The sequence below is a fragment of the Ylistrum balloti genome, unplaced genomic scaffold, assembly GCF_031769215.1.
Source record: "Ylistrum balloti isolate Yb309-2 unplaced genomic scaffold, AGI_CSIRO_Ybal_v1 Utg369668, whole genome shotgun sequence".
In the NCBI taxonomy this organism is placed as follows: Eukaryota; Metazoa; Mollusca; class Bivalvia; order Pectinida; family Pectinidae; genus Ylistrum; species Ylistrum balloti.
This window is the reverse complement of record NW_026781915.1, coordinates 2,348,349-2,415,080: the sequence shown is the minus strand read 5'-3', so window position 1 is coordinate 2,415,080 and position 66,732 is coordinate 2,348,349. Positions and strand designations below refer to the sequence as shown.

The 66,732-nt window shown below is 34.8% G+C and overlaps 2 protein-coding genes and 3 long non-coding RNA genes across 5 annotated transcripts; all 5 read left to right on the top strand.

The window, feature by feature from the left end:
• The first annotated feature begins 13,217 nt into the window (after positions 1-13,217).
• LOC132560449 (uncharacterized) lies at positions 13,218-14,440 on the top strand. Its single transcript, XR_009554655.1, has 3 exons — positions 13,218-13,291; positions 13,921-14,004; positions 14,377-14,440. It is a non-coding gene; the product is annotated as an uncharacterized LOC132560449 (long non-coding RNA).
• Positions 14,441-17,243: 2,803 nt separating this feature from the next.
• On the top strand, positions 17,244-18,466 carry LOC132560434 (uncharacterized). Its single transcript, XR_009554652.1, has 3 exons — positions 17,244-17,317; positions 17,947-18,030; positions 18,403-18,466. It is a non-coding gene; the product is annotated as an uncharacterized LOC132560434 (long non-coding RNA).
• A 5,159-nt stretch (positions 18,467-23,625) lies between these two features.
• On the top strand, positions 23,626-24,848 carry LOC132560441 (uncharacterized). Its single transcript, XR_009554654.1, has 3 exons — positions 23,626-23,699; positions 24,329-24,412; positions 24,785-24,848. It is a non-coding gene; the product is annotated as an uncharacterized LOC132560441 (long non-coding RNA).
• Positions 24,849-39,234: 14,386 nt separating this feature from the next.
• Positions 39,235-57,706, top strand: LOC132561479 (helicase with zinc finger domain 2-like). The gene is made up of 17 exons (XM_060226191.1): positions 39,235-39,333; positions 40,019-40,096; positions 40,349-40,426; positions 41,573-41,659; positions 42,061-42,138; positions 43,565-43,642; positions 44,885-44,953; positions 47,810-47,858; positions 48,141-51,687; positions 51,915-52,000; positions 53,085-53,222; positions 53,732-53,869; positions 54,002-54,639; positions 55,806-56,039; positions 56,346-56,505; positions 56,732-56,899; positions 57,552-57,706. The coding sequence occupies exons 1-17, from the start codon at positions 39,235-39,237 to the stop codon at positions 57,704-57,706; spliced, it is 5,880 nt and encodes a 1,959-aa protein (XP_060082174.1).
• Positions 57,707-65,284: 7,578 nt separating this feature from the next.
• Positions 65,285-66,316, top strand: LOC132561455 (uncharacterized). Its single transcript, XM_060226173.1, has one exon. It carries the CDS (start codon positions 65,285-65,287, stop codon positions 66,314-66,316), a length of 1,032 nt encoding a protein of 343 aa, XP_060082156.1.
• The last annotated feature ends 416 nt before the right edge of the window (positions 66,317-66,732 follow it).

Below are 66,732 nucleotides of genomic sequence, written 5' to 3'. Positions count from 1 at the left end.
GAAAAGGAAATCCTCCAGAGAACAGAAAGAATACGGAAAGCCAGGCGGGAGAGAGGGGGAAAACATCAATGTTTGTGGCAAACCCGTACAGATTTACAAAAGCTACACTTGAATGGTCAAAGTCAGGAACACTAAAGAGTTTAAAAGAAGTTGAGAGCTATCTTTCAAAACCGCACGGAGATGAACATCAGTTGAGACCATTCGGGTCATGTGGGGGATAGAGGCAGTACCAAAAACAGGGGTATCATTGGATGGAAAGGAACCATCATTGAAGGAAATTAAAGAGATTGTCAAGAAAGCTATATCTGGACAAGCACCTTGGCCCAACGGTATCCCATATAGGGTCTACAAGAGTTATCCGAAGGTCCTGCGACATCTCTGGAAGTTATTCAAGATTATATGGCGGAAAGGAAAGATTCCATTTTGTTGGCAGAAGGCCGAGGGCTGTTTTGTTCCAAAGGAGGAGAACTCAGAGGGCATAAAGCAGTTTTGTATTATCTCGCTACTGAATGTGGAAGGAAAGATATTTATCTCAGTTCTTGCAAGGAGGCTGACAACATATATGACAAAGAAGCAGTATGTATATCAGAAAGGAGGAATACCTGGATTTTCAGGATGCGTGTAACATACTAACATTGTAACCCAACTTATCCGGGAAGCCAATGTCAACAAGAAGGATCTCAAAGTAGTATCGTTGGATATTGCAAACTCATATGGAATCATTCCGCACATGCTCATCCAGGAGGCTTTGGTACACTATCATACCAGAACATTTCCATAGAATGATCAAAAGCTACTTCTGTGGGATACATCTTCTCTTTACAACCAAGATCTTCACAACATCCCAGCAGGAATTACAGAAGGGCATCGTGACGGGATGCACCATCTGAGTAATCCTTTTCATAATGGGTATGAACATGATCATCAAAGCAGGAGAAAGAGGGACAAGAGGTCCAAAGACGTCCGAACACATTAGGCAACCACTGAACTGATGCTTTATGGATGATCTGACGATACTACAGACACTCACATTCAGGCAAGATGGATACTCTTAGCCCTCGAGGAAACAGTATCTTGGGCAAAAATGACCTTCAAACCCAGAAAGTCAAGATCAATGGTCATAAAGAAGGGCAGAGTAACGCAGTAGTTCCAACTGAAGGTACAGGGGGAGGAAATGCCATCCATCATAGGAAACTCCATCAAATGTCTGGGGAAGTGGTTTGATGAATTATTAGGAGGTAAGGCAAACATCCAAAGAATAGAACAGCAGGTCAGAGAAGGAATAAGGAATATAGACAAGACAGGTATCCCAGGGAAACTTCAAACTTGGATGTATCAGCATGGCATCCATCCACGCTCAGCCTGGCCCTTGATGCTTTATGAGATTACGACTTCAGCAGTTGAGAAAATGGAGCGGATTATCAACAGACACGTGGAAGTACGAACTGGCAGGAAATGGTCAGCATCAAGAGCAGTTGACGAGGCGGAAAGTAGACTGATACTCAAAGACATTGTTGGAACAACAGCAGTAGGAAGCCAAGGTTTAGGTACAACTGAGAACACCTTCTGGAAAAAGGCTGGTGCGGAATAAAGGCGAAGGATGATCCAGAAGGAAATTAGAAATGGTGAGGAAGAACAAAGGCAGGCCAAAGCAGTTGAATTCGGAGCCCAAGAAGCGTGGAGAAGATGGGATGCAGAACCGCGTGCACTTTCCTGATCAGAAATATGGAGGCACCCACAATTCCAACTGCAAATCTTCCTCCGGTCGGTGTATGACGTGTTACCAACACCAGCAAATCTCCACCGATGGGACTTTGCAGTAACACCTGATTGCCGCCTGTGTGGACAGGATAGAGAGGAACATTACAACACATTCCTACCTCTTGTCAGGTGGCCTTAGCACAGGGAAAATATACATGGCGCCACAACCAAGTCTTAAGGGAGTTGGCAGATATTATGGAAAGGGAAAAAAATAATAAGGCCAGCAAACCAAGGTCCAGACATACACAGATTAGATTTGTGAAGGAAGGTGAGACACCAACATCCCCATCACCGCAGAGAACTTCCGGAATTCTTTGTCTGGCAGGAGACTGGTAGCTGGCGGTAGACCTTAATCAGAGACTAACATTTCCATTATACCAACTAATCTTTGGCCGGATATGGTTCTTTGGTCGTCAACGATAAGAATGTTCATTGTCACAGAGCTGACAGTTCCATGGGAGGAAAGGTGCAGTGAAACACACGAACGGAAGACAGGAAAGAATGAAGCATTGCTGATGGAGTGCAGGGGAAAAGGGTGGGAGACTTGGAGCTACCCGGTCGGTGAGGGAAGCAGGGGCTTCCCCGTACAGTCTGTGTGGAGAATGCTAGCTGCATTGGGAGATTTTTATGCTGGGTGTGGATGAAGAAAGACTCAAGTAGCTGGACACTCACCACCGACGCGCAGTGACTGATCATCACTGTGGACCACACCCCCGCTCCCTATCCTGAGAGTGTACCGAGCTAGGGGTCTCGGTTGAGGACGTCGGCAGTGATGCAGTAGAAACATTTTAGCTGTATTAAAGTAATTGCCCATGTTGATTGCTATACTATTCCTATACATGGAATTAGATCGTTGTTATTTGTGTACACTTTAAATCATCACAATCGTTCTAAAAACACAAAAAAACTCGTTCATAGATTCATACTATTTAAGTTATGACTAATCTTTAATTTTACTTTTTTGAGTTATTTTCCTTTTCGAAAACATCCACTTTGAAACACACGTACCTGGACGTTTTTACTGTATATAATACAATACACACAAACATAATTACCTTAAAATATATACTGTATATATACCAACACATAAAAACACATTTAGCCGAAGAGTTCACTGTATATAATCTAAAATATATACAGTATATATACCAACACATAAAAACACACTTACCCGAAGAGTTCACTGTATATAATCCAAAATACATCAACAGAACCTGAATTGTCGCGGAGTTCATCCTGAAATAACTACATTATATAGCTATAACACAAACACACAAGGAAGCAAGATACACACGCATACGTTCGAAGGTTAAACAACTGACAGTGATCACGGTCTAGTGGTTTTATAAGAGCGACGCTGTAAACTTTATATCTAAGTAGAAGTAACGGGAGATATTTGAACCTACATCCGGATAGATGACGCAGGACAAAGCACTCCGACCGCACAGTGTTATGAGTATATAGAATACAATCCATGGTACATGTAGCATCCGTTCCTCTCTTGTTTGCTAGCAGGATACTAAAACAGATATTCTTTCAACAGAATTGCAATATTCAGAGAGAAATCAGTCATATTCCTTTTATTGAGAATTTTAGACGACGCAGGATGTAATTTTGGTTCAATTAAGAAAAGCTATGTCGGGTTTTCAAATTAAGATCAACAACAAAATAAAAAAAAAACCAATTTAACAACGTATCCAGTCTATATTCGATATTCGTGTTTATGATTGTATATATTGAATATCGGGATTTTTCATAAAGACATAGAAAACTGCATGATACAAGTATGTTATGTACAGTTGTGGTGACGCACAACGTACAACACACTTCCTGCTCGAACACGCACGGTACAGTATCGTACGCACTACTGTGCGATAGGATCGCACATTTTGGCGTTTTAGTAAATAGTATTAGCTTATATTACAAAACAGCGATCACATGAACATTAAAATTGATTGGTGATTATAAAAGTAATTTTTATTCGATAGATTTTGAAATAACACTGGACTTAAATTAATTAGATTATCGTATATAGTTTCACACCTCAGAAAGTAGCGAGTAGTGGTGCATCGGACAACAAAAGTTTACCTGGATACGGGTATGTGTGTGACAAGTCTAAATTCATACCGGCTGGCTCGCCCGTGTAAAATCAACACTTAAGATTTAGCTGAGCATATATATTCTGTTTACAAATGAACGAAAAATGAGAGTGATACAGAAATAATGAAAATGAAATTTCCTTTCTGACAGTATGCTATTTTAAATGATTCATTGCTGTAACATAAAGATGGTTACCATTTAATGGTAACATGTATACTGGCTTAATTAGTAAATATACTTGTTTGTATTCTTATGTATTTAAAAAATAAATAAACCATTTCACACACTTATTTATAAGTCATCACTAAATTTATATCAACCACGATAGAATCGCACTTTTTTTGCGATAGAACCGCACAACATGCGCACAAATGTTCGATAGCTTATTTCGTCCAATTTTCCTAACGTGTGCACATCGTCAATAGAGGGCCTTTGTATGTATCACCTATATCCTTTGATGAAAAAGGAAGTTCTCATGCACAGTGAACGAAGACTTACTTTCCACAATTTAGTGTGCGATACCAGGGAAAAATGCACATTGTCTCGATGAGTTTTTTATCGTGAAAAAAAAAATTAACACGGAAGTCCAGTTATTTTTTCGATGTTTCATGATTTCCTGGTTTTATTAATACGTTGAAGTGAAATTGATGTATTTTTTTTTCGGAAATCATGACAATAGTTATGTTTTGTCTCAAATAGTTTTGGTTTATTTCTATGGTTATCAGGTAATGCGTGTATGGTTATAAAGTAATGATTCTATGGTTAACAATTAATGTTTCTATAGTTAACAAGTAATGATTCTATGGTTATAAAGTAATGTTTCTGTGGTTATCAAGTAAGGTTTCTTTAAGTTATCATGTAAGCTTGGTTGAACTTGAGGAAAATATCCCAATTTTCTAGCGATCATCATGCGACACGTAGTTAACTCTGTGTCAATGATAATTTTTCCTACAAGAAGTGATGAACGGAAGAAACAATAGACTTCAATTGATTTGGGGCCAAAGTGTTACACTTGCACTTGAGAACAGGGAAGCCGTGACAGCCCTTACGACGGTGTGTGTATCAGTGCACTGAGACGTATGTGGATGTCAATATTTTTGCATCCGACAATCACAAATTAAACAGAAAGATTTTAACACGTGACAATAGAAGATATTTTTAAAGAATGCTTTAACAGCGTATCTCTCAAACGCTTTGGGAGTAGTATTTTCATAGCATCTGTATTGGTAAATATGCACGATGTGGATGAATAAGATGATATTTTATGATTTGTGACCATTCACCCTGTGAGTTACAGTTCGGCATCCTTTTAAGATGTACTATACTACAGCTTTACCAAACCAAGTCGTTTAAGAACAGGTTCAAAACAATATAAACATCTTTGGTTCCTGAAATGCTAACAGTGTTGGGTAGCTTTTTTTCCATATTGCTGACCATTCCTTTTATGGCTTCACTGTATGTTTGTGTCCTATAAAGAGAGTATACACTGCAAAGACACTGGTTCAGACTAGCGTCAACTTCATAACTTATTACTAATCTAAAATCGATAATTGTAATTCCTATACATTGAACTATATCATTGTTATTTGTGTACACCTTCAATCATCACAGTCGGTGTAAAATACAATAAACATAGTCGTTCATAGATTAGTCCATAACGTTACTGTTTTAGTTATGATTAATCTTGATTTTAATCATTTTTTTTCTAGTTATTTTCCTTTTCGACAGCATCCACTTTAAAACACACTTACCTGGACGTTTTTACTGTATATAATACAATATACACAAACATAATTACCTTAAAATATATACTCTATATATACCAACACATAAAAACACACTTACCCGAAGAGTTCACTGTATATAATCCAAAATACATCAACAGAACCTGAATTGTCGCGGAGTTCATCCTGAAATAACTACATTATATAGCTATAACACAAACACACAAGGAAGCAAGATACACACGCATACGTTCGAAGGTTAAACAACTGACAGTGATCACGGTCTAGTGGTTTTATAAGAGCGACGCTGTAAACTTTATATCTAAGTAGAAGTAACGGGAGATATTTGAACCTACATCCGGATAGATGACGCAGGACAAAGCACTCCGACCGCACAGTGTTATGAGTATATAGAATACAATCCATGGTACATGTAGCATCCTTTCCTCTCTTGTTTGCTAGCAGGATACTAAAACATATATTCTTTCAACAGAATTGCAATATTCAGAGAGAAATCAGTCATATTCCTTTTATTGAGAATTTTAGACGACACAGGATGTAATTTTGGTTCAATTAAGAAAAGCTATGTCGGGTTTTCAAATTAAGATCAACAACAAAATAAAAAAAAAACCAATTTAACAACGTATCCAGTCTTTATTCGATATTCGTGTTTATGATTGTATATATTGAATATCGGGATTTTTCATAAAGACATAGAAAACTGCATGATATAAGTATGTTATGTAAAGTTGTGGTGACGCACAACGTATAACAAAGTTCCTGCTCGAACACGCACGATACAGTATCGTACGCACTACTGTGCGATAGGATCGCACATTTTGGCGTTTTAGTAAATAGTATTAGCTTATATTACAAAACAGCGATCACATGAACATTAAAATTGATTGGTGATTATAAAAGTAATTTTTATTCGATAGATTTTGAAATAACACTGGACTTAAATTAATTAGATTATCGTATATAGTTTCACACCTCAGAAAGTAGCGAGTAGTGGTGCATCGGACAACAAAAGTTTACCTGGATACGGGAATGTGTGTGACAAGTCTGAATTCATACCGGCTGGCTCGCCCGTGTAAAATCAACACTTAAGATTTAGCTGAGCATATATATTCTGTTTACAAATGAACGAAAAATGAGAGTGATACAGAAATAATGAAAATGAAATTTCCTTTCTGACAGTATGATATTTTAAATGATTCATTGCTGTAACATAAAGATGGTTACCATTTAATGGTAACATGTATACTGGCTTAATTAGTAAATATACTTGTTTGTATTCTTATGTATTTAAAAAATAAATAAACCATTTCACACACTTATTTATAAGTCATCACTAAATTTATATCAACCACGATAGAACCGCACAACATGCGCACAAATGTTCGATAGCTTATTTCGTCCAATTTTCCTAACGTGTGCACATCGTCAATAGAGGGCCTTTGTATGTATCACCTATATCCTTTGATGAAAAAGGAAGTTCTCATGCACAGTGAACGAAGACTTACTTTCCACAATTTAGTGTGCGATACCAGGAAAAAATGCACATTGTCTCGATGAGGTTTTTATCGTGAAAAAAAAAATTAACACGGAAGTCCAGTTATTATTTTGATGTTTCATGATTTCCTGGTTTTATTAATACGTTGAAGTGAAATTGATGTATTTTTTTTTGGGAAATCATGACAATAGTTATGTTTTGTCTCAAATAGTTTTGGTTTGTTTCTATGGTTATTAAGTAATGTTTCTATGGTTTGAAAGTAATGTTTCTATGGTTATAAAGTAATGTTTCTATGGTTATAAAGTAATGTTTCTATGGTTTTAAAATAATTTTCTATATTTTTATCAAGTAATGTTACTATGGTTTTAAACTAATGTTATGTTTCTAAGGTTGACAAGAAAGGTTTCTATGGTTATCAAGTAACGTCCCAGATGAGTTCCTAATCATCTACCGTTAACTGGTCACAATGTTCAGGCTATTTAAATTTCATAATTTCTATCTGAAGCCGTCAACTGACCGAAAAAAAAGATGCAAATTGATGAAAATTATGATTTTACAGTCATCATAGGGATATAATTGTGTAATAGTATATTGTTTTGTGCGGTATGAAACTGGACGTGTTTGATGCTCGTTAATTTGCCTGTTGGTTCCTTTGTTGAAAACCTTGTTCTCATTCGAAAATGTGACATTACTTACTTTGATTGACCAAGATTTATATAGTGTTCTTATTCACCTTGAAGTCTTTCTTATGTCTCCGACTCTGAGGTCGTCCTGTTGTTGATACTTTGCCCAGTTACATTGACTTGAGGTTGGATTGTGATTATTGTTGACATGTTGGTATTTTGATCCTGTTTATATATTAATTTGGCGATTATTAACCTTATCACTGATACATAAAACATGCATGTAAGTAATTCGTAAGGATCATTTAACACAATAATAAGTTCTGAGGTCTGACTATAACTATGATCAACAACATTATTCTACAAAGGCGTCGCCACCTTGTTACGCTATTAATATGTATATAATATATATTTGACCGCTAACAAGGAGAAGGAAGTTAATGTAAAATAATGCATCTGTATAGATGTAAGATATCGCATACTCGCCTTTCGTTAAAAGGCTTGGCGATGATAAGTAATTTAAATTGCTTAACAATTGGTAGCGAGTGTGTTTAATGTGTCGCTGAATTACATAAACCCATATATGTAATGCAAGATATGTGTATAGCAAAACATTTCCTTTACTTCTTATCAGACTCATAATATAGCCACTGTCAATACAGTAATGTTTAAACATTAAACTTTCACCGACACAAACTCACTTTAGTCCTTGATTTAGACTAGATCAGAAATATATACAATATTTACATTTTATGAAGTGATGCTAATCACTTTACTCTGTCTACTTTCACTGTCAAAGTCATAGCTAGTCTTTGACATTTTTCGATACTGTATCATTTTGTTTAACAATGTATTTACAAAAGTCATTACTAATTACATGTAATTGCACAGCATGCCCGTGGAACATGATTGGATTCTACTTTCGCTTTCATTTTCCAGCCTCTTTGATGACACTTTTGAAAGCTATGATGAAAATGCATTATATCATATATCATCTGCTTACATTGTAAACGTACCATTAATATCTATAAAATACAAAAGCGAAAATAACTTTAAACTAGTTGTGTTGTTTTCCCAGAAGATCGTATTGACGTAACGTTGTATTTTTAGTATATCCGTTTGAGGTGTATACCTGTACATGATCAGGTGTGCTTATCAGCAAGGCCCAGAAATCAACTGATATCAGGTGCACCGACAGTGTATCTGTTTAATACTGCCAAGCCTGTTATCCATATACCACTGTAATGGAACAAAGATATTCGAAAGACATCGCGGAATCAGATTACGAGCAAGACAACGTAAGTATCATTTGTGATACACAATACAGGTTCTCATATGTTTATTTACATAATTAAATACTATCTCTAGGTCTAGATATCGATCTGTGTACCACGTATTCAGAAAATACGAATACATGCAATCATGTCAAACAGAAAGTAAAACCTGTTAGTTAGTCCGATGTGTTCCGGGTAACACAGAACTTCCTGTTAGGCTTATTATGATCGATCCGTGATCTGTACGATCTAAGGAGCAGTTATGTAAGTAAATACACAGAATAATTGACTTCGTCTTTGTAATGAATAACTGGTGTGTATAGAAGAATGGGTGTATGTCTTCTTGTCTGACAATTGTTAAACGATGTCAGACGAATGTAGTCAAAGATTGAATATAACTAGGTCAGACGGATGTATTGGACTGGCATTTACAGGCGTGCATTTCTGCGGATTTCATTCGTTTATTATCATTATTACAAGCCCGGTACTAAAGAGTTTTATTTAACTGTATTTACAATGCCACCGTGTCTACAAAATGTTGATAATTTTCTTTTTAAGCCCCAATTTTAGAGTCCTGTGACGCTTGATGCAGTGATATGAAATGTTTTACAAAAATAATGTTAGAACTAGGAAACGAGGTTTAGTACATGATGTTTGTACTCATAAGTTTCATATGAAAATAAGATATCAATGTCCCAACTGAGTTCTAATCCTTTTGGCGTAACCGATCCAGGCTATGTATAGATCGGAATTTATTTATAGGCCCACCATGCCACCCTTTAGACTATGGCACATTTCCTTCCCAGTCTTTTTGGATATATCAAAATTATGATATTGTTTATGTTGTAAATTTGTTTGTACAACATGGTTGACATTATTGTTACCATGTCTGCCATGCTATTCGTCATTTCATAAAATGACATTACAGGATATGTCTCTTTCGTGCTTGTATTTGTTATACAATATACCCAAAAAACATAGCTCAAGTCGTAACAAGTTTTTAACTAAAGTTGACGAAACAAGTTTACAGTGTCGTGTTATCAACACGTACTAATAGTCGATTGCTTAGGAAGAAACTGAATATTATGTCGCAAGTCCCATTAGCAAAGTGTTGACTGAGGAACAGAAAGACAAAAGTGATACACATGTGAGTAACCATTCCTGAGATTCAAACAAAGATAAAATAAGCACCTTTATATGAAACTTCGTGTGTTAAACAACAAAAGCTAAATTTCAGGATATGAATAGATCTACTCCTTGCCAGGAAACACTGGTCTTGTTCTAGAAATTTTAACGAAGAATTTGCATGTATATTAAGGTAGAACCTACCACTGAGGATGTGGGGAAGGAACCGAAAATAAAGAATACGGAATCAAGCGCTTTTGAGTTATTACATATCCAAAGAATTTATTTTAAAGAAATTGTCACGGTCAAACAGTTGACAGGTAGTTCAATATACACACCCGTTTCATAATATACTAACACGAAAAAGAAACGCAATTTCTTGCTAACAATAACGTAATCCCAATCGATTGGCCAGCATTCAGCCCAGCTTTGTCTCCAATTGAGCATTTGTGGGACGAATTGGATAGGAGAGTTAGGAGACGTCCAAATGCCCCCACTAATCTGGTCCAGATCACACGTGCTTTGCATGAAGAGTGGAATAACATCCCCATTGCAAGGGTTAACACCCTGATGAATTCCATGCATCAGGGCTGCGACAGCTGCGACAGCTGCGCATGGAGGACACACAGGATACTGAAATGTCCGGCCGTGTTGCGCAATACAAGTAGGGTCTTCGCTAAAAGGGGGATATTTGTGGCATAATTAGCATTGATAATCGATAGAACCTTCAACAAATGGTTCCAAACAGATGAAATTGTATACAAAAATGAATGAAATAATGTACCATTAAATTATATCATTTAAAAGAATCTTTTTAGGTTACACGGCGTTTCTTTTTCGTTTTAGTATATAAATCGCAAATAACACGTTCTTATATTCATTCGGTTAGGAAGAACCAGAGATTGGTGCTGCGACTACTTACAATAGGGAGTTGAATGAGGAATTGAAGAGCAATAATGATACATCACAAGTAAGAAAGTATTCTGAAAAGATGGTCTGGTCATCTCAACTTTTAGATTTTAAATTAGAATGCCATCTACTAAAAAAAATTACGTAGTTTAGCAATCAATCGACTCGTTTATAAACATTATTTAATTCGTCTGGTATTAAAAGAATAAGCATTCAAATATTTTTATCGTGTATGTGGAACTTACCAGGAGCGTTTACCTTTAGCTGCGCAAGTCAAAAATCAATTTAGATGTCATGATATGGACAATGACGGTACTTAATGAACTTCACAACAAAATTGCTAAAATACTAAACCATCAAATTACTTGTGAAATATATGCAAAATATCAAGTCACAAACGTTAATGAATTCATAATTTTATAGGAGGCGACTGGGGCTTGTATTTTGACCACTTACGATAAAGAGTTGACTGCAACAAAAGAGAACAACAATGATACACTTGTAAGTATATACTACTTAGGTTTAATGGACATATTATTAGGCACACTCGTTTTAAAATTGTAAAGATACTTACCGATTCCATAACTCTAAACGATATCACTTTTATGATTGGAAGGGTAAATTAAAACATTATTACTTTTCAAGGTATATATAATTAAAGGATTCATTATTGTTGCCAGTAGCATTTATTGCGTAAGGGAAATCAGGACCACGTGTTACAAAAGTGATCTTTGAAGCTCACTTTAAGTGTATATTTTGTTCCTTTATGTTTTACGAATGACTCACCAGTAAATAGTTTTCAATACGAATTTGTAATAAGATATTGTAGAGTGGGTCGAATATCAAAAATAAAACAGCATATTACAGCGGTTCCATTCTTGCATGACTCGGCAATGGTGCTAGGGACTGATATTATTGAAACACATGACTGGGGAAAATCCTAATTGGTCGAAATAATGCAAAACCTGGGGAGGTTTACTATGTAATGTCTGCATACCCAAGTTTAGCCTCAAAAGTTACTAGTTTGCTACCTAGTTATATAAATTAAAAAGATATGGATAATTTGGATTTGCTACTTAAAGAAAGTCAGTGTCACATTGATGTTTGCTACTAAAATTTTGTAACTTGGTTTCGTTATTCCTTCCGGATTTTCAAGTTTTTTTGTTGTACAGCTTTTGTTATCCTATGTCATATCAATTTTTCAACAATGCATCATAATTCTTCACAAAATCGTATTTTAATGATTTATTGCTCTTCAGTACTGTTTTCAGACGCACAAAATAAGACATCTCATATATGACTTCATATTGGCTACGTATTGTGATACTTACTCTGAAAAATTGTCCAGCATCGGTATCTAAACTTTTTTTTTCATGCAAAGGGAGATAATCGATGTCATCACTTGTGTTTCTTGTGAAATGAAAATAATGGATTCGTTACAAAATTTACTGAATTCCAATTATTTTCTAAAGATGTGATCTACTAAGAGAAGTATCGAACAAAAACCAAACACGTGAATAAAGATTTCATTTCATAATTAGATCTGTATGCAGCGTATAATCAATAATCAACTGAATAACACCTTACGTCTATCGTCAGTGATGCAAGGGACTTAGAGTGTGGTGAACTTAATGTCAAGCTCGAAAAAGGAAGTTCTTGCTTGACTGAACAATATGAGTTATTTATTCCTAGGATGAACCTGTCACAGAATATAAGAAAAAGAAAAGAAGGAAAAGAAAGAAAAAGAAAACGAACAAGGAAAAATTATCGGACTTACAGGTAACACGTGTCTTGTTTGTCTCGTTGACCAATAATGAAGATATTGTTAACCACCAAAATTACTAAAAGCCATATATCTCCAACTCTTTATGTAAAATTGATTACTATAGAAACACCTTCAAATTGAAGGCAGGTTTAGTGACGAAATGGGCAACCAAAGAAAATAAATGACTTGCACTTTTGAAATTGTAAAGAACCATCGTGATCGTAACAGAGAGCAGACACAATCAAAATAACTATAAAGCAGCTCTGGATGAAATTTCGAATTAAGAACCTTTAGTCATAATAACATCTAATATTGAATTATTAGCATGGACGGTATCTGTAAGATATCCCAAAGCAACAAATCAATAACCTGAAGATTATTTTGTTCAAATGTCCAATTCACATTATATTGCCCAGGGAGAATATGAAGCTACAGCTATGACACCTGTCGAGGGAGAATTAACGGAAGAACTGATGGACAATAATCATACAATTGTAAGTAAATGTTTGTCCGAAAAGTAATGGCTGATCTTTTGTCGTGAATTCGGTCATTATACCAACAACAACAAACTGAAATGTACTTCTGCCTTTCAAATAAATGATTAAGTACCTTGGACCATATGAAAGCCAAAATTGAATCAATCGTGTTTCCACCAAATGAACGGACATTATTGAGATCTAAATGTCGTGTTTTTCAGTTGTCTATATTTCCAACTGTATATCTGAGAGATACATTGATTAACACATGCTAACTAGGAGGTGATGAAAGTCCTGACTCCTTACGGCACAGTGTTGACTGGGAATTATTCATACAATGATACTCGAGTACCCGTTTATTTCATCAAATGAAAAATAATCATATATGTGCTGGCAAAATGCACGATATTGATTACAGCCGGACGCGATTGAAATCGGTAAAAGATCAGGATTTATTTTTGTATTGCAACAAATGTTTATGTATTACTGTTTAAAAACATTTCAATGATATCAAAATAATTAATGTTAGTAATGTATGTGCTATGATCACAGAAATACGACTAATCAGTTAAAAGTTTGTATCTAATATTTCAAAAGATAAGTTACATTGTAATGTTATCAACACATACTGATATGCGTTTGACCAGGGAGGAACTGAAGCCAGTGTCACGAGTATTTCAACTGGCGAAGAGTTGACTGCGGAACAGGAAGACAAAAAAACTGATACACGAGTAAGTAATCGTGACTTATATTGAAACAAAGGCAAGCTCGTATGTTAAACAATAGCAGATAATTTTAGGATACATTCGGACTTGAATTTGTGCGTATTATGTTATGTATAATGGGAATGCTATTGTATCACTCCATATAAATCTGTGATTTTGCTTTTAATACGTTTAATTGTGTATAGGAGGATAGCTCTTACCCGACCTTGACTGCATAGCTCATGAAACATGACAAATATATTGTTGAAAATGGAAACACTGGTCTTGGCGCCAAATTATTTGAAATATCTATTTCCATCCTTTACTTTTTACTTACTATATAAAGAACACTTAAAACGAAAGATAATACTTTAATTAGTTATGACAATTTATTTCAAGAAAGAACCTATCGCCGAGGATAAGGTGAAACCGGAAATGAGGAAATCGAAAACAACCACAGAGGAAACACTTGGGTCACAGGTAATGTCTTTATGTTTGGATGAGATTTGACTCAAGGCATACAAGTGAATATCACCTTCTTATATCAATTTAGAATTTCGAAACAGTATAGCCGAAATGAAATTAAATGAAACTGTGTTATACTGTGTGATCCTAGAAGGACGAAACCGTCCTTCTAGGATCGTCAAGAATGCTAACGCAAGAATTATTTGTACTAAGAAAGCGACCGAGGAAAATCATGAGTAGAGAAAGTAGATTTTAAAAATCAGAGAGGTTCAGAGTTGTATTAACTGAAATTTTATACATAATTCGCCTGTTATCCAAAGACATTGCATTCAAATATCTTGTTGTCGTGCATGTGAAACTTATTCGGAGCGTTTTGCCTTTGGCAGCGTAAGTCCAAAATCAATTTAGATGCCAAGATATCGACAATGACGTTACTTAATGAACTAAGAAAATTACAGCAACATTGCCCCCTCCGTTTGATTTTGTACTCTTCATACTTTAAAACGTGTCGAATAAACCTTACTTAGTTATACTATTTTGTTTACATCACGAAATGTTATAAATTAGTAAGTGTAAAACGTGGTCTCGCAAAAATAAAAAGAATTCTAAGAATATTGTCATTTTTTATATCCTATGTATCTGAACGTCATCAATAATGATTATTTCAAAAGGCAATGTTTTATTCATACGATCGAATGTTTTGTTGGCTAGAAGACAAATGAAGCTAATGCAGCCAGTTCTAACGTGAGTGATTTAAATGAGGAACAAACAAATATCAACAATATTGGGCTGAATAGAGATTTTGAGAATAACAAAATAATTATCATATTTTCCTTTTACAGACTGTAAAATTTGATAGAATTTCTCTTTGACAAGAGGAACACTGCATCATGTGGTAGTACAATTATGGGCTGTTCTTATTATCATATTTAATTTAGTATAACTGAAATACAGAAACATCAAATTACTTGTAAAATATATGCAAAATATCAAGTCACAAACGTTAATGAATTCATAATTTTATAGGAGGCGACTGGGGCTTGTATTTTGACCACTTACGATAAAGAGTTGACTGCAACAAAAGAGAACAACAATGATACACTTCTAAGTATATACTACTTAGGTTTAATGGACATATTATTAGGCACACTCGTTTTAAAATTGTAAAGATACTTACCGATTCCATAACTCTAAACGATATTACTTTTATGATTGGAAGGGTAAATTAAAACATTATTACTTTTCAAGGTATATATAATTAAAGGATTCATTATTGTTGCCAGTAGCATTTATTGCGTAAGGGAAATCAGGACCACGTGTTACAAAAGTGATCTTTGAAGCTCACTTTAGGTGTATATTTTGTTCCTTTATGTTTTACGAATGACTCATCAGTAAATAGTTTTCAATACGAATTTGAAATAAGATATCGTAGAGTGGGTCGAATATCAAAAATAAAACAGCATATTACAGCGGTTCCATTCTTGCATGACTCGGCAATGGTGCTAGGGACTGATATTATTGAAACACATGACTGGGGAAAATCCTAATTGGTCGAAATAATGCAAAACCTGGGGAGGTTTACTATGTAATGTCTGCATACCCAAGTTTAGCCTCAAAAGTTACTAGTTTGCTACCTAGTTATATAAATTAAAAAGATATGGATAATTTGGATTTGCTACTTAAAGAAAGTCAGTGTCACATTGATGTTTGCTACTAAAATTTTGTAACTTGGTTTCGTTATTCCTTCCGGATTTTCAAGTTTTTTTGTTGTACAGCTTTTGTTATCCTATGTCATATCAATTTTTCAACAATGCATCATAATTCTTCACAAAATCGTATTTTAATGATTTATTGCTCTTCAGTACTGTTTTCAGACGCACAAAATAAGACATCTCATATATGACTTCATATTGGCTACGTATTGTGATACTTACTCTGAAAAATTGTCCAGCAATGGTATCTAAACTTTTTTTTTTCATGCAAAGGGAGATAATCGAGGTCATCACTTGTGTTTCTTGTGAAACATCAAATGAAATGAAAATAATGGATTCGTTACAAAATTTACTGAATTCCAATTATTTTCTAAAGATGTGATCTACTAAGAGAAGTATTGAACAAAAACCAAACACGTGAATAAAGATTTCATTTCATAATTAGATCTGTATGCAGCGTATAATCAATAATCAACTGAATAACACCTTACGTCTATCGTCAGTGATGCAAGGGACTTAGAGTGTGGTGAATTTAATGTCAAGCTCGAAAAAGGAAGTTCTTGCTTGACTGAACAATATGAGTTATTTATTCCTAGGATGAACCTGTCACAGAATATAAGAAAAAGAAAAGAAGGAAAAGAAAGAAAAAGAAAACGAACAAGGAAAAATTATCGGACTTACAGGTAACACGTGTCTTGTTTGTCTCGTTGACCAATAATGAAGATATTGTTAACCACCAAAATTACTAAAAGCCATATATCTCCAACTCTTTATGTAAAATTGATTACTATAGAAACACCTTCAAATTGAAGGCAGGTTTAGTGACGAAATGGGCAACAAAAGAAAATAAATGACTTGCACTTTTGAAATTGTAAAGAACCATCGTGATCGTAACAGAGAGCAGACACAATCAAAATAACTATAAAGCAGCTCTGGATGAAATTTCGAATTAAGAACCTTTAGTCATAATAACATCTAATATTGAATTATTAGCATGGACGGTATCTGTAAGATATCCCAAAGCAACAAATCAATAACCTGAAGATTATTTTGTTCAAATGTCCAATTCACATTATATTGCCCAGGGAGAATATGAAGCTACAGCTATGACACCTGTCGAGGGAGAATTAACGGAAGAACTGATGGACAATAATCATACAATTGTAAGTAAATGTTTGTCCGAAAAGTAATGGCTGATCTTTTGTCGTGAATTCGGTCATTATACCAACAACAACAAACTGAAATGTACTTCTGCCTTTCAAATAAATGATTAAGTACCTTGGACCATATGAAAGCCAAAATTGAATCAATCGTGTTTCCACCAAATGAACGGACATTATTGAGATCTAAATGTCGTGTTTTTCAGTTGTCTATATTTCCAACTGTATATCTGAGAGATACATTGATTAACACATGCTAACTAGGAGGTGATGAAAGTCCTGACTCCTTACGGCACAGTGTTGACTGGGAATTATTCATACAATGATACTCGAGTACCCGTTTATTTCATCAAATGAAAAATAATCATATATGTGCTGGCAAAATGCACGATATTGATTACAGCCGGACGCGATTGAAATCGGTAAAAGATCAGGATTTATTTTTGTATTGCAGCAAATGTTTATGTATTACTGTTTAAAAACATTTCAATGATATCAAAATAATTAATGTTAGTAATGTATGTGCTATGATCACAGAAATACGACTAATCAGTTAAAAGTTTGTATCTAATATTTCAAAAGATAAGTTACATTGTAATGTTATCAACACATACTGATATGCGTTTGACCAGGGAGGAACTGAAGCCAGTGTCACGAGTATTTCAACTGGCGAAGAGTTGACTGCGGAACAGGAAGACAAAAAAACTGATACACGAGTAAGTAATCGTGACTTATATTGAAACAAAGGCAAGCTCGTATGTTAAACAATAGCAGATAATTTTAGGATACATTCGGACTTGAATTTGTGCGTATTATGTTATGTATAATGGGAATGCTATTGTATCACTCCATATAAATCTGTGATTTTGCTTTTAATACGTTTAATTGTGTATAGGAGGATAGCTCTTACCCGACCTTGACTGCATAGCTCATGAAACATGACAAATATATTGTTGAAAATGGAAACACTGGTCTTGGCGCCAAATTATTTGAAATATCTATTTTCATCCTTTACTTTTTACTTACTATATAAAGAACACTTAAAACGAAAGATAATACTTTAATTAGTTATGACAATTTATTTCAAGAAAGAACCTATCGCCGAGGATAAGGTGAAACCGGAAATGAGGAAATCGAAAACAACCACAGAGGAAACACTTGGGTCACAGGTAATGTCTTTATGTCTGGATGAGATTTGACTCAAGGCATACAAGTGAATATCACCTTCTTATATCAATTTAGAATTTCGAAACAGTATAGCCGAAATGAAATTAAATGAAACTGTGTTATACTGTGTGATCCTAGAAGGACGAAACCGTCCTTCTAGGATCGTCAAGAATGCTAACGCAAGAATTATTTGTACTAAGAAAGCGACCGAGGAAAATCATGAGTAGAGAAAGTAGATTTTAAAAATCAGAGAGGTTCAGAGTTGTATTAACTGAAATTTTATACATAATTCGCCTGTTATCCAAAGACATTGCATTCAAATATCTTGTTGTCGTGCATGTGAAACTTATTCGGAGCGTTTTGCCTTTGGCAGCGGAAGTCCAAAATCAATTTAGATGCCAAGATATCGACAATGACGTTACTTAATGAACTAAGAATATTACAGCAACATTGCCCCCTCCGTTTGATTTTGTACTCTTCATACTTTGTTTAGATGGCTGTGACCAAATGGTGATTATGGAAATATCGTAAACAATATGTTGAATTGCTATCGATTTCAATCTTTTTGCAATCAATATGTCTATTTCAAAATGCATGGATCATTAAGAGGTTTTACATATGTAGAGGTTACCTTACATTCTTCATATTCGAGTTAGGTTTTTTCTAAAATGGTACAATTGGTCAACAAAATCGTTTTGATTGTATTATATGACCTGAAGTGAAATAACTTTATTTTTTGCAAAACTAACCGCTTCAGAAATATTTCAATTATTACAAAAGAATCGTGAACTACGTATTGCGCATTTTGATTTCCACTAGTACGTGATTAATCCTTCGTGTCAAATTTCACTATGTCATCCAATCAAAACGTGTTTACAGTTTATACCCCATTTGTTATTTTTTTGTTGATACAACAGTCGACATGATGATAGACACATTAAGTTCAAGTTATTTATATTATATATTATCATTTACTCAGCACAGTCTGATATGCGGGTGACAAAGAGGGTATGGAAATCAATGTTGTCACTACCCGTCATAGAGGGTTGACTGGGGAACAAAAATACAACAACAAGACAAGGACAAATAAAGATATTTGTAACAGAATGAATAGTTATTTAAAAAATGTAAGTGTCGGAGTTAATTATAATGAACACGAAGGTTGACTTTCAGGAATATTAAAAAAACCCACAAAATGATATGTCTTATGAATGTTGTTTCAAGCACACTTTCTGATATTACATTGTCTAGGAATTAACTGAAGGTAGCCCTGTGACAAATCAGGATGTAGAGATGACTGGGGGAGAGAAGGATACGAGTGATAAACGAGTAAGTAAACATTTAGAGACTAACGAATGGTGATACGGTCGTCACACAATAAGACAGTACATTTACATATGTTCTATAAAGTAATTATGGTTTTCAACTATATAGTTAAGGTACTTTCAGCATATGCAAGACAATACTGAGTAAAAAAAGCAAATGACCGAGTTTTGATTATCTTGTTTTCTATCTCATTGATTGAAATTGTATGGATTATGAATCTATTTTTATCTTTATAAAACATTAATAATGCATGTGGTTGGCTAGGTGGTGACTGAAGATGTGCCTCTTCACAAAACAGAGATGACTGACAAACTCAAGGACATTGTTGTGGCTTCTCGTGATAGAGAATTGATCAAGGAACAGGAAGATAAAAATCATCAATGGGTTTGTAGATGTGTGTCATATAATAGGCATGTGGTTTCTCTTTCCTGTAGTCATTCATAATGCCAGCTAGCAGCGACCGAAGACATGTAATTCTTGGTTTGGAATAAATGATTAAGGACCTTGAATTATATGTAAGTCGAAACAGAGTCAGTCATATTGCAAAGTATTATAGTAACAAGTTTTTAACTAAAGTTGACGAAACAAGTTTACAGTGTCGTGTTATCAACACGTACTAATAGTCGATTGCTTAGGAAGAAACTGAATATTATGTCGCAAGTCCCATTAGCAAAGTGTTGACTGAGGAACAGAAAGACAAAAGTGATACACATGTGAGTAACCATTCCTGAGATTCAAACAAAGATAAAATAAGCACCTTTATATGAAACTTCGTGTGTTAAACAACAAAAGCTAAATTTCAGGATATGAATAGATCTACTCCTTGCCAGGAAACACTGGTCTTGTTCTAGAAATTTTAACGAAGAATTTGCATGTATATTAAGGTAGAACCTACCACTGAGGATGTGGGGAAGGAACCGAAAATAAAGAATACGGAATCAAGCGCTTTTGAGTTATTACATATCCAAAGAATTTATTTTAAAGAAATTGTCACGGTCAAACAGTTGACAGGTAGTTCAATATACACACCCGTTTCATAATATACTAACACGAAAAAGAAACGCAATTTCTTGCTAACAATAACGTAATCCCAATCGATTGGCCAGCATTCAGCCCAGATTTGTCTCCAATTGAGCATTTGTGGGACGAATTGGATAGGAGAGTTAGGAGACGTCCAAATGCCCCCACTAATCTGGTCCAGATCACACGTGCTTTGCATGAAGAGTGGAATAACATCCCCATTGCAAGGGTTAACACCCTGATGAATTCCATGCATCAGGGCTGCGACAGCTGCGACAGCTGCGCATGGAGGACACACAGGATACTGAAATGTCCGGCCGTGTTGCGCAATAAAAGTAGGGTCTTCGCTAAAAGGGGGATATTTGTGGCATAACTAGCATTGATAATCGATAGAACCTTCAACAAATGGTTCCAAACAGATGAAATTGTATACAAAAATGAATGAAATAATGTACCATTAAATTATATCATTTAAAAGAATCTTTTTAGGTTACACGGCGTTTCTTTTTCGTTTTAGTATATAAATCGCAAATAACACGTTCTTATATTCATTCGGTTAGGAAGAACCAGAGATTGATGCTGCGACTACTTACAATAGGGAGTTGAATGAGGAATTGAAGAGCAATAATGATACATCACAAGTAAGAAAGTATTCTGAAAAGATGGTCTGGTCATCTCAACTTTTAGATTTTAAATTAGAATGCCATCTACTAAAAAAAATTACGTAGTTTAACATGATGTATACACCAACAAGCAATCAATCGACTCGTTTATAAACATTATTTAATTCGTCTGGTATTAAAAGAATAAGCATTCAAATAGTTTTATCGTGTATGTGGAACTTACCAGGAGCGTTTACCTTTAGCTGCGCAAGTCAAAAATCAATTTAGATGTCATGATATGGACAATGACGGTACTTAATGAACTTCACAACAAAATTGCTAAAATACTAAACCATCAAATTACTTGTGAAATATATGCAAAATATCAAGTCACAAACGTTATTGAATTCATAATTTTATAGGAGGCGACTGGGGCTTGTATTTTGACCACTTACGATAAAGAGTTGACTGCAACAAAAGAGAACAACAATGATACACTTGTAAGTATATACTACTTTGGTTTAATTGACATATTATTAGGCACACTCGTTTTAAAATTGTAAAGATACTTACCGATTCCATAACTCTAAACGATATCACTTTTATGATTGGAAGGGTAAATTAAAACATTATTACTTTTCAAGGTATATATAATTAAAGGATTCATTATTGTTGCCAGTAGCATTTATTGCGTAAGGGAAATCAGGACCACGTGTTACAAAAGTGATCTTTGAAGCTCACTTTAAGTGTATATTTTGTTCCTTTATGTTTTACGAATGACTCATCAGTAAATAGTTTTCAATACGAATTTGAAATAAGATATCGTAGAGTGAGTCGAATATCAAAAATAAAACAGCATATTACAGCGGTTCCATTCTTGCATGACTCGGCAATGGTGCTAGGGACTGATATTATTGAAACACATGACTGGGGAAAATCCTAATTGGTCGAAATAATGCAAAACCTGGGGAGGTTTACTATGTAATGTCTGCATACCCAAGTTTAGCCTCAAAAGTTACTAGTTTGCTACCTAGTTATATAAATTAAAAAGATATGGATAATTTGGATTTGCTACTTAAAGAAAGTCAGTGTCACATTGATGTTTGCTACTAAAATTTTGTAACTTGGTTTCGTTATTCCTTCCGGATTTTCAAGTTTTTTTGTTGTACAGCTTTTGTTATCCTATGTCATATCAATTTTTCAACAATGCATCATAATTCTTCACAAAATCGTATTTTAATGATTTATTGCTCTTCAGTACTGTTTTCAGACGCACAAAATAAGACATCTCATATATGACTTCATATTGGCTACGTATTGTGATACTTACTCTGAAAAATTGTCCAGCAATGGTATCTAAACTTTTTTTTTCATGCAAAGGGAGATAATCGAAGTCATCACTTGTGTTTCTTGTGAAACATCAAATGAAATGAAAATAATGGATTCGTTACAAAATTTACTGAATTCCAATTATTTTCTAAAGATGTGATCTACTAAGAGAAGTATTGAACAAAAACCAAACACGTGAATAAAGATTTCATTTCATAATTAGATCTGTATGCAGCGTATAATCAATAATCAACTGAATAACACCTTACGTCTATCGTCAGTGATGCAAGGGACTTAAAGTGTGGTGAACTTAATGTCAAGCTCGAAAAAGGAAGTTCTTGCTTGACTGAACAATATGAGTTATTTATTCCTAGGATGAACCTGTCACAGAATATAAGAAAAAGAAAAGAAGGAAAAGAAAGAAAAAGAAAACGAACAAGGAAAAATTATCGGACTTACAGGTAACACGTGTCTTGTTTGTCTCGTTGACCAATAATGAAGATATTGTTAACCACCAAAATTACTAAAAGCCATATATCTCCAACTCTTTATGTAAAATTGATTACTATAGAAACACCTTCAAATTGAAGGCAGGTTTAGTGACGAAATGGGCAACAAAAGAAAATAAATGACTTGCACTTTTGAAATTGTAAAGAACCATCGTGATCGTAACAGAGAGCAGACACAATCAAAATAACTATAAAGCAGCTCTGGATGAAATTTCGAATTAAGAACCTTTAGTCATAATAACATCTAATATTGAATTATTAGCATGGACGGTATCTGTAAGATATCCCAAAGCAACAAATCAATAACCTGAAGATTATTTTGTTCAAATGTCCAATTCACATTATATTGCCCAGGGAGAATATGAAGCTACAGCTATGACACCTGTCGAGGGAGAATTAACGGAAGAACTGATGGACAATAATCATACAATTGTAAGTAAATGTTTGTCCGAAAAGTAATGGCTGATCTTTTGTCGTGAATTCGGTCATTATACCAACAACAACAAACTGAAATGTACTTCTGCCTTTCAAATAAATGATTAAGTACCTTGGACCATATGAAAGCCAAAATTGAATCAATCGTGTTTCCACCAAATGAACGGACATTATTGAGATCTAAATGTCGTGTTTTTCCGTTGTCTATATTTCCAACTGTATATCTGAGAGATACATTGATTAACACATGCTAACTAGGAGGTGATGAAAGTCCTGACTCCTTACGGCACAGTGTTGACTGGGAATTATTCATACAATGATACTCGAGTACCCGTTTATTTCATCAAATGAAAAATAATCATATATGTGCTGGCAAAATGCACGATATTGATTACAGCCGGACGCGATTGAAATCGGTAAAAGATCAGGATTTATTTTTGTATTGCAGCAAATGTTTATGTATTACTGTTTAAAAACATTTCAATGATATCAAAATAATTAATGTTAGTAATGTATGTGCTATGATCACAGAAATACGACTAATCAGTTAAAAGTTTGTATCTAATATTTCAAAAGATAAGTTACATTGTAATGTTATCAACACATACTGATATGCGTTTGACCAGGGAGGAACTGAAGCCAGTGTCACGAGTATTTCAACTGGCGAAGAGTTGACTGCGGAACAGGAAGACAAAAAAACTGATACACGAGTAAGTAATCGTGACTTATATTGAAACAAAGGCAAGCTCGTATGTTAAACAATAGCAGATAATTTTAGGATACATTCGGACTTGAATTTGTGCGTATTATGTTATGTATAATGGGAATGCTATTGTATCACTCCATATAAATCTGTGATTTTGCTTTTAATACGTTTAATTGTGTATAGGAGGATAGCTCTTACCCGACCTTGACTGCATAGCTCATGAAACATGACAAATATATTGTTGAAAATGGAAACACTGGTCTTGGCGCCAAATTATTTGAAATATCTATTTTCATCCTTTACTTTTTACTTACTATATAAAGAACACTTAAAACGAAAGATAATACTTTAATTAGTTATGACAATTTATTTCAAGAAAGAACCTATCGCCGAGGATAAGGTGAAACCGGAAATGAGGAAATCGAAAACAACCACAGAGGAAACACTTGGGTCACAGGTAATGTCTTTATGTTTGGATGAGATTTGACTCAAGGCATACAAGTGAATATCACCTTCTTATATCAATTTAGAATTTCGAAACAGTATAGCCGAAATGAAATTAAATGAAACTGTGTTATACTGTGTGATCCTAGAAGGACGAAACCGTCCTTCTAGGATCGTCAAGAATGCTAACGCAAGAATTATTTGTACTAAGAAAGCGACCGAGGAAAATCATGAGTAGAGAAAGTAGATTTTAAAAATCAGAGAGGTTCAGAGTTGTATTAACTGAAATTTTATACATAATTCGCCTGTTATCCAAAGACATTGCATTCAAATATCTTGTTGTCGTGCATGTGAAACTTATTCGGAGCGTTTTGCCTTTGGCAGCGGAAGTCCAAAATCAATTTAGATGCCAAGATATCGACAATGACGTTACTTAATGAACTAAGAATATTACAGCAACATTGCCCCCTCCGTTTGATTTTGTACTCTTCATACTTTGTTTAGATGGCTGTGACCAAATGGTGATTATGGAAATATCGTAAACAATATGTTGAATTGCTATCGATTTCAATCTTTTTGCAATCAATATGTCTATTTCAAAATGCATGGATCATTAAGAGGTTTTACATATGTAGAGGTTACCTTACATTCTTCATATTCGAGTTAGGTTTTTTTCTAAAATGGTACAATTGGTCAACAAAATCGTTTTGATTGTATTATATGACCTGAAGTGAAATAACTTTATTTTTTGCAAAACTAACCGCTTCAGAAATATTTCAATTATTACAAAAGAATCGTGAACTACGTATTGCGCATTTTGATTTCCACTAGTACGTGATTAATCCTTCGTGTCAAATTTCACTATGTCATCCAATCAAAACGTGTTTACAGTTTATACCCCATTTATTATTTTTTTGTTGATACAACAGTCGACATGATGATAGACACATTAAGTTCAAGTTATTTATATTATATATTATCATTTACTCAGCACAGTCTGATATGCGGGTGACAAAGAGGGTATGGAAATCAATGTTGTCACTACCCGTCATAGAGGGTTGACTGGGGAACAAAAATACAACAACAAGACAAGGACAAATAAAGATATTTGTAACAGAATGAATAGTTATTTAAAAAATGTAAGTGTCGGAGTTAATTATAATGAACACGAAGGTTGACTTTCAGGAATATTTAAAAAAAACCCACAAAATGATATGTCTTATGTATGTTGTTTCAAGCACACTTTCTGATATTACATTGTCTAGGAATTAACTGAAGGTAGCCCTGTGACAAATCAGGATGTAGAGATGACTGGGGGAGAGAAGGATACGAGTGATAAACGAGTAAGTAAACATTTAGAGACTAACGAATGGTGATACGGTCGTCACACAATAAGACAGTAAATTTACATATGTTCTATAAAGTAATTATGGTTTTCAACTATATAGTTAAGGTACTTTCAGCATATGCAAGACAATACTGAGTAAAAAAAGCAAATGACCGAGTTTTGATTATCTTGTTTTCTATCTCATTGATTGAAATTGTATGGATTATGAATCTATTTTTATCTTTATAAAACATTAATAATGCATGTGGTTGGCTAGGTGGTGACTGAAGATGTGCCTCTTCACAAAACAGAGATGACTGACAAACTCAAGGACATTGTTGTGGCTTCTCGTGATAGAGAATTGATCAAGGAACAGGAAGATAAAAATCATCAATGGGTTTGTAGATGTGTGTCATATAATAGGCATGTGGTTTCTCTTTCCTGTAGTCATTCATAATGCCAGCTAGCAGCGACCGAAGACATGTAATTCTTGGTTTGGAATAAATGATTAAGGACCTTGAATTATATGTAAGTCGAAACAGAGTCAGTCATATTGCAAAGTATTATAGTAACAAGTTTTTAACTAAAGTTGACGAAACAAGTTTACAGTGTCGTGTTATCAACACGTACTAATAGTCGATTGCTTAGGAAGAAACTGAATATTATGTCGCAAGTCCCATTAGCAAAGTGTTGACTGAGGAACAGAAAGACAAAAGTGATACACATGTGAGTAACCATTCCTGAGATTCAAACAAAGATAAAATAAGCACCTTTATATGAAACTTCGTGTGTTAAACAACAAAAGCTAAATTTCAGGATATGAATAGATCTACTCCTTGCCAGGAAACACTGGTCTTGTTCTAGAAATTTTAACGAAGAATTTGCATGTATATTAAGGTAGAACCTACCACTGAGGATGTGGGGAAGGAACCGAAAATAAAGAATACGGAATCAAGCGCTTTTGAGTTATTACATATCCAAAGAATTTATTTTAAAGAAATTGTCACGGTCAAACAGTTGACAGGTAGTTCAATATACACACCCGTTTCATAATATACTAACACGAAAAAGAAACGCAATTTCTTGCTAACAATAACGTAATCCCAATCGATTGGCCAGCATTCAGCCCAGATTTGTCTCCAATTGAGCATTTGTGGGACGAATTGGATAGGAGAGTTAGGAGACGTCCAAATGCCCCCACTAATCTGGTCCAGATCACACGTGCTTTGCATGAAGAGTGGAATAACATCCCCATTGCAAGGGTTAACACCCTGATGAATTCCATGCATCAGGGCTGCGACAGCTGCGACAGCTGCGCATGGAGGACACACAGGATACTGAAATGTCCGGCCGTGTTGCGCAATACAAGTAGGGTCTTCGCTAAAAGGGGGATATTTGTGGCATAACTAGCATTGATAATCGATAGAACCTTCAACAAATGGTTCCAAACAGATGAAATTGTATACAAAAATGAATGAAATAATGTACCATTAAATTATATCATTTAAAAGAATCTTTTTAGGTTACACGGCGTTTCTTTTTCGTTTTAGTATATAAATCGCAAATAACACGTTCTTATATTCATTCGGTTAGGAAGAACCAGAGATTGGTGCTGCGACTACTTACAATAGGGAGTTGAATGAGGAATTGAAGAGCAATAATGATACATCACAAGTAAGAAAGTATTCTGAAAAGATGGTCTGGTCATCTCAACTTTTAGATTTTAAATTAGAATGCCATCTACTAAAAAAAATTACGTAGTTTAATATGATGTATACACCAACAAGCAATCAATCGACTCGTTTATAAACATTATTTAATTCGTCTGGTATTAAAAGAATAAGCATTCAAATATTTTTATCGTGTATGTGGAACTTACCAGGAGCGTTTACCTTTAGCTGCGCAAGTCAAAAATCAATTTAGATGTCATGATATGGACAATGACGGTACTTAATGAACTTCACAACAAAATTGCTAAAATACTAAACCATCAAATTACTTGTGAAATATATGCAAAATATCAAGTCACAAACGTTATTGAATTCATAATTTTATAGGAGGCGACTGGGGCTTGTATTTTGACCACTTACGATAAAGAGTTGACTGCAACAAAAGAGAACAACAATGATACACTTGTAAGTATATACTACTTTGGTTTAATTGACATATTATTAGGCACACTCGTTTTAAAATTGTAAAGATACTTACCGATTCCATAACTCTAAACGATATCACTTTTATGATTGGAAGGGTAAATTAAAACATTATTACTTTTCAAGGTATATATAATTAAAGGATTCATTATTGTTGCCAGTAGCATTTATTGCGTAAGGGAAATCAGGACCACGTGTTACAAAAGTGATCTTTGAAGCTCACTTTAAGTGTATATTTTGTTCCTTTATGTTTTACGAATGACTCATCAGTAAATAGTTTTCAATACGAATTTGAAATAAGATATCGTAGAGTGAGTCGAATATCAAAAATAAAACAGCATATTACAGCGGTTCCATTCTTGCATGACTCGGCAATGGTGCTAGGGACTGATATTATTGAAACACATGACTGGGGAAAATCCTAATTGGTCGAAATAATGCAAAACCTGGGGAGGTTTACTATGTAATGTCTGCATACCCAAGTTTAGCCTCAAAAGTTACTAGTTTGCTACCTAGTTATATAAATTAAAAAGATATGGATAATTTGGATTTGCTACTTAAAGAAAGTCAGTGTCACATTGATGTTTGCTACTAAAATTTTGTAACTTGGTTTCGTTATTCCTTCCGGATTTTCAAGTTTTTTTGTTGTACAGCTTTTGTTATCCTATGTCATATCAATTTTTCAACAATGCATCATAATTCTTCACAAAATCGTATTTTAATGATTTATTGCTCTTCAGTACTGTTTTCAGACGCACAAAATAAGACATCTCATATATGACTTCATATTGGCTACGTATTGTGATACTTACTCTGAAAAATTGTCCAGCAATGGTATCTAAACTTTTTTTTTCATGCAAAGGGAGATAATCGAGGTCATCACTTGTGTTTCTTGTGAAACATCAAATGAAATGAAAATAATGGATTCGTTACAAAATTTACTGAATTCCAATTATTTTCTAAAGATGTGATCTACTAAGAGAAGTATTGAACAAAAACCAAACACGTGGATAAAGATTTCATTTCATAATTAGATCTGTATGCAGCGTATAATCAATAATCAACTGAATAACACCTTACGTCTATCGTCAGTGATGCAAGGGACTTAAAGTGTGGTGAACTTAATGTCAAGCTCGAAAAAGGAAGTTCTTGCTTGACTGAACAATATGAGTTATTTATTCCTAGGATGCACCTGTCACAGAATATAAGAAAAAGAAAAGAAGGAAAAGAAAGAAAAAGAAAACGAACAAGGAAAAATTATCGGACTTACAGGTAACACGTGTCTTGTTTGTCTCGTTGACCAATAATGAAGATATTGTTAACCACCAAAATTACTAAAAGCCATATATCTCCAACTCTTTATGTAAAATTGATTACTATAGAAACACCTTCAAATTGATGGCAGGTTTAGTGACGAAATGGGCAACAAAAGAAAATAAATGACTTGCACTTTTGAAATTGTAAAGAACCATCGTGATCGTAACAGAGAGCAGACACAATCAAAATAACTATAAAGCAGCTCTGGATGAAATTTCGAATTAAGAACCTTTAGTCATAATAACATCTAATATTGAATTATTAGCATGGACGGTATCTGTAAGATATCCCAAAGCAACAAATCAATAACCTGAAGATTATTTTGTTCAAATGTCCAATTCACATTATATTGCCCAGGGAGAATATGAAGCTACAGCTATGACACCTGTCGAGGGAGAATTAACGGAAGAACTGATGGACAATAATCATACAATTGTAAGTAAATGTTTGTCCGAAAAGTAATGGCTGATCTTTTGTCGTGAATTCGGTCATTATACCAACAACAACAAACTGAAATGTACTTCTGCCTTTCAAATAAATTATTAAGTACCTTGGACCATATGAAAGCCAAAATTGAATCAATCGTGTTTCCACCAAATGAACGGACATTATTGAGATCTAAATGTCGTGTTTTTCCGTTGTCTATATTTCCAACTGTATATCTGAGAGATACATTGATTAACACATGCTAACTAGGAGGTGATGAAAGTCCTGACTCCTTACGGCACAGTGTTGACTGGGAATTATTCATACAATGATACTCGAGTACCCGTTTATTTCATCAAATGAAAAATAATCATATATGTGCTGGCAAAATGCACGATATTGATTACAGCCGGACGCGATTGAAATCGGTAAAAGATCAGGATTTATTTTTGTATTGCAGCAAATGTTTATGTATTACTGTTTAAAAACATTTCAATGATATCAAAATAATTAATGTTAGTAATGTATGTGCTATGATCACAGAAATACGACTAATCAGTTAAAAGTTTGTATCTAATATTTCAAAAGATAAGTTACATTGTAATGTTATCAACACATACTGATATGCGTTTGACCAGGGAGGAACTGAAGCCAGTGTCACGAGTATTTCAACTGGCGAAGAGTTGACTGCGGAACAGGAAGACAAAAAAATTGATACACGAGTAAGTAATCGTGACTTATATTGAAACAAAGGCAAGCTCGCATGTTAAACAATAGCAGATAATTTTAGGATACATTCGGACTTGAATTTGTGCGTATTATGTTATGTATAATGGGAATGCTATTGTATCACTCCATATAAATCTGTGATTTTGCTTTTAATACGTTTAATTGTGTATAGGAGGATAGCTCTTACCCGACCTTGACTGCATAGCTCATGAAACATGACAAATATATTGTTGAAAATGGAAACACTGGTCTTGGCGCCAAATTATTTGAAATATCTATTTTCATCCTTTACTTTTTACTTACTATATAAAGAACACTTAAAACGAAAGATAATACTTTAATTAGTTATGACAATTTATTTCAAGAAAGAACCTATCGCCGAGGATAAGGTGAAACCGGAAATGAGGAAATCGAAAACAACCACAGAGGAAACACTTGGGTCACAGGTAATGTCTTTATGTTTGGATGAGATTTGACTCAAGGCATACAAGTGAATATCACCTTCTTATATCAATTTAGAATTTCGAAACAGTATAGCCGAAATGAAATTAAATGAAACTGTGTTATACTGTGTGATCCTAGAAGGACGAAACCGTCCTTCTAGGATCGTCAAGAATGCTAACGCAAGAATTATTTGTACTAAGAAAGCGACCGAGGAAAATCATGAATAGAGAAAGTAGATTTTAAAAATCAGAGAGGTTCAGAGTTGTATTAACTGAAATTATATACATAATTCGCCTGTTATCCAAAGACATTGCATTCAAATATCTTGCTGTCGTGCATGTGAAACTTATTCGGAGCGTTTTGCCTTTGGCAGCGTAAGTCCAAAATCAATTTAGATGCCAAGATATCGACAATGACGTTACTTAATGAACTAAGAAAATTACAGCAACATTGCCCCCTCCGTTTGATTTTGTACTCTTCATACTTTAAAACGTGTCGAATAAACCTTACTTAGTTATACTATTTTGTTTACATCACGAAATGTTATAAATTAGTAAGTGTAAAACGTGGTCTCGCAAAAATAAAAAGAATTCTAAGAATATTGTCATTTTTTAGATCCTATGTATCTGAACGTCATCGATAATGATTATTTCAAAAGGCAATGTTTTATTCATACGATCGAATGTTTTGTTGGCTAGAAGACAAATGAAGCTAATGCAGCCAGTTCTAACGTGAGTGATTTAAATGAGGAACAAACAAATATCAACAATATTGGGCTGAATAGAGATTTTGAAAATAACAAAATAATTATCATATTTTCCTTTTACAGACTGTAAAATTTGATAGAATTTCTCTTTGACAAGAGGAACACTGCATCATGTGGTAGTACAATTATGGGCTGTTCTTATTATCATATTTAATTTAGTATAACTGAAATACAGAAACATCAAATTACTTGTAAAATATATGCAAAATATCAAGTCACAAACGTTAATGAATTCATAATTTTATAGGAGGCGACTGGGGCTTGTATTTTGACCACTTACGATAAAGAGTTGACTGCAACAAAAGAGAACAACAATGATACACTTGTAAGTATATACTACTTTGGTTTAATTGACATATTATTAGGCACACTCGTTTTAAAATTGTAAAGATACTTACCGATTCCATAACTCTAAACGATATCACTTTTATGATTGGAAGGGTAAATTAAAACATTATTACTTTTCAAGGTATATATAATTAAAGGATTCATTATTGTTGCTAGTAGCATTTATTGCGTAAGGGAAATCAGGACCACGTGTCACAAAAGTGATCTTTGAAGCTCACTTTAAGTGTATATTTTGTTCCTTTATGTTTTACGAATGACTCATCAGTAAATAGTTTTCAATACGAATTTGAAATAAGATATCGTAGAGTGAGTCGAATATCAAAAATAAAACAGCATATTACAGCGGTTACATTCTTGCAGGACTCGGCAATGGTGCTAGGGACTGATATTATTGAAACACATGACTGGGGAAAATCCTAATTGGTCGAAATAATGCAAAAGCTGGGGAGGTTTACTATGTAATGTCTGCATACCCAAGTTTAGCCTCAAAAGTAACTCGTTTGCTACCTAGTTATATAAATTAAAAAGATATGGATAATTTGGATTTGCTACTTAAAGAAAGTCAGTGTCACATTGATGTATGCTACTAAAATTTTGTAACCTGGTTTCGTTATTCCTCCCGGTTTTTTCAGTGTTTCGTTGTACAATTTTTGTTATCCTATGTTATATTAATTTTCAACAATACATCATAATTCTTCCCAAAATCGTATTTTAATGATTTATTGCTCGTCAAGACTGTTTTCAGACGCACAAAATTAGACATCTTATATATGACTTCATATTGGCTACGTATTGTGATACTTACTCTGAAAAAAAATTTTCAGCAATGGTATCTAAACATTTTTTTCATTCAAAGGGAGATAATCGATGTCATCATTCTTGTGAAACATCAAATGAAATGAAAGATTACCTTCTGAAAATAATGGATTCGTTATAAAATTTACTGAATTCCAATTATGTTCTAAAGATGTTATCTACTAAATGAAGTATTGAACACAAACCAAACAAAAATTAGATCTGGGTGCAGCATATATTCAATAATCAACTGAATAACACCTTACGTCTGTCGTCCCACTATGGCTTGTCAGTGATGCAAGGGACTTTAAGTGTGGTGAACTTAATGTCAAGCTCGAAAAAGGAAGTTTTTGTTTGACTGAACAATATGATTTTATTACTAGGATGAACCTGTCACTGAATATAAGAAAAAGAAAAGAAAGAAAAAGAAAACGAACAAGGAAAAAGAGTCGGACTTACAGGTAACACGTGTCTTCTTTGTCTCGTTGGCCAATAATGAATAATTTGTTAACCACCAGCCAAATATCTTCAACTCTTAATTTAAAATTGATTACCACAGAAACACCGTCAAAATGAAGGCAGATTTAGAGAAGAAAAGGGCAATAAAAGAAAATAAGTAACTTGCGCTTTTGAAATTGTCATCTATTCAACACCTTCTCATATGTGGTGTTGGCCATGAGGTTAATAAAGATTGCACTAAAGGTAATGAAGGATTTGCTCCTCACAACATAAAATTGGCCAAGAACCTAAAGGAAACCAGCAGTACATAGGTAACAATCTATGGAAAACCGCGAATACTGATATTCATCGTGATCATACCAAAGAGCAGTCACAATAAATAATACTATAAAGCAGCTCTGGATATTATTTCCAATTTAGAACCTTAAATCATATTAATATCACATATTGAATTATTAGCATGTGCCGTATCTGCAAAATATCCCAAATACAAAAAAAAATACAGCTGAAGAATTTTTTGTTCAATTATCCAATTCACATTATGTTGCCCAGGGGGAATATGAAGCTACATCTACGACACCTGTCGAGGGAGAGTTAACGGAAGAACTGATGGACAATAATCATGCAATTGTAAGTAAATGTTTGGCCGAAAAGTAATGGCTGATCTTTTGTCGTGAATTCGGTCATTATAGCAACAAACAGGTTTTAAGACATGCAATAAAAGATACTTCTGGGTTTCAAATAACTGATTAAGTACCTTGGATCATTTGGAAGCCAAAACTGAGTCAATCGTGTTTCCACCAAATGAACGGACATTATTGAGATCTAAATGTCGTGTTTTTCTGTTGTCTATATTTCGAACTGCATATCTGAGAGATACATTGATTAAAACATCCCAACTAGGAGGTGTTGAATGTCCTGACTCCTTAGGGCACAATGTTGGCTGGGAATCAATTATACAATGATACTCGAGTACCCGTTTATTTCATCAAATGAAAAATAATCATACATGTGCTAACAAAATGCACGATATTGCTTACAGTCGGACGCGACTGAAATCGGTAAAAGATCAGGATTTATTTTTGTATTGCAACAAATGTTTATGTATTACTGTTAACAAACATTTCAATGATATCAAAATAAGTAATGTTAGTAATGTATGTGCTATGATCACAGAAATACGACTGATCAGTTAAAAGTTTGTATATAATATTTCAAAAGATAAGTTACATTGTAATGTTATCAACACATACTGATATGCGTTTGACCAGGGAGGAACAGAAGCTAGTGTCACGAGTATTTCAACTGGCGAAGAGTTGACTGCGGAACAGGAAGACAAAAGTGATACACGAGTAAGTAATCGTGACTTATATTGTAACAAAGGCAAGCTCGTATGTTAAACAACAGCATATAATTTAGGATACATTTGGACTGGAATTTGTGTGTAATATGTTACGTATAACGGGAATGCTATTGTATCACTCAATGTAAATCTATACAATTGAGTATAGGAGGATAGTTCCTGCCCGACCTTGACTGCATAGCTAATGAAACATGACAAATATATTGTTGAAAATGGAAACACTGGTTTTGGCGCCAAATTATTTGAAATATCTATTTTCATCCTTTACTTTTTACTTACTATATAAAGAAGACTTAAAACGAAAGATGATACTTTAATTAGTTATGACAATTTATTTCAAGGAAGAACCTATCGCCAAGGATCAGTTGGAACCGGAAATGAGGAAATCGAAAACAACCACAGAGGAAACACTTGGGTCACAGGTAATGTCTTTATCTTTGGATGAGATTTGATTCAAGACATACAAGTGAATATCTCCTTCTTATATAAATTTAGAATCTCGAAACAGTATAGCCGAAATGAAATGAAACAATGTTATACAGCCGGTTCGTCCGTCTAGGATCGTCAAGAATGCTAACGGGATGAATCATTTGTACTAAGGACGCGAATGAGGAAAATCATGAGCAGAGAAAATTGATTTTAAAAATCAGAGAGGTTCAGAGTTGTATTTACTGAAATTATGTATATAATTCGCCTGTTATCCAAAGAATTTGAATTAACATATCTTGTTGTTGTGCATGTGAAACTTATCCGGAGCGTTTTGCCTCTGGAAGCACAAGTCCAAAATCAATTTTGATATCATGATATGGACAATGACGTTACTTAATGAACTAAGAATATCACAGCAACATTGCCCCCTCCGTTTGATTTTGTACTCTTCATACTGTAAAACATGTCGATTATACCTTGCTGAGTTATGCTATTTCGTTTTCATCACGAAATGTTATAAACTAGTAAGTTCATAACTTGGTCTCGCAAAAATAAACAGAATTCTAAGAATATTTTCATAAAATCTCATTTTTAGATCCTATGTATCTGAACGTCATCAATAATGATTATTTCAAAAGGCAATGTTTTATTCATACGATCGAATGTTTTGTTGGCTAGGAGACAAATGAAGCTAATGCAGCCAGTTCTAACGTGAGTGATTTAACTGAGGAACAAACAAATATCAACAATATTGGGGTGAGTAAAGATCTTGAGAATAACAAAATAATGATCATATTTTCCTTTTACAGACTGTAAAATTTGATAGAATTTCTCTTTGACAAGAGGAACACCGAATCATGTGGTAGTACAATTATGGGCTGTTCTTATTATCATATTTATAATTCATATTGTCAATTTAGTATAACTGAAATACAGAAACATCAAATTACTTGTAAAATATATGCAAAATATCAAGTCACAAACGTTAATGAATTCATAATTTTATAGGAGGCAACTGGGGCTTGTATTTTGACCACTTACGATAAAGAGTTGACTGCAATAAAAGAGAACAACAATGATACACTTGTAAGTATATACTTCTTATGTTAAAATGACATATCATTAGGCACACTCGTTTTAATATTGTAAAGATACTTACCGATTCCATAAATCTAAACGATATTACTATTATGATTCGAAGGGTAAATCACATAAGTGATAAATATAAACTTTATTTATTTTACAACAATTGCGAAACTAGTTATGTCAACTTATACTAATCACTCTTGTTGGCCCGGATGTAAACGCGAGAGGGGTCTTATTGTGGGAGGAAACCGGAGTACCCGGGGAAAACCCACGTGGTCGGGCAGTTGAGCCCTTACCTTTTCACGTCCGTTCCGGGAATCGAGCCCCGGTCGGCTAGTTGAAAGGCGAGTGCGTTACCACTGCGCCACCCGACCACCCAAAAGTGATCTCTGAAACTTACTTTAAGTGTATATTTTGTTCGTTTATGTTTTACGAATGACTCATTCGCTACCTAGTTATATACACATCAAAAAGATATGGATAATTCGGATTTGCTACCTAAAGTAAAGTCAGTGTCACATTGATGTATGCTACTAAAATTTTGTAACCTGGTTTCGTTATTCCTCCCGGTTTTTCAGTGTTTCGTTGTACAGTTTTTGTTATCCTATGTTATATTAATTTTCAACAATGCATCATAATTCTTCCCAAAATCGTATTTTAATGATTCATTGCTCGTCAAGACTGTTTTCAGACGCACAAAATTAGACATCTTATATATGACTTCATATCGGCTACGTATTGTAATACTTATTCCGAAAAATTGTCCAGCAATGGTATCTATACATTATTTTTTTTTTCATGCGAAGGGAGATAATCGATGTCATCACTTGTGTTTCTTGTGAAACATCAAATGAAATGGAAGATTTCCTTCTGCAAATAATGGATTCGTTACAAAATTTACTGAATTCCAATTATTTTCTAAAGATGTGATCTACTAAGAGAAGTATTAAATAAAAACCAAATACGTGAATATAGATTTCTGGGTGCAGCGTATAATCAATAATAAACTGAATAACACCTTACATCTATCGTCCCACTATGGCTTGTCAGTAATGCAAGGGACTTAAAGTGTGGTGAACATAATGTCAAGCTCGAAAAAGGAAGTTTTTGTTTGACTGAACAATATGAGTTATTTATTACTAGGATGAACCTGTCACTGAATATAAGAAAAAGAAAAGAAAGAAAAGAAAGAAAAAGAAAACGAACAAGGAAAAAGAGTCGGACTTACAGGTAACACGTGTCTTCTTTGTCTCGTTGACCAATAATGAATAATTTGTTAACCACCAAAATTACTAAAAGCCATATATCTCCAACTCTTTATGTAAAATTGATTACTATAGAAACACCGTCAAAATGAAGGCAATTTTAGACACGAAAAGGGCAACAAAAGAAAATTAATAACGCACTTTTGAAATTGTCAAGAACCATCGTGATCGTACCAGAGAGCAAACACAATAAATATAACTATAAAGCAGCTCTGGATATTATTTCCAATTAAGAACCTTAAATCATATTAATATCACATATTGAATTATTAGCATGGACCGTATCTGTAAAATATCCCAATGACACAAATAAATACAGCTGAAGAATTTTTTGTTCAAATATCCAATTCACATTATGTTGCCTAGGGAGAATTTGAAGCTACAACTATGACACCTGTCGAGGGAGAGTTAACGGAAGAACTGATGGACAATAATCATGCAATTGTAAGTAAATGTTTGGCCGAAAAGTAATGGCTGATCTTTTGTCGTGAATTCGGTCATAATAGCAACAAACAGGTTTTAAGACATGCAATAAAAGATACTTCTGGGTTTCAAATAAATGATTAAGTACCTTGGATCATTTGGAAGCTAAAACTGAGTCAACCGCATTTCCATCATATAAACGGACATTATTGAGATCTAAATGTCGTGTTTCCTGTTGTTTATATTTTGAACTGCATATCTGAGAGATACATTGATTAACACATCCTAAATATGAGGTGATGAAAGTTCTGACTCCTTACGGCACAGTGTTGACTGGGAATCAATTATACAATGATACTCGAGTACCCGTTTATTTCATCAAATGAAAAATAATCATACATGTGCTGGCGAAATGCACGATATTGCTTACAGTCGGACGCGACTGAAATCGGTAAAAGATCAGGATTTATTTTTGTATTGCAACAAATGTTTATGTATTACTGTTAACAAACATTTCAATGATATCAAAATAAGTAATGTTAGTAATGTATGTGCTATGATCACAGAAATACGACTGATCAGTTAAAAGTTTGTATATAATATTTCAAAAGATAAGTTACATTGTAATGTTATCAACACATACTGATATGCGTTTGACCAGGGAGGAACAGAAGCTAGTGTCACGAGTATTTCAACTGGCGAAGAGTTGACTGCGGAACAGGAAGACATAAAAACTGATACACGAGTAAGTAATCGTGACTTATATTGAAACAAAGGCAAGCTCGTATGTTAAACAACAGCAGATAATTTAGGATACATTTGGACTGGAATTTGTGTGTATTATGTTACGTATAACGGGAATGCTATTGTATCACTCAATGTAAATCTATACAATTGAGTATAGGAGGATAGTTCCTGCCCGACTTTGACTGCATAGCTAATGAAACATGACAAATATATTGTTGAAAATGGAAACACTCTATTTTTCATCCTTTACTTTTTACTTACTATATAAAGAAGACTTAAAACGAAAGATGATACTTTAATTAGTTATGACAATTTATTTCAAGGAAGAACCTATCGCCAAGGATCAGTTGGAACCGGAAATGAGGAAATCGAAAACAACCACAGAGGAAACACTTGGGTCACAGGTAATGTCTTTATCTTTGGATGAGATTTGATTCAAGACATACAAGTGAATATCTCCTTCTTATATAAATTTAGAATCTCGAAACAGTATAGCCGAAATGAAATGAAACAATGTTATACAGCCGGTTCGTCCGTCTAGGATCGTCAAGAATGCTAACGGGATGAATCATTTGTACTAAGGACGCGACTGAGGAAAATCTTGAGCAGAGAAAATTGATTTTAAAAATCAGAGAGGTTCAGAGTTGTATTTACTGAAATTATGTATATAATTCGCCTGTTATCCAAAGAATTTGAATTAACATATCTTGTTGTTGTGCATGTGAAACTTATCCGGAGCGTTTTGCCTCTGGAAGCACAAGTCCAAAATCAATTTTGATATCATGATATGGACATTGACGTTACTTAATGAACTAAGAATATCACAGCAACATTGCCCCCTCCGTTTGATTTTGTACTCTTCATACTGTAAAACATGTCGATTATACCTTGCTGAGTTATGCTATTTCGTTTTCATCACGAAATGTTATAAACTAGTAAGTTCATAACTTGGTCTCGCAAAAATAAACAGAATTCTAAGAATATTTTCATAAAATCTCATTTTTAGATCCTATGTATCTGAACGTCATCAATAATGATTATTTCAAAAGGCAATGTTTTATTCATACGATCGAATGTTTTGTTGGCTAGGAGACAAATGAAGCTAATGCAGCCAGTTCTAACGTGAGTGATTTAACTGAGGAACAAACAAATATCAACAATATTGGGGTGAGTAAAGATCTTGAGAATAACAAAATAATGATCATATTTTCCTTTTACAGACTGTAAAATTTGATAGAATTTCTCTTTGACATGAGGAACACCGAATCATGTGGTAGTACAATTATGGGCTGTTCTTATTATCATATTTATAATTCATATTGTCAATTTAGTATAACTGAAATACAAAAACATCAAATTACTTGTAAAATATATGCAAAATATCAAGTCACAAACGTTAATGAATTCATAATTTTATAGGAGGCGACTGGGGCTTGTATTTTGACCACTTACGATAAAGAGTTGACTGCAATAAAAGAGAACAACAATGATACACTTGTAAGTATATACTTCTTATGTTAAAATGACATATCATTAGGCACACTCGTTTTAATATTGTAAAGATACTTACCGATTCCATAAATCTAAACGATATTACTATTATGATTCGAAGGGTAAATCACATAAGTGATAAATATAAACTTTATTTATTTTACAACAATTGCGAAACTAGTTATGTCAACTTATACTAATCACTCTTGTTGGCCCGGATGTAAACGCGAGAGGGGTCTTATTGTGGGAGGAAACCGGAGTACCCGGGGAAAACCCACGTGGTCGGGCAGTTGAGCCCTTACCTTTTCACGTCCGTTCCGGGAATCGAGCCCCGGTCGGCTAGTTGAAAGGCGAGTGCGTTACCACTGCGCCACCCGACCACCCAAAAGTGATCTCTGAAACTTACTTTAAGTGTATATTTTGTTCGTTTATGTTTTACGAATGACTCATTCGCTACCTAGTTATATACACATCAAAAAGATATGGATAATTCGGATTTGCTACCTAAAGTAAAGTCAGTGTCACATTGATGTATGCTACTAAAATTTTGTAACCTGGTTTCGTTATTCCTCCCGGTTTTTCAGTGTTTCGTTGTACAGTTTTTGTTATCCTATGTTATATTAATTTTCAACAATGCATCATAATTCTTCCCAAAATCGTATTTTAATGATTTATTGCTCGTCAAGACTGTTTTCAGACGCACAAAATTAGACATCTTATATATGACTTCATATCGGCTACGTATTGTAATACTTATTCCGAAAAATTGTCCAGCAATGGTATCTATACATTATTTTCTTTTTTTTCATGCAAAGGGAGATAATCGATGTCATCACTTGTGTTTCTTGTGAAACATCAAATGAAATGGAAGATTTCCTTCTGCAAATAATGGATTCGTTACAAAATTTACTGAATTCCAATTATTTTCTAAAGATGTGATCTACTAAGAGAAGTATTAAATAAAAACCAAATACGTGAATATAGATTTCTGGGTGCAGCGTATAATCAATAATAAACTGAATAACACCTTACATCTATCGTCCCACTATGGCTTGTCAGTAATGCAAGGGACTTAAAGTGTGGTGAACATAATGTCAAGCTCGAAAAAGGAAGTTTTTGTTTGACTGAACAATATGAGTTATTTATTACTAGGATGAACCTGTCACTGAATATAAGAAAAAGAAAAGAAAGAAAAGAAAGAAAAAGAAAACGAACAAGGAAAAAGAGTCGGACTTACAGGTAACACGTGTCTTCTTTGTCTCGTTGACCAATAATGAATAATTTGTTAACCACCAAAATTACTAAAAGCCATATATCTCCAACTCTTTATGTAAAATTGATTACTATAGAAACACCGTCAAAATGAAGGCAATTTTAGACACGAAAAGGGCAACAAAAGAAAATTAATAACGCACTTTTGAAATTGTCAAGAACCATCGTGATCGTACCAGAGAGCAAACACAATAAATATAACTATAAAGCAGCTCTGGATATTATTTCCAATTAAGAACCTTAAATCATATTAATATCACATATTGAATTATTAGCATGGACCGTATCTGTAAAATATCCCAATGACACAAATAAATACAGCTGAAGAATTTTTTGTTCAAATATCCAATTCACATTATGTTGCCTAGGGAGAATTTGAAGCTACAACTATGACACCTGTCGAGGGAGAGTTAACGGAAGAACTGATGGACAATAATCATGCAATTGTAAGTAAATGTTTGGCCGAAAAGTAATGGCTGATCTTTTGTCGTGAATTCGGTCATAATAGCAACAAACAGGTTTTAAGACATGCAATAAAAGATACTTCTGGGTTTCAAATAAATGATTAAGTACCTTGGATCATTTGGAAGCTAAAACTGAGTCAACCGCATTTCCATCATATAAACGGACATTATTGAGATCTAAATGTCGTGTTTCCTGTTGTTTATATTTTGAACTGCATATCTGAGAGATACAATGATTAACACATCCTAACTATGAGGTGATGAAAGTTCTGACTCCTTACGGCACAGTGTTGACTGGGAATCAATTACACAATGATACTCGAGTACCCGTTTATTTCATCAAATGAAAAATAATCATATATGTGCTGGCGAAATGCACGATATTGCTCACAATCGGACGCAATTGAAATCGGTAAAAGATCAGGATTTATTTTTGTATTGCAGCAAATGTTTATGTATTACTGTTAACAAGCATTTCAATGATATCAAAATAAGTACTGTCAGTAATGTATGTGCTGTGATCACAGAAATACGATTGATCAGTTAATAGTTTGTAAATAATAGTTCAAAAGACAAGTTACATTGTAATGCTATCAACACATACTGATACTGTTTGCATGATATATATCCATTAGATTAATTTATTAGCGGTAAGAAAATAATTTTTGGTGTCATAAATTGTTGGTAGTGATGTGTTAAATTTAGCAGTGTCCAATTACATTTTATAATATTTCAAAGTATTTCAACACATATTTATCAATGTTTTCATACCTATTCATATACATAAGCATCGAGGGTACAGGAGACCAAGGTTCACAAATTTTACTTTTATTACTCTGTATGTATGTATGTATGTATGTATGTATGTATGTATGTATGTATGTACGTGTATGTATGTTTGTATGTATGTGTGTGTGTGTGTGTGTGTGTGTGTGTGTGTGTGCGTGTGTGTGTGTGTGTGTGTGTGTGTGTGTATGTATGTATGTATGTATGTGTGTGTATGTGTATGTATGTTTGTATGTTTGTATGCTTGTGGAATGTTTTATTATTCATTATGTATGGAAATGATTTGTATATGTTATGTAAGCAGTCCAATCCAATTGTCTTTATAGCAATAAACGTTGATGAAATGAAGTGAAATAATGATACGTCATCAGTTGAAAATGTCCCAACACAACCGCTGTTCCCATTTTATTTTAACCATTACATTTTGAAAAATGTAACTTATTTGACATGTTTTAATTTCACATCAGAATATTGAAACTCGTAAGCCTCTTTTCGTAAAATGTTATATAAAATTATGATTCATTTACGATCGAATTTCATTATACATGTAATCAATCATGATTATTTCAAAAGACATATTTGCACTGCATAATCGACATGATGAATGTATTATCTTGTCTAGGAGATAACTGAAGCTAGTGCTGTCACTTCTTATGAGATAGAGTTAACTGAGGAACAGACTGACAAAAATGATACTAGAGTAAGTAAAAGAGATGGAGAATGAATAGTAATAATTTTATTTCCTTTGAACGTTCTGTAATATTTTACAGAATTATCTGACAAAAAAGACCGTGAGTAATATTTGAGTATAATACATGTAATGGACTTGTCGTAATTTGAACGCAAAAGGCAAGTTATGATTATTCGAAATATAAAAACCAAAAAGGCAAAATCAAACGTGAAATCTATGCAGTTTGCAAATATCAACTGAAGTCACCAACATTATTGTTGAACTCCCGATAGCGAGTTGACTGAAACAAAAGAGAACAATGGCGTATGTACTAAGAAACTTGTAAATGTGTTTACAGTATCCATAATCAACATTGTGATTATGACTTGAAGGTAAAAGAGGACATCATTACATTAAAGAATACAGGTTGTAGAGGAAAGATATATGGTATTAGTATTTATAATCATAATATAATGTCAGAAAATCATGGGAAATTATAATTATGTAACACAAATTCAATATCTAAAATTTCCTTTACGTTTGGTAATTTTTGACTGAAGAAAAACATGATATATTTGTAACAAGGAAGAACCAGACAATGAGCAGAAGAAGAAGAAAAGAACGAAAACGAACAAGGAACAAAAATCAGACTCACAGGAAAGATGTGTCTTGTTTGTAATTTTGACCAATATTGAATACTGTGTAATATGTTACTGATACAAGAGGCTGGTCACTTGGAAAATTGTTAATTGTGGCGAATGTACTACTACAGTCATGACACTGCAATTAAATTGATAACCATGATAATCCTTGGGTTGGTACATATTTTATAACTATAATTAAATCAAATCATAATTTTGACTATTTACTTTATCTATGAGAACTAACATGAGTTGACGTTTATATGAGATTGACGCATCGCCTTTGAGACGAGGTAAAATAATAAAAAATGATAATGAGATTAGAAAATCTCGCTTGAAATGGAAACGAATGTGAAATTATTTTTTTCACATAGATTGAAAAAAGCGGAATAACATTATTACAAACTCTTTATTGTATCTATTTCATTATCGCTCAATATTACTTTTTTACTTTACAGTACATATGAAGCCATAACGAGTTATGGCGACTCTAGAGCATCTTCGGACACATTTAGTTAATCATAAATATGTTATACTGGTAGCTATATCAACAAATGTACATTATTGTAGTTTATCTAAATATATATTGATTTATTTAAATGATGAACACTATCGTAATTCTCTTGTCTAGGAGGAGACTGACTGTAGTGCTGGGGTTGCCCAGGCTACACAACTGACTAAGGAACAGGAGGGGAAAACTGTAAGTATATCTTCTCATAATCTTCTCTTACATGGTACTCAGCTATATTATATTTCAACATTCCAAAAGATGATTTAAAAGGGATGTCAAATGTATATTCTCAATCGACGTCACTATTCATGAGGCATTTTTTAAATGTAGACTAACATTATTTTTTAACATATGTGAAGTCATATCTATCCAGAGAAGTAGTAGGAAAAACGATGGGAGAATGATCCATATACAATGTCAACAAAATATCTGCAACATTTCATTAGGTTTATTTAAAAGACAAGCATCGATGTTGTATAAATATCAATAAGTCATCAACTTATTCTAATATTCATTTGACTAGCAGGGGACCGAAGCTTGCGCTTTCACTATCAACGACAGAAAATTGAATGAAGATCAGAAGGACAACAGTAATGACCGAGTGAGTAAAGATTGGAAGGATAAAAGAAAAAGTTCTATTTTCCTTCTTCTGTCTATAATGAATTCAAAAGCATCTTTGAATTCTGATTTGACTTCTGCATTGTATGGAGATAATCAATTATCAGTTTGGAGTGCTAACATAATATGGATGCAAATTCTCGATTTAAAACTGGGAGTTTTATACAAACTTGTATCGTTATGTTATCATCACATGTTTGTTTTCGGTAGGCTAGGGGACAGCTGAAGTGGTAACTACTGAAGAAAGAGAGTTTAATTATCAATGTAAAGACAGTAGTGATACACGAGCAAGCATGAATTATGAAAAATTAAAAAAGAAAAAGTAGTACTTAATCGGTACATGTACATGAGGATAACGTATATTAACGAGTATATAGGGATTCCTTTTTATGAGTCGTTTTGTCGTATTCCAGTGAAGAAAGGTGATATACATATTCATTAAAAGGGCGCTAATGCTGGTTCTTCCGCAGCGTTACCTGAGACTATAACTTATTCTTTTACCATTTAACTCGTGTTACGTTTTCAAAGCTATTCAATATGTTCTGGTCGAAAGAGAAAATCAGAGTAAAAACTCTTTTCTGAATACAGTATTATTGCCCTCGTGTTTTTTCGCGCATTATGTTGAATAACGATAAGTTGAAATGCTTCAAGTACAATTATTTCCTCAGCCAAAAAGAATATGAACTTACTATTTCATCAGAGATAATCGGTTGTGTTCTTCAATCAGATATCAACAAACAACGAAAGATATTGCATATTCACAAAATCTTGCTTATTAATCTAATGCAACTTTATTAAGAAGGTTTCTAAGCCTAGAAAATGTTAGTTAATTCCTTTTGAATCGATGTCATCATTTATAACTAGAAAGACCCTGTCACTGAGAAAAGGGATTGGAAATACAAAATAGTCTGTAAACACATACTGCCATACAAGAGTTAAATACTCAAAGTTATACCATATAGGTACAGATTAAAGGAACTAATTTTTTTTATTAAATAAGGACATATAAGCCCATTCTAAAATGTAATTTTAATCAAAACTTATTAATTAAAGGGCAAAACATGAACAAAGGAGCTATTTACTCATAAATAATTCAGGAATCCTAAAACTATCATATCAACAAAAAGGTAAATATATCAATATATTTACATTTGCGCTTCCAATTCCGTAATTCGTAATTCCGGAACGGGAACCTCTTTCAACACTTCATAGGCATATTGACTATATTGTTTTCGTTTCTCGCAATATTTTAATGGTAGAGTTGTAAATCTATTTGCCTCCTTTTATTAATGATATGCTAATACTAATGGACCAACAACATATTACTGTCCCCCAATCCTGAAATTGACAGAACGAAATCTTAACCTACAGTTCTCGATATCAATTGGACCATGCCTATGATAGACTGTTAGTAATAGATGAGCCCAGCGCTCCACCTGATTTTGTTAAAACATAGCAATGGCATCATGTCTGGTAATTTCTTTTAACGTAATTGAAAATTTTATGAAAATATTTTAGCCCTTTTTACATTTGAAATGCAGTTATTTTTGTGATACATGTTATACAAACTGAACTCCATATGTTCATTTACACTATATGGTTACTGATATTTTTCTCCATGGGAACACCTGAGAATTCCCGATAAAAACTGTTATTTTTGCAATGAATCATCCTTCGTTAAGTTATGTTTCAGATTAAATGTATGGATACATTCAATCCGTATACGAAACGCAATATAAACAGTCATAAATAGCATAAGGTAGAAGCCTGGCTACACAAAAATACCGAAAAAAACGAACATATCATCGTAATCATAGTCCAAACTTTAAAACAATAACACCAGGGATAATATGGACAAAAGAAAGATTTACAAGGAGAAATACAATGATAATAAGACCTGGGCCCATATTCATAAAAGAAACGTTTTCATGCTCAAGCATGGAATTTGTGCTCAAGCCTTATGCCTTGTTCAAGTTAAAGATTGATAAAATAAGGCTTATTTTGCCGAAAATTTAAAAACGATTTTGAAAGTACTTCAAGTCAAAGCTATATTCAAGGTTGCTTTGCGCGAAATCATACTTTTTATACTTGTTTCACTGGGAAAAGACGACTTGCATTACCACCATTCCCCAAGAACATGACGAAAGCTTGTCTGTCTGAAGAGCTCCGTCAAGACAATGTAGACAAAGAGAGACAGATGAGGGTATCGCTATTATAAAGTGTCACTGAATGTTTCTCTGGTGTCTATCAAATTCTATAATTATTAAATTAGATCGAATAATGTTTTCATTCAGCTTGTACTCGTCTAGCAAAAATTTGATAAAGAGTTTGAGGATTCAACAAAAGAGAAAAGTAACACTAAAATAACCTAAGACCAAGTTTTGATTTGTGTTACATTCATTCAACAACATTACGCTTGTATTTCAGAAGATGACCTACGCTGACTGCTTGAAATCAGAGAAAGCAGAACGTAAAAGTAAGAAAATTATTATTTTAAAAAAATAGTTGCACTATCACATATCTTTTAGGCATTATTAACCATTTTATGGGATAGCATGACGTATCGTCCGGACATGATTCGAACATAATAAGTTTTGTATGAAAGCGAGGCCGCCATTCCAGCCCGATGCACATTATTAATCTCTTTATATGCATCGATGTGGTAATAAGACAATCTATAATTAATTATGTATCTTTCTGGGAATATTTATAAAACATTATATTTAATTTAATTCGTAATGCATATATCTACTTTCAGTATCAAAACATAAGAGAAGAAGCATGGAAAGATCTGAACAATCCGATGTAGAAACCATTTCATTCAAATTCGATGAAGAGGAGGAAGACGTTCATGATAGTGATCTGGAATTGACCAATGAAAATGGTATTTATAATGAGGATGATACTGAAACATGGTTTGAAAAAAGTTGTAATAGGTATGACTCTCAATGCGAAGTTTCCAAAATATCTGAAGATCATCTTCTAGAAACAAATGTCCTGACGGGAGTCGAATTGACCGATGCTTACATGGAGAAATTTACGACAAAGGTTAAGTCGTTAGAACGAGAAGATTTCTACACTGTAAAGCTTACAAACGATTTGCTCGAATTATGTAAAACCAATCCCAGCCTATACGTACATTGCCAACTTGAAATACAGTCGTCACATAACGCCGTGGCAATACCGCTGAACCCAGTACAAGAACTTGGAAGAATAGACATTCTTGGTAGATCCAAATGCGGACAGGCATTTACAGAGGATGAGGTTGCGGTTGAAATACTTCAGAAGAAGATGTGTAAAAACACATCGGTCTTGAAAAAGGAATTGAAAGACGCAGATGCATACGGAAAAGTCGTAGGTATTATTAAAAGAGTACGGCATAGAAATATCGCACATCCCGTTTTTATTGCAACTCAAGATCCGCATGCTGGTCACTTAATGCTACCGGTGTGCAAGACGATACCAAAAATCAGCGTGCTAACTGAAAATATAAAGCTATATTACCCAAAACAAAAGATGAACAAAGTGGAAGTTTATGAATATATTCAATCAAAAGGGGTTCTCCGTTATAAAAAAATACTACACATAAGACCAGAAGAAAGGGATCAATACAGGTTTCTTATATGTTACCTATACTGGGGAGTGAAATATGTATATCCACGCGGGGCAGTTATTGGTGTATTGCGAACAAAGGCATCTGATATCGGAACTGGATTGAAAGTCATTGGTATTCAAAACCAAGTACCCACATTTTACAATGAATCTACCGTCAGAGGAGTGCAACACATAATTGCAGAACCTAGTGAATCTTCAAATGGTTCCCGGTTAGACCTCACAAAAATACTTTCTTTTACTATAGATCCACCAAATGCAAGGGACTTGGATGATGCGCTGAGTGTCGAGGTCATTGCAAGAGATACTTACCAGGTTGGTGTTCACATTGCTGATGTGACTTCAAAAATACCTCTTGAAAGCGACATTGATAAAGAAGCCAGAATAAGATGTTCGACATACTACTCGATTTCAGGGGCAAGAGCTTTACATATGCTGCCTGAACCGCTGAGTCAAGATATCCTCAGTCTTCTTCCGCATCAGAAACGCGCTGCAATATCAGTATTCTTTACTGTGAAAGAAAATGGGAGCATAGAAGGAACTCCAGGAATTCGACGTACCTACATACAATCAAAAAAACGTCTTACATACAAAGAAGCTCAAACTATGATTGATACAGCGGTTTCGTCTCATGATCGTCTTCATGAAAACATCAAATGTTTAAACAAGTTAGCAAAGAACAGGCGCCGTGATCGCTTGAAAGGATCATTGCATGCCTTCCCTGTTGAATTCGATTATTCAGTTGATACAAAAGATATTTTGCAGAATATCGACGCCCACAATCTAGTGGAAGAATTCATGATTATGGCAAACCATGCTGTTGGTCAATACCTTATGGAGGAATGTAACGGCATTGTTCCTTTAAGATGTCAAAACAAACCTGAAAATGACTCCCTTTGTTCATGGTTGAACAAAAACACTCACCTAGCAGATATAATTATTGCACTACAAGATAAGGAATTAAATACCAATTTGACATCGAGAACACTGAACGTTGCAAATGTTCCCAAATCCAGGTGGACTCGTTTGTTGCCTGTTCAAACTTGGGTTTGGAAAGCTATTGTCAATGCTGCTGAGGAAAATAATGTTCAACGGGTGGAACAGCTCATCGGATGTGATGACCTGCACCCTCAACAAAGTTTTGCCCTTCAGGAATGGATGTCATTCCAGGAGACCGCAAGGTACACATGCACAGGATCCAATGGATTATCAGAGACAGATTCAAATCATTTTTCTCTTGATCTTCACAATTATGTTCACTTCACTTCCCCTATCCGGAGGTATGTCGATATGGTAATTCATAGACTTCTGCATGCAGCTATCGACAGACATGAGCAATTACCTTATACAAGACAAGAAATAGATGAAATATGTAGCGATATGAATCAGGCATGCGAAAGGGCAAAGTTGTACCAGAAGCAATGTAACATGTTTTTGCAGTCAACAAAGCTGAAGAGCCATCCACAGAAGTTAATTGGATTTGTAGAGGACATGTCAGATGAAGGAGTGACCTTGCATTTTCCCGGACTAAAACACGTCCAGATGCAAAGAAGAATGTTAAAATTCAATATTTTAGGCGTTTCGTCTCAACCGCAAATCAAAGAGGATTTAGATCTCGTTTCGCCAAACACACGCGAGGAACGTGTGGTAACATCGGTCATATGGAAAAAACGAATTTATCTGCACAAAGGCATTAAAAAAGAGCCACAGAATACAACAAACAAAGATGCAGATGACATACAAAACGTTGACCCTCATCAACGCACGACATTTCTCAAATATACAGTCTGGATAGATATACTGACTGCAATCTTGGAGAAAAAGCACAGCAAACTGATCAAACTTATCACGGACACCGAAAAAGATGCAAAATTCGGAGCATCACACAATTATGTAAAATCAAGTCTAGGTGCTGCACAGGACGTCAGCTGCGAGAACGTAAGTAGTGTGTTTGTCAACCCAATCTGCAAATTCAAACTTCCATTCCACCTTAATCAGACAGTTTCGGTACAGATGACAGCTGAGTATGACAAAGGAACACTGGTGCCGTATATACAGGTATTCGATATGACACAGAACGTTTCGTTTTGCTTACAACATGTCGATAACCCTGTCAAATTTCTTGCCAAATATTCAAGTGTGCCATCAGTGTCCGAGTACAAAAGCCTAAAACACTACATAAGTACTTGGTTGCCTATAATTCAGATGGAGGCAGCTACAAATGCAGTGAGAAATGAAGAATCCGCCTCTGTTATTGGAGTACCAATACAGTTTCTCGGGCGAAATGGCCATTTCTATCTCAATATACATTTCTGCAGGTTGAGGGAAATAGAGTTTGGAAACACGGCATTGGAAATTTTTAAAGACAACACTGAGGAAAAACCAGATGTGAAAAATACAGAGGAGTTAAAGGAAATAATATGTTCAAATTACTTGTGCATTCGCTGTCCCGTTAGAAGGAATACACCAAAAGATCACAAGAGATCCGCTCAGGGTAGGATCGTTGACGAGAAAAAGATGTGGATATGCCATGGTGTATTTACACACATGAGAAAAACAAAAGTAAAAGAAAATGGACACTGCTTTGAAGTTCATTTTAAGCTCAACGATGACAGTGCACCTGCTCCAATAAAAGCTGTAGAAACATTGGACAAGTGTAGCCTAGAGATACTGAGTAAATCGAAAGTTGACAGGTATAGCATTATTATTTCAAGATATCTACCTTAAATATCGATTAAAATCGTGAACATGGACGTTTTTTAATAGTATTTACATTAAAATTGAAGACATAATCTCAGAAAATGATATATTTTTGTCAACTTTGGTAAATAACTATCTTTAAATTTAAACACCGAGAATGCTTTTGTATTACCAGAATAGTATAGAATGTCGAATATTTTGCTTTCTTTCCATACACGAGGCGGACGGAGAATATGATGAAGCTACTACCTGACGCAACCTGCTTAGCTCAATCTATTGCCCTTGCAAACCCGATTCCGAAGTTAGGTGTGTAATCTTTTTTTTTTAAATTTTGATTAGATGAAAATGGTTTTGATACACTTTTATAATATATCATTTGTTAAGAAACGAATTCCATTTGTCGATAGCAACAACGCTGCATCCCCAACCTATGGCGTTTTTACGTCGCAAATTAATCGATATTCAAGGCTTGTTCCCAGTTATTGACAGACAAACTCGTAGTACAGGGTCTCAAAAGATATAGGTTGGTGAAAATTGTTGGAAAGTTTTATTCTATTTCTTTTATATTACATACTTGGATTGACCAAGAATTTTGGGTGTCGTCGATGAAACAGAAGACGTGTAGACCTTTTGTTCGTATTTTTGCTCTATATTTATTTATTCAATTTGAGTTTGAATTAGGAATGTGTTGACATGCTATATTTTCTTGATGTTTTATGCTCCCCCAAAAATTTTCGCCGCCATGTCCATCCGTCCTTCTATGTCCTGAGCATAACTTTGCCAACAGTTAAGCAAGGATCATGAAACTTGATGTAAATATTTGTTATGCCAAGGCAATGTGCAGTGTACCAAGTTCAGGGCCCTTGACACCTCAATTATAGAGTTGTTTCCCTTTGTTAAAAATATATTGTCAAGAGCATAACTTTGCTTGCACAGGAGGTGGGATAATGAAACTTGGTAAATACATCGATCATACGAAGAAAGTGTGCAGTGTCCCAATGTTAAGGCCACCAACCCCTTGAACACAGAGTTTAAAAATAACTATGCCCGAAGATAAGCAACGAGAATGAAAAGAGTGTATAAAATACATTGATTATACTAAGACGATATGATGTGTACCAAATTTAGGGCACTCGACCTCTCAATTACAAAAAATGGGATCATGAAATTTGGTGAATATATTGGTCATGTTAAGAGAATGTGCATTATACTAAATTCAGAATTAAGACTCATTGTTAGAATTTTGTGTCCAACAAAGTTGCTTTTGGGAAGCATTCATCAGTTTTACTGATACAGTAGTTTATAGCTGAATTAGCATTTATTATGTTTATATTTCAAGACAGTGCTATGTATTGACGATTTCTAGCGTGTTAACATCTTCTGTGTTTAGATAATTTCCATTACGAAATTGCGGACGAAATTCCGAGAGATATTGAAATATCTTCGCTACCGAAGAACAACCAACAGCAACACAAAGCCATAGAAAATGCTCTTACATCTCGTTTCAGTCTAATCCAAGGCCCACCAGGTAATGTTTATTTTTAATCAAAATATGTCATATCATGTGTTAATCAGTAGAGTTGAATTAATCTTCTTAAGAATTTACATTAATAAAAACGAAATCGTTCTTATTTGTGAAAGCGGGAAAGCCCTTCACACAAATACTTCATTTCACTGTAGCTGTTATTCAAAAAAATTAATGACTACATATTTACATACAATAAATTTATTCATAATATAGATATAATTGTATTCTTTTATCATATACCTGTGTGTTTCAGGGGGATGGCCATGAAGCCCCTAATCCGAATAATCGTTGTGTTTTCTTAGTATTGACAAATGTCTTGTGATTCTCTCACTTACTTCAAAAACCTAACATGTATTGCTAATGTGATAATTTGTATCCATACATCATACTTGTTTAAACGCCAATACGGTATAGCACATAGTGATATTTGCATCAAAAGTTACAATTCAAGTATGTATGAACTTAAATCTATAATGACATTAAACCAGTTGCTTTATGTCTGAAAACAGGTACAGGGAAAACATTCACAGGGATAAAGCTCATCTACCTTTTCAGCCTTTTTAACCAAAAGTACTTCGAGAAGACGCATGAAAGACGACAGGTAGTGTTTTCTGGACCATCTAACAAATCTGTTGATCTCGTGGCAAGTAAGTATACTGTCTGAGCTAAGAAAAGGTTTGGGAGAATAACTGAATCCTTTTTCATCAGAAGAGCGCCTGTTACTACTAATATGAAAACTAATCAATCTGTATTACTGATATAATGCTTTTCTTTTGCAGGACAAGTGCTTCAAAGGCTGTCTCACCTCGCTCCAAGGATTATTCGAATGTATGGGCAGGCATACGAGTTCCTTGATTTTCCAATTCCAGGAAAAATCACTTGTTCTCGCCGTTCAATTCGTGATTCCAAACCTGACGAAGATCTCAAAGAAAAGGGGGCAGTGCTCCACCATGTCATACGTGAGTGCGGAAAACCTTATGCCGAAAGCTTAAAGTCGTTTGATAAAAAATTCGAAAATAAATCATACACAGCATCGATCGAAGAAATTGACAAATATCAGGAAATTCTTAGCAAGGCAACACAGGAAGAATTAATGAACTACGATGTGATCCTGTGTACCGCTTCTATGGCTGGAAATCCCAAGTTATTGAAGGCTACAAAAGGAAAGGTTTATCAATGTATCATTGACGAATGTGGCATGTGTACAGAACCTGAGTGTATGGTACCACCAATAGCGACACGAGCAGAACAAGTGGTTCTCATAGGGGACCACAAACAACTACAGCCAATAATTCTGTGTAGGGAAGCAGGGGAAATGGGGCTTGAGACGTCATTGTTTGAACGGTATGCAAATCTAAAAAAGAAAAGTGAAAGGCTGAATATGAAATATACTATGCTCACATGGCAGTATAGAATGGTGAGTAACCTCATAATTCTACTTTTGAAAAAATACTGGTTATTTTGTTGTATTAAACAAATTTCAAAAAAGTCCTTCAATTTCACTTTCAGACATATTGGTGACGTCTTATCTTTAGATAACAAGACATTTATTTACCACGTGCATCGTAATTATCCAGTAGGATTGGAAATCAAGGTCTTGAAAGATTCTTCTACATGAGTCGCTTATTTCGAAATTCTCTTACAACGAAATGAACATAATCTGCCTTCAATCAAGCTGTATGATAAGTGTGACGATTTCAATTTCTCTATGCCTGCATCCCCAACCTATGGTGTTGATCCAATACTCAGGGGGCTGTTCCCAATATCTCGATTTTCATAAATAATATCATTAACTGACAGACTTATATCACTGGGTTTTCAAATGTTGCAGGTTGGTGAATATTACTGGAAAATTTTACTCTCGTCAGAGTTTTTTCATTGCGAAATGTTCTTTCTTTTTGCGATATGATACTGGTCGTGTTTGATGCTTGTCAGTTTGCCAGTTGGTTCCGTTGTTGTATACCTTGGTCTCATTTTAGACTCACCAAGATTTACATAGCGGTGTTGTCGATGAAGCAGAAGACGCTTCTTTTGGAATACCTAAACTCATTCTCGTCTTACTTTTATATTAATGTCGGTGTAAATCTTTCTTTTGTTCATAATTTGTACTGGTCTTTTATTGAGTTTTATAATTATGTTCGCATGTCAGTATTTTATTTTATTTTTTTAAGCAAGATTAACATGACAAGTGTGATAACTGGGAAAAGATAGTTATCTTTCAGAAACACATCAGGTTGGGGAAGAAGGGATGTTGCTATTCTGACATGCAAATTCATGCAAGTTGTAGATAAAATTAGAAGTCTCTCCGGTCCTTGCTTTCCGGGGAATTTGATTTTCGATGTTTCTGTTTCGGCATTATGCACGCTATGTTGTATGTTTTTACACATTGAATTTTACAAATACTTTACACACAAATCTGCTTCTGCAACGTTTTTTTTATATTTGGTAAATTTGCCTCTGTATTGTACTAAGTATGTGATAGTTGGTTATCACAATTTGATAACAATGCCATCATTTACGTTTTGTTCATAACAGGTTGACGCATTTAAGTTTCTAATAACATATTGATCTTTGAAACTACAGAACCCAAAGATATGTGAATTTCCGTCAGAGAAATTCTATGGTGGAAAATTAAAAACAGCAAATTCTAGCTATTGGAAGGTGGATAAACCTTTGCGGATCTGGAACAACCCAAGCAGTAACGAACACATACCTCTTGCGTTTTGTCATATTGAGGGAACAGAGGAGACTCTGACTGTGTCTACTGAAGAAGGCAACGAACAGTCAAGAAAAAACAAGAAAGAAGCTGAGCACGTTGTAAGAAAAGCTTTATCTAAGGAATAGCTCTTACTAATTTGTGTAGTTACATAGCAACAATCTGTGCATTTCATTTCGTCGTTCGTTGATGTAGCATGTGGTTTCACCTCCCGCTTTAAGAACTGTGCTACTATACTATTTGAACACATACACGTATTTGATCAGCCATATGTGATTTTATAGGTAATGAGATTAACAATTTGTATCTCCGATACTTTAACACATAAATATTGTTCACATTTAAAATTTAGCAGTTTTTGTTTCACGTCTGATTCATTGTACTGAAATATTGTTATATATATATAGGCTCGAGTCTTCAAACATTTGATAGACATCGAAAAAGTCAAGGTTAGCAATATCCAGATCATGACCCAGTACAATGCCCAGCGCCATGCCATACAGGAGATATTGAGGGAGAAGGAAAAGCTTATCAACATTAAGGTCAACACAGTTGTGAAGAGTCAAGGTAAAATTCCATTGACTAGGATTCCACTGAAATAACATGTCTGAAACATTTGATGACTCTCCCATTGCCTTGCACATTCTAACTTTAGTTTGAGTTGATTTTCTGAAATACCAACTTTTCCTGATTCAAAAGCAGTTTAAGACATTAACTTAAAGTTTCTGTGTGATTTTAAGTTTATTATTCATATGACGTTTTGTTTATTTCGTTCACCATTGTAATTCAACAGGGAGTGAGTGGGACTACGTGATATTCAGCACGGTTCGTTCCTTGCCGAGATATCTGATAGAGAATAATCCCACCATAGGCTGGTGCATTCAAAATTTGGGCTTCATCACAGATCAGCACCAGGTCAACGTGGCGCTTACCCGAGCACGTCGAGGACTCATCATCGTTGGTAAGGCTTATTCATAACTACTTAATAATGTTGAACCTTGTTAGAGGAATTGAAAGCATGCTTATAATTTATTATTGCATTATATAAAATGCAAAATGTGACGTGTACGGACGCAGTACAACACCAAATATGTTTAATTACACACGATACGCTGCGGTTTTAATGACTTTGTAGGCAGAAATAGCAGAGGTTTATCCTCTGTTTTAGGTTTAGATTTATTTGTAATTATCTATTAGATCACGATATTTGAACACATCTTGACCCTTGCTTCAATATATTAATATCGAAGGCACGGGTGACAAAGATGTACTAATTTTACCGTTTGTTACTGGGGAGAGGACTTGTAGTGGTTATATTTGCGCTATACACTGTAAATGATAGATTTTAACATTTCTTTTACTGTTGATTTTCTTCGTTCGCCTCCGAGGCTTCAACATTTAGGACCTTGGCATCCCTAAAGAGTTCTAAAAAGACGAGACGTCTGTTAGATGCTGCGTACTTCGTCATTTGGTTATATTGCGTCTATTTCTTAATTTGAAATGAAATAGGTAATTCTCTTGTGTTTCTCTTGGAAAGTTTTAAAGATACGAGTCAGAGTAAATAACACTTCTATACAGCATTGCTTTTACAGTTGTGTTATTCATCGTCACAGGAAACAAGCACCTGCTGCGATGTGATGAGGTCTGGCGCGACCTAATCACAAAGTATGAAGCAAAGGATTTGGTGTACTCACATCATGAGTTTCCACCGGAGAGTCACCGCCGACAGGACAGACAGCAACGTCCACCGAGATTTCGACGTAATTGATGGCGAAAGCGATTTTACTTCACTTACAAGCATGGCACATTGCAGTTCTCCTACGTGTCAGCACTGTGTAATGTACGACTACCTTCGCAGAAAGGGAAAGAAACATAATCGAATCTGGTTACTTAGTAAAACTACTAAATGATGTATAGTTTACATTGTATTTACAATACATGGCTGCATGTAATAGTGTTTTGAAGCAGCTAATAAGTTCAATTTGGATTCGCACGTAAAATACGGCAAAATGACATTTGATGACTTTTATATCAAGCGTTGCCACCAAATTAGTGCGAAACAGCAACGAAGCGATGTCTGATCGTCAGTTTTTACATGAGTTTGTGAGCTAGAATTCGACCTTTTGCTTTAAAAAATAATCAGTGCATATCTTCCAAATATGTCTATAGATACAATGTGAATATCCTCTGAACACAAGTTTGATTGGTGAACGACAAATCCGTATGTCTGCTGTTCTGTAATATTTGGTATATTTCATTCATAATGCTTTAATATATTGCGTGATATTTAGTTTAAGGGTCCAATATATAACACTCTGTAGAAGTACAAGGCCTTGACACCACGTGTATTTATTTGTATAAAACACTCTGTAGAAGTACAAGGCCTTGACACCACGTGTATTTATTTGTATAAAACACTCTGTAGAAGTACAAGGCCTTGACACCGCGTGTATTTATTTGTATAAAACACTCTGTAGAAGTACAAGGCCTTGACACCACGTGTATTTATTTGTATAAAACACTCTGTAGAAGTACAAGGCCTTGACACCACGTGTATTTATTTGTATAAAACACTCTGTAGAAGTACAAGGCCTTGACACCACGTGTATTTATTTGTATAAAACACTCTGTAGAAGTACAAGGCCTTGACACCACGTGTATTTATTTGTATAAAACACTCTGTAGAAGTACAAGGCCTTGACACCACGTGTATTTATTTGTATAAAACACTCTGTAGAAGTACAAGGCCTTGACACCACGTGTATTTATTTGTATAAAACACTCTGTAGAAGTACAAGGCCTTGACACCACGTGTATTTATTTGTATAAATCATTCTCTGTAGAAGTACAAGGCCTTGACACCGCGTGTATTTATATGTATAAAACTATCATTAGAAGCTGGAGGCCTTAATATCAAGTTTATTGTTTATTTGTACTTTTTAGGAGTCTTTTGTTTGTCAATTTGACATGTTGACATGTTGGTGTTTTCTTGTATTTTATATGTACAAAGCACTCTGTATATGTGCAAAGCCTTAATCTTAGGTGTATTTACGTTGTTTCTATTTTGCCAAAGTATACATTGTATCAGAATGATTTTACTATCAGTATCATACATTAAGGTTTATAAATGCAGTTTTGTTAATCTTTTTTATGGAAAATCCCGGTGTTGCATTGCAGTTTTCAATGTACATGTATGTAAAACGGTATTTCCAACTGGTTACATCAATATTTCGTGAAACGAGATACGAGCGAAAGGAGAGTGATGGTTTGAATTAAGTTGCAACTGCTTAAAGTGAAAGGAAATTATGATATATAACCTCATTGTGATAACTACATGCTAGAATGTAATACATGTAATATATATTTTCTAAGTCTATTATACTTTCGACGTTCCGCTGGCACCTACACCAGGCGCACAGTTGTGACATGGAACCAGAGACCATTATCTATGAAGCCATGAAATCCTCCAACACCTGATGGTATCGTTAATTTTCGGGATATTGCCAACAGAAATCTGTGATGCCCGAAATTTAATTCAATCGATCAATTGATCAATGAGATATTGGTTTTTCAAAACTACTTATTTTGTCCCCAGTCATTGATTTTGCATAACATATATAACGTAACATACCACTTGTGCTAACACATGTGAATATTAAATAATTGTCATATGTGCTTCGCGCAAATTTCACATATCTCTTCATTTTTTTATCAATTTTTACATACTAACGATATTTTGAAACCTGACTCTTCTGTCATCAGCAAATGCCACTAAATTGTCAGACAGTAAATTTTACCCGTCTTATAACAGGTGTCACGTGTCGCTTCTGTTACGGACATACGTCCCCTGTTTTGTGAACAGCTATATTGTTACCTGTTTGTTTTAGCTATTGTATGTCAAATCCCTTTTTTAAGGTAATTCAATTCTCATATTATGATAAGATACACCGTGTCAACATTGTTCATATCACACTTGTTATAAACAGATATCTCATGTTTTGGGGATATTATAATATCACGTGTTTTAACGCAATTATTATAAATTATCATATGTCATTGTAAATACATGTTACATGATTTATTGAGACTCCTTAATAGTTACATGCAGCTACAATATGATAAATGTTTTATGAATAGTTATTATAAAGAGCACGTCTTACAATTATCAGCTGGCTTATGTTTACTAGACATATCACATTTGTTTGATAAATAATCATACATTAACAATTATTATGTGGAACATGTCTTTCAGACATTTATTATATGTCACATATGATATTTACAGCTGTAACAAGTCACATACGTTATAAATAATTATCATAGGCCATATATGTTATCACATGTCACATGTCACGTGATATAAAGAGTTGTCAAATACCACTTATGTTACAAACCGTTATCACATGTCACGTGATATAAAGGACTGTCACATACCACTTATGTTACAAACCGTTATCACATGTCACGTGATATAAAGGGCTGTCACATACCACTTATGTTACAAACCGTTATCACATGTCACGTGATATAAAGGGCTGTCACATACCACTTATGTTATAAACCGTTATCACATGTCACGTGATATAAAGGACTGTCACATACCACTCATGTCACAAACCGTTATCACATGTCACGTGATATAAAAAGTTGTCACATACCACTTATGTTACAAACCGTTATCACATGTCACGTGATATAAAGGGCTGTCACATACCACTTATGTTATAAACCGTTATCTCATGTCACGTGTCACATACCACTCATGTCACAAACCGTTATCACATGTCACGTGATATAAAGGGCTGTCACATACCACTTATGTTACAAACCGTTATCACATGTCACGTGATATAAAGGGCTGTCACATACCACTTATGTTATAAACCGTTATCACATGTCACGTGATATAAAGGGCTGTCACATACCACGTATGTTATAAACCGTTATCACATGTCACGTGATATAAAGGGCTGTCACATACCACTTATGTTACAAACAGTTATCACATGTCACGTGATATAAAAAGTTGTCACATACCACTTATGTTACAAACCGTTATCACATGTCACGTGATATAAAGGGCTGTCACATACCACTTATGTTACAAACCGTTATCACATGTCACGTGATATAAAGGACTGTCACATACCACTTATGTTACACACCGTTATCACATGTCACGTGATATAAAAAGTTGTCACATACCACTTATGTTACAAACCGTTATCACATGTCACGTGATATAAAGGGCTGTCACATACCACTTATGTTACAAACCGTTATCACATGTCACGTGATATAAAGGGCTGTCACATACCACTTATGTAACAAACCGTTATCACATGTCACGTGATATAAAGGGCTGTCACATACCACTTATGTTATAAACCGTTATTACATGTCACGTGATATAAAGGGCTGTCACATACCACTTATGTTATAAACCGTTATTACATGTCACGTGATATAAAGGGCTGTCACACACCACTTTTGTTATAAACCGTTATCACATGTCACGTGATATAAAGAGTTATCACATCCCACTCATATTTTCAACATATATGGCATGTCACATGGTTTATATGGCTATACGTTTATGCCAATACGTCATAAACAGTTTTTAGGTGTCACTTGGGTTTTCAACATTTATCAAATACTGTAATCTGTTATTGTGTGTTATAATCATTCATCGTATTTCACATATATTATAAATAGTAATCGATTGTCACATGTGCTTAAAACAATAAAAACATTCCATATAAACAGGTGTTATGTACAGTATTCAATTTTTTCATGTTTATGATACAGTTAAATTAAAGAATTGAGGGATAGAGCACGATTCTGGTTTCCAGGAACACGCTTACCTCTCTAGTTGAAGGGAAATACCTATTGACGAGCCAACGCTTTAATCGATGTAAACAGGAGATGTATTTTACAAGAAAGTATTGAACTTCGGTTAAATGTAAAGTGAAACAAAATCCAGTGAATCAGTAAGAAACAGACTCGTATCCGAATTTTGAAATAGATTCGCACATCCCTTACGGCATATGCGTAGGCGTGTATGAAACGAGGACTTCGCCGATGTGTTCGCAAACCAGTTCTGCCTACATCTCGTCCAATTGGCTAGTTGGAAACACAAGAAATATACAGCTAATCAAAATGGAGGAAAAGGCTGGAATTTATTATATTTAATCAGTACCATTAGTATAGAATAACTGAAGAAGACGTACATTAAGAGTATATGACACGTGTGTTTAATATAATTATTTAATTAATTTTTGAAGTATACATTTAGAATAAAAAATACGATATCTAACAACAGTTTCATTACACCTGAAATTTGTTTACTCTGTATAAAAAGAGAGAGTTGAATCGATAATTTCTGTATTTTTGCCTCGGCTTCGCCAAGGCTCAGTCCTGTATTTTAGTCAGAAAAGTAAAACATAAACACTAATTTACTTTTCTTTGTTTCCGCCGACAATAGGATATTATAACGAGATGCGAGATACCGTAGTTTTGGGAGTGTCTCTTGTTCCCCACAATTCGAGAGCCTCATTTTCGATTTCCTGACATGGAAATCAGTTACGCGACTCTCTAAAAGTTACTAAAATAGACATGACAGCCTCGTTCAAATTTCTCACACTACCGCAGAACACAAGATTGAGAATCATGGGTATTTTTCCATTCTGTTTACCTCTGGATTTATCCAAAGACTATCAAAGTTTGGAAAGAAAATAACTCGGTTGTCGTCATTTCCGGAACAAGATAATTAGTCTATGATGGACGCTGGAGCGTAGCAATGGCTTGATCGTTTTCAAAAGGTATGAGTCTGCGCATTATTCGAATAAATTGGCGATACTTACATTATTAAAATAAACAAGACTGAGGTTATGCTTTGTGGTGAAAAAAGACAAGTTTTTGCCATATCGCCACATGTGATTTGTCAATCGGGCTCCGCATCAAACTGCGACTGCAAAATTTTGATGCTTGTTCATGAAGCACTTGATGTTGTGATATCATTTGTATCAATCGATGACATAATTACTAAGACTAATGATAATGGGATATTGATTCATTTTTCAGTCTACGTTGATTTCCGAGTTGCAATGCTGTGTTAACAAGATCGAAGATTTTTTCATGTTATATACAAACCAAGTTCAATGTTTGTATTTTCACGGAAATATTTGAAATATTTCACCTATAAATACAAAAAGTTCAGAAGAATCACTTAAAATGAATGTGTAGCGGTACGAAAACCTTCAAGGGGTACTCACAATAACGTTTTCTTCAGTGACACATTTCCCCCATAATTGTTAAAATTCAGCGAGACTGTTTCCCCGTAGTCGTGTCAGTAAATAGAATTCTCTCACAATAACGTTTTCTTCCGTAACACATTTTCCCCATAATTGTTAAAAATCAGCGATACTGTTTCCCCGTAGTCGTGTCAGTAAATAGAATTCTCTCACAATAACGTTTTCTTCCGTAACACATTTTCCCCATAATTGTTAAAATTCAGCGAGACTGTTTCCCCGTAGTCGTGTCAGTAAATAGAATTCTCTCACAATAACGTTTTCTTCCGTAACACATTTTCCCCATAATTGTTAAAAATCAGCGATACTGTTTCCCCGTAGTCGTGTCAGTAGAGAGAATTCCCCCACAATACCGATTTCTTCAGTGGCACATTTTCCCCATAATTGTTAAAATTCAGCGAGACTGTTTCCCCGTAGTCGTGTCAGTAAATAGAATTCTCTCACAGTAACGTTTTCTTCCGTAACACATTTTCCCCATAATTGTAAAATATCAGCGAGACTGTTTCCCCGTAGTCGTGTCAGTTAAGAGAATTCCCCATCATAACGTTTTCTTCAGTGACACATTTTCCCCATAATTGTAAAAAAATCAGCGATACTGTTTCCCCGTAGTCGTGTCAGTAAAGAGAATTCCCCCACAATACCGATTTCTTCAGTGACACATTTTCCCCATAATTGTTAAAAATCAGCGATACTGTTTCCTCGTAGTCGTGTCAGTAGAGAGAATTCCCCCACAATACCGATTTCTTCAGTGACACATTTTCCCCATAATTGTTAAAAATCAGCGAGACTGTTTCCCCGTAGTCGTGTCAGTAAAGAGAATTCCCCCACAATAACGATTTCTTCAGTGACACATTTTCCCCATAATTGTTAAAAATCATCGAGACTGTTTCCCCGTAGTCGTGTCAGTAAATGTCATACCTAAAAGCATTTGTCATGTATTATTTCTGTCTTACTGATAATTGATTTAAATGTATTGAGAGAAGGAGAGTCTGATGTTTTATTGAGGAAACAAATAATCTATTCGCGATTTGTTTCTGTAAGTGTACGTTAAATGTTGTAAGACAGATAACGTGTTTTACACTGTAATATGACGCCTGCAGTATTCGTTTCACATTTTCTATGAATAATGTATAATCGTTACAAAAGCTCATCTTGGAATCAAACGATGATTACTGGTTAGGCATATATCAGTCAATGAATAAATAAACAAGTTTATTGTAACATTTTAATGCGTTGCGATGATCAAACCTTGAAAAAAAGTGAAAAGGTAATAGGTAAGTCCGCTTTTCCCGATATTCCAATCACCAGCAAATTAAAATCGAATTAATCTAGTCCATGTTGATTATTTACATAATAAGTAGATCTTGATCAAGCGCAAATCGAAAATATCAGGAAAATCTAATTTGCATATTTAAATAACTCATTTAAATATGGTGTCAAATTTGGAGATAGTAACGTTTAAAGGCCCCCTTTTTTAAAGCAAAGATACGCCCACCATCTTCCATTTGGTACATTTGTTATATTGGTGTCATGACGTCGACTATGTGGTTTTAGAGTCATTTGCATACATGGTGCTGTTTCACTTAAAATTCAATGCAACGAATAAAATCAACCTGTTAGGAGGTATTCATGTTTAAAATAACCAACTACGTAGCAATATTTTCGCAACAAAACTGAAATATGGTGAGATTTTGAAGCTAGTATGCTCTGGTGTTGCGAGTTTCTTTCACATACGTTCCATATACGTTACCTATCCCGTGATACCAAATGATAGCATGTAAAAATAATGAAATAAAATCAGTTAAACGGAGGTGAAGACCGAAATTCATTACCACAATTTACAAAATGCAACGCCCGACATTAGTTCAATGTCTTATTTCATTGGAATTCTGAAATGAGTGCATTTGAAATGAATAGATTTGAAACACCGCGATTAAGATTTGTCCTGTTGTATATATATAGAATACAAGAGCGTGTTAAACACGTATTCAAAAAGAAGCCAACTGTGATTATTTTTGGTTGGTTTTCTTTTTACTATGGCTGACTCTCATATCGACATCGATATTTTGAAGTGCTCCGTGCGTTTTACTGTCTCGGGTCCAAGAAGAAACACCGTCACCCGTTTCGAGATAGTGAAGGTTTTGATTGATGCTGGCGTACCACCTGATGAACTGAAATGTGTTTTCAGATGTGAAGCCCCGAACTCATGGTTCGCAACCTTTTCAACTACGTACCAGGTGGACAGATTGGTGGAATCCGGCGCCATTAATAAACCGCAGTTCTCCTTACTGCCGGAGCCCTGTGACAGGAGACGCCTCACCATCCGGGTCATGTGGCTGCCCTCCTGGATGTCGGACGAAGCGATATCCAGGACCTTTGACGAGGTGTACGGGAGGGTTGTGTGCGTGGAGAGGGAGACCACGACCATTGGACAGGTCTCTCTTGAAACCGGGACCCGGGTTCTCTCCCTGGTGATACGGGAGGGCGACCAGGACCTCCTCCCTCACAGGATGAGGATCCAAGGGAAGACAGCCTTGGTAGTGGTGCCGGGTCGACCCCCTATTTGTCTACGCTGCCAGCAGGTCGGCCACGTCAGGGCGCAGTGCCCCGGAAGACAAGTCCAGAGGTCTTACGCCAGGGTGACTGATTCTTCCAATGTCCTTCAGCCCCCGGAGGAGTCAGGAGGCCCCTTGGAGAACGCCGCGAGCCCCTCGACTGGAGGGAGCGATAAGGACCCCGCGAGCCCCTCGCCCGGATGGAGCGGTATGGTGACCGTGGCCGCGAGCCCCTCACCCGGAGGGAGCGGTATAGCTTCCGCGAGCCCCTCGCCCGGAGGGAGCGGTACCGATGACCCTAATCGTCCTTCTAAGCGTCCTGTTCCCCTGGTGGACCAGGAGGGGTTCAAGGTGTCAAAGAAGGGGAAACACTCCGGTATCTCCCCCATCATTATTCCAAATGGCGATTTGGCCCCTGGACAAAGGACCCCCTTGGACCCCCAGGAGGACGATCCAATGTCAGACTCGTCGGAGGACCAGTTAGTCATCGATGAAGAGGCCCTCTGTGAGTAAGTTCTATGCATTTGTTTCCGGAAATGAACTTTATTATAATCCAATTGATCATGGCGGCGGCGCAGCGTTCCCGTTTCGACTCCCTTTTGTCCACGGACTTTGTTTCCCCAACCTATATGGTATTTTTCGTACTGATATACGGTTTCATTAGCTTCCATTTATATTGTATGATATGTATCAATAGTCCTTTCTTAAACAGTCTTATTTCTCGTATATTGTTAGTCGGTACAAATACTGGTTTACAAAACCGGTCTTTGCTATCCGAATTTTGCACGTATTGTCATCTTAACGTCAGTTTTGACTTTTGTATTTACTATACGGTCCTTACTATTCAACATCAACTGTTTTATCTCTGCAATGCGTTGTTAGTATACGTCTGTTGTTTCATAATTCAGAATGTTCCTAACGTTTATCTC

Coding starts and splice junctions, on each gene's coding strand:
- LOC132561455 (XM_060226173.1), top strand. CDS start 65,285: ATGGCTGACTCTCATATCGACATCGATATTTTGAAGTGCTCCGTGCGT.
- LOC132561479 (XM_060226191.1), top strand. CDS start 39,235: ATGACAATTTATTTCAAGGAAGAACCTATCGCCAAGGATCAGTTGGAA. Junction 41,660..42,060: donor AAAAAGAGTCGGACTTACAG/GTAACACGTGTC, acceptor TATGTTGCCTAG/GGAGAATTTGAAGCTACAAC. Junction 56,040..56,345: donor AGAAAGAAGCTGAGCACGTT/GTAAGAAAAGCT, acceptor ATATATATATAG/GCTCGAGTCTTCAAACATTT.